The following is a 72,089-nucleotide window of genomic DNA, read 5'->3' on the forward strand; positions in this document are numbered from 1 at the left end:
CAGAGAAGGATCCATTAATGTCCCATTTACTGAGTTCACCACCCCCATATGCACTAGATGCTACTGCACCCCCGAAGCACTTTGTTTTACCACGCCCCGGCGAACGAAATGCAGTTCTTACACAAGCATCAGCTCCTCTTCAGCTGGTTCCTACTTCTCCGGCGCAGCCTTCTCAAGGGCCGCCGCCTTTGCTACATACTACATCTACTGTTTCTGCGACTTTACCTACTGCTCCGACTGTTCATCATGATGCTACTTCTGCCACTGCCTTGACTTCCTCTGCCATTGCCTCGACTTCCTCTTTACATCAGCCTGTCTTTTCCGGCACATCTGCCTCTCCGCAAGCTTCTCCTTCTGTTCGACAGAGAGTGGCAAGTACTGTCACTGGTCTGCTCTCACCTTTCTTTGGGTCGCCTAAGACGACCCCTAAAACAGGACGTAGGCAGTTGCGTAGTCAACTGCCTGATTACGAGGAAAGAAAGGTGCTGAATGAGTTAGCACGTAAATGGGTTACCGACACTGTAAAATATGATGTTCAGTCTGTTATGGAAGTCTTCCGTCAGTGGGATGCACCCACTCAGAGATATGTATTCAAAGAGATGTGTGTATATCTTTGCGAAGATTTGGAGACAAATGATCCAAAACGCAAAATTAAGGAATTATTCCGTATGCGTTTCAAGTTCTATGAAGGCATGATTGTAGGTGCCGATGTTGAACGAGCAATAGATTTATTGTTATCTTATAGGAGTAAGGGAAACGTCTTTAGATCACTTTATGAGGATGACATGTCAGGTAGGAAAAAGCAGCAACAGTATCCCATGAGAGAGGTTCCTCCAGTTTGGAGGGAAGGTGATGCGAACGCAAATCCACCAATTCCACCACATTTCCAGCGTGTTTGGGTACATGTCCCCTGGAAAAGATCTGAAGTCTTAGCGCTCAAACAGACATTGCCTGATCCCCGTAAAAATCCAGCAGGATATTATAAGGAGTTATCACAGACTGCCAGCTCATGTATAATGAATTTAGCCGATGTAGACATGTTGTTTGGGAACGTTGTTCCACAGCCTTTATGGAGTAAGATTCGTCATGCAGATCATGATCAAGAATTAGGTGACACATGGGCTAATATTGCCGCTGCTGATGCTAGACAAGTTGGTGGTTATAAACCCGAGCCTTTGGTAGCTGAACTTCCTGGTAGAATTATCGCATATATGAAAACTTTAATGCCTGAATTGCGTGTAAATTGGGACAAGCTGTCTGCGTGCAAACAGAAGAAAGATGAGAATGTGTCTGACTTCTTCACGAGATTTGAAGAGACTTTTGTCGATCATAGTGGTCAAGATATGGCTACCGAGGGTGGCCAAAGATTGTTTGTAGATAAGTTCGTACATAATATGCTTCCTGAACTGTGTAATAAATTGAAAGATTCCGAGAGTGCTTGGGCTGTTTCCACGTCAGCGCAGATTTTGGCCACAGCCCAGTACTATGAAAATAGGCGCAAAGACGAGCTAGATAAGGCAGACAAAAAGACTAAAGATTTGAAAACTAAAGCCCTTCTCCAGCAAGCCTATCCGCCTCGCACTCCTAGTCAGCCCGATTATCAGCAACCTCAGCAGTATTCGAGAAACTCACAAAAGTATGATGCTCCTCAACAGCGTTTGCCTTATGGTCCGAATCAGTGTGCGTATTGCAAGGAAGAGGGTCATTTCAAGAGTAGTTGTCCAGCCCTATTGCGACGTTTAAATGGTGTCTCTGGTTCAAGAGGTAGAGGTGTTCAACAGGCTCCTAGGTGTAGGGGCTGTGGAAATGTCCCCCAGAATGCTCGTCCTTTTCCGCCTCAGAATTCTATGAATAGCTTTGATCAACAGAATAATGTGTCTTCTAGGTCAGCTCAGTACTATGCTGATGACTATTACTCAGAGAACGAGAATGAGGGTAATAATTGCTAGGACAACCATGGACAAAGAGAGGGAGTTGTTTCAGTTCCAGTAGATCAGAATGGACCTTATGTTGAGGTGATTACATCAGGAGTGTCGGAACCTTTTCTGCTGGATACTGGTGCTACAAAAAGTTCTATTATGCACTCAAAACTTCCTGGCGCACCTTTGTCTGGCGAAATGAACGTTTCAGTAGGTTTTTATGGCGCCCCTGTTAGAAACCCGATTTCTAGTCCTATGCCCCTTTCTGTTGGGCCATGTGAATTAGAAGCACCCCTCATTCTTACAACAGGTTGTGGCGAAAATTTGTTAGGTTTGGATTTGTTAAAGAGATTATATGCGACTTTGTACTGTTCTCCTTCGGGAGTACAACTTACTCTAGGTAAGAAAGTGATTTCCCCAATGTATTTGTCAAAGGAAAATATTCCAACTGAATTGTCATCTCTTCCAGATATACTTTGGGCTACTGGTTCTAATGATGTGGGTCTTTTGGAGATAGCACCATATGTCATAACATTGAGAGCTAACGTTAGGTTGCCACGTATTCCCCAATACAAGATCTCTAGCGAATATGAAAAGGCTTTGTTAACGATCGTTTACGATCTGATTGAGAAAGATGTCATTGAAGAGACGACAGGAAACATTTGTAACAGTCCTATTTTGCCAGTTTTAAAGCGTACTGATCCGTCTCAGCCACCTGTGTACAGATTTGTGATTGATCTCAGAGAAGTGAACAAAATTGTTGTGCCACAGTTTCCAGTCGTTCCCGACATTACTGCCCTATTGACAATGGTTCCAGCTTCAGCCACTTGGTTTTCGGTGATTGATTTGAAGAACGCTTTCTTCAGCATCCCGATTGCTGAGGAAAGCAGAGATATTTTTGGCTTCAATTTAGGAGGACGAAGTTTCCGCTTCAAACGCGCTCCTCAGGGCTACTGTGAAAGTCCATCTATATTCAGTCAAGCTCTGAAATCACAACTTGACACGATTGTTCTACATGATGGTGCGACTCTGATTCAGTATGTAGACGATTTGCTGATCGCTGCAGATAAAGAAGAGATTTGCAATGAAGCCACATTGTCATTGCTGCGTCATTTATGTGACATGAAGCACAAAGTCTCTCTTTCGAAACTGAAATTTTGTCGACAAGAAGTGACCTACTTAGGTCACATCTTATCGAAGGAGGGAAGGAGACTGACCCCTGAGAGAATACAGGCAATTACGAAATTAGGTGTCCCAAGGACACAGAGAGAAGTGCGTGCTTTCTTGGGCATTACATCATATTGCAGACAATGGATACCAAATTTCTCATTGTTGGCTAAACCTTTGCTGGCACTAATCTGTAGAGATACACCCAATCCTATGCCCTGGTCTGAAGATTGTCAGAAGAGTTTTCACAAGCTGCGTGATGCGTTGTGTTCGGCTCCTGTGTTGGGTAACCCCGACTACAGTAAACCTTTCACATTATACGTCCATGAGAGGGAAGGTTGCGCATTATCAGTCCTGACACAATCCTTTGGGGACAAACAGAGTCCATGCGCGTATTTCTCAGCGACTCTAGATCCTGTAGCTAAGGCATTACCAAGTTGCTTGAGGGCCACTGCTGCAGCAGCTGTCTGTATTCGACAGTCTGCTGGGTTAGTAATGATAACACTCTGATCATTATGGTCCCACATGCAGTAGACATTTTACTAAACAGAACGAAGACACAGCACTTAACTAGTGCTCGACTGTCAAGCTATGAGCTGACACTGTTAGCGAGTCACATTCACATAAAGAGGTGCGATACACTCAACCCCGCCACGTTATTGCCCATTCCAACAGAGACAGATGAGGTCGAAATGCATGATTGCTGTTTTAGGACAGAAGAGGAGACAAAAGGGAGAGTAGACTTATTGGACACTCCCCTTCCTGAATGTAATGATGCTTTATGGGTTGATGGTTCATGTTTCAAGTTGCCAAATGGTGATACGACTGCACCATATGCTGTGACAACATTGCACACGATTGTAGAGACTGCACGTATCCCCTACCATTCTGCGCAAGCAGCAGAGCTGATTGCACTTACAAGAGCGTGTGTGTTGGCAAAAGGAAAGCGAGTGAATGTGTATACTGATAGCCAATACGCCTTTGGCGTGGCTCACAGTTTCGGACGGTTGTGGCGTGAACGTGGGTTCCTGACGTCGCATGGTGCAAAGATACAGCATGGTCAGCTAGTTAACGAGCTTCTCGAGTCACTGACCTTGCCACTACAAGTCGCGATTGTGAAATGCAGTGCACACAGAAAGATTCAAGACGATGTTGGTCGTGGGAATGCATTTGCAGATGAAGTTGCGAAAGAGACTGGAAGGAACACAATGAGTTGAATGTATGTTGTAGGTCCTGCGAGATGGATTGCTGATGTAGGTATGTGTGAGGACACTATTGAAAGTGTGAAGTCCATACAGTCCGAGGCGACTGAGAAAGAGGTGAATGAATGGAGAGAAAGCAAGGGTAGATTGGATGCAAATGGTTGTTGGGTCGAATTGTCAGAGCATCAAAGATGGCTGTTACCCAATGCATATGTACTTGCAGTGGTGACGATGGCTCATGGGATGGCTCACATTAGTATGAAAGGAATCTGTAAGTTGTTGGCCCCAGTATGGCAGAATAGTGGCATCCCAAAATGTGCAGAGAATGTGGTCAAGAACTGTATGGTGTGTTTGAAATACAATCCCGGTAGGGGAACTCCAACTCCAGCTGGTCATTTTGCGCCTCCAACGTACCCGTTCGAGGTTTTGCAGCTCGATTTCATCCACATGGAGAGGTGCAACAATCTGAAATACGTGCTTGTTGTTGTTTGCGCCTTCTCCAGGTGGGTGGAAGCGTATCCCCTTAAGGACAACACTGCCTTGTCAACTGCCAAAGCCCTGGTCAAAGAATTCTTCCCTAGGTATGGTATGCCTAGAATTGTCTGGAGTGATAATGGAAGTGAATTCGTGGGACGAGTGATGAAGAGAGTGTGTGAATGTCTAGGCATACACCAGAAGTTCCACGCTGCAAATCACCCCCAATCTGCCGGATTAGTAGAATGCTACAACAGCACATTGAAGTTGAAATTAGCCAAGATCCAAGCCAGCACAGGTCTTAACTGGCCTGACGCCCTGCCTTTAGCACTCCTATCTACAAGAATGATTGCCCATTCTAGACTGGGACTTAGCCCCCACGAAATCGTGTTCGGGCGCCCAGCAAACGTATGGAGAGTGCCAAGGCCCAGGAACTAAGTGAGATAGAGCACCCTGTACTGCTTGACTATTTGCACAAATTGACAGCTAAATTGCGTGTTTTACACCAACAGGTCCACAGCTCCTCTCCACCGGCGTCTAACGATCCAGGCCACGCCATCGAACCTGGTTCCTGGGTCCTAGTCCGGAACTTCAGGCGAACCAAGAACGAGGAGCCTCGCTGGACCGGACCCTTCCAAGTCCTGCTAACTACCCGCTCTGCAGTATGTGTCCACGGAAAAAAACATTGGGTGCACGGCGCCCACTGTAAACGGGTCCTGCTGCCCCTTCCATACGACCGATGGGTCCAGGAGGGAATTGCTGACTCAGAGACTGAGTCTGTGCCCCGCTTCGTGCCTTTCAGTGATGCACGTTTGAAAGGAACTGGTACGGAGAAGGAGAGCGACCGAGTTCTGCAAGGATTTGCCCCACCGTCAATGCAGTTGGACACTACAGAACCTGAAACTTTGTTTGAAGACCACACCATACCTGGGAAACAACGACATAATCTGAGGTCAAGAAAAACGGACTAATAAAAGCGAACTAATAAGATTTTTCTTTCCCCCCTCGAACTATTTTTTTTGATTTTACAGCTCTCTCGCTCAGGGAACTTGCTCATTTTTGATTTTCGAACCGCCATCCGGTTCTGCTGCTAGGGTCGCAGTTGACAGTCTGGGGAGTGCAGCTGGAGACGTTTAGGTCAACGGTTCTGGTTGGTCTAAGGGAATTACCCTGGGCTGAACAAAAAGCACTCCTTGGCAGAATCGATCTCCCACCGCGGGCAGCAACTAGAGGATGGAGTTTCCGAGGGTAGGGAGACCTGTTAGATCTACGAACTTTGAAAAGAGACTATGCGCTATAATGGCAAGAAAACAATTTTTAGTCATATGCATTTTAATGTTGTGTAGCATAATAATGTTTTTTATTGGCTATGCTCTGTTCATCTTTCGAGTTACCTTTGTACACAACACTCAGCCCACACCTCCTCCTACTGTTTCCCCGCATTCTTTTCACCCCCTACCTGAACACGAGTCTGCCAGAAGATTAGAATTTATAAATAATTCATTCGTCCAACTCCTACACCAGCACCAATCTGTAATAAACACTACGAACTGTTGGATATGTGGACTTATGCCACACACCACAGATAAGGGTATCCCGTATTTTGTCCTGCCATTTAGTTATTTTGGTTCTCTGTGGGCTTTCCAGACCATGTTCCTGTTTTCCCTTGAACCATATGTTCCAGGGAAAAATTCAAACAACAAAGCACTAGTGACAGGAATCAGAAATATGAGTAGAGATATCGACACAGTTAGAACGACTCCCAAAGATGAATTGACGCCTTACAGCAGATGGAATATAACTCAATATGGAGTTTCCTTGGCTGAGAGTCTGAAAGCAAAGAAATCCTCCCCAGTCTGGATAGTACCCCACCAAGGTCACCTATGTCTGCAGGGAAATGGCAACAACCCTAGAGCCCAGTTAGGGAAAAGTGTCTGTACTGAGACTTATGTTTTCTCCTCTCAGACATTCCCTTCATTCTTAGCGGCTAGGGGTACCTACTTCGTCTGCCATGACAAAGCATATACATGGTTGCCCCCTGACTTCTCGGGCACATGTTTCATCTCGTTTCTGTTGCCACCCACCTACACGGCCGAGGCAGATTACCATCGGACAAGGACAGTTAGGGGTGTCGTGAGTCAAGACGACACTGCGGGTCAAGAGTTTGGAGACTTCGCAAAGGGTTTTCTGCTGTTTTGGGGGCCTATGGTGAACAGCAGGAACATTCGCCAGTTGATGAGGGTAGTTGAATCCGCCGTGACCGAAACGGCTGGTGCCCTTAGCAACTTGACCGCGGAGCTCCAGTCGGACCGACTTATGACTCTTCAGAACAGGGTTGCCCTAGATGTCATCCGTGGTGGGGTATGTAGAGTGATCCAATCCAGTTGCTACATTTTCATCCCTGATAATGCTCCGACAGTGTACCAGGCCATCTCCAAACTGCACAAGATCTCTGATTCCATTCATATGGAAAGAGGGGACTGGTCCTTGCTAGGGTGGTTCTGGGAACTGATATCTGCCTGGGGATGGAAAACACTGATATTCATTGGGATGATCTTAGCTATTCTGTTCCTGTTTTGCCTGTTCGTGCAGTGCGCTCCTGCAATATGTGGCCTCTGTGCTACATCATGTGTAAGGAAGCCTGTGTCAAGGGACAAATTGAGTAACAGGATGATGATACAGCAGCATCTCCATGACTTCATGAATACAGATTTGGACTCAGACTGACATGAGTTATTGCCTAATATGAGGTCAAAAGGAGGGTCTGTGGTTCTGAAATTCTGGACCCTGCAATAATATGGTACCGAGGGCCAACACCTGTGCCACAAATATCATCGGGCCATGACGAATTTGGTATCGGCAGACCGGTAATGATTAGGACAGTATCCCCATGCATTTGCGTCTTGATTAAGTGATGCTATCACCCTTAAATCATGGTTTCTGTCCCGAACTCTCAGACTCCATTTTGTGAACGGCATCCATCTTGTGGCTTGCCCTCATATAGTCAATTGATTAAGGCCGAGTTTGATCTGAAAGGACACGTCCACCTTAGCTGACTTCCCCATGACCTGGCCGAGCTGACTCCACTGCCTCCAGCTGAACTTGTTCGGGCAGTCCCTCGCCCAGTGGCTGAGTAAGATAGCATCAAGGCACGACATGCCATAAACCATTCACTACATACCGGCAATGTTATCCACACACATACACCTGTCCATGTCCCTTGTTTATGGCTAGTTTTACGATGAGGAGGTGCCCGAGTTTATTGGGGTTTCATCGATATCTGATGGTAGTTCTGGGCCGAGCTGGGTAATCTATCACTAACTGTACACACGAAATTATAGGCTGACCGTTATGACTGTGCTTTTCCCTTTGTTAAACAAATATGTATATGGTTGCATCATAAAACAAAAAATTCTTGCCTGAGGTGTAATATTTTGTGTAAAAGGAGATGGCTGGTTCTGTAAAAATGAACAGTCTCCTGAGAACTTACATCCCGTGCTGTTGTACTTCTAAGACACTTGTTACTTGGTTGCAGCCAATAAAACTCGATCTCTGACTTCACCTAGAAGACTCTGTGTTTCTGTGGTCCGGAACAGGGAGAACTCAGAGGTCTTCGGGTGTTATCCCCTGGCACCACCGGGTTCTTAAAAACCCGGCACCTCAACTTCCTTGAGTATTTCTTGTAACACCTGAGCAATCGCAAGCCAATACGTTCCAAACATCTGTTCCTCATGTATCCCTACACTTCATATTTCAAGTGGCATACATAACAGAACAACTGGAAGTTATGGTAGAATCCGGTGCCAATGGCAATTTCATTGATGCTACCTTTTGCGCACAATTGAAAATATCCATTCTTTAGTTTTATTCATGTTTATTTGGACCGAAGATCCTAAAATCTCCATCATTGTAAAACCATAAAAAATTCATATTATACACTCAGCTTCCCTTTCCGCTTAACCCATAACTGTATGCATCAGATTGTATTACATTTCATTTCTAAAACCATTTAAAAATACTTTAACCCTTTGCACAAATTTCCCGATAGCAACAGCTATGTCTAAATGGCTCAATTCAGTGACAAGGATTACTGCCTGGGCCCTATTTTTAATATCATACTTTTAAAAAATCGGCCGTAAAAACTGTATTCGAATATCTAAAAGCTTCTGACAGCCCATTAATATATGTAAAATGTCACATGAAGTGCCCAAAGTGCAGGTGCATTTTCCCTTATTGTCTATGATAGATCCTTTCACCCCATTGTTTGCGTAGCAGGGGTTCACCCCAATTATTAACCTTAATAATTCTCTTTGTAATTGCCAGTCTGGTAACCTAGTGACATAAGGGAAGCATTGTACATTTTTCCACGCAGTAGAACATAAAAAATACTGAGATTTTATTCAAGAGGTAGTCTTGATCATGTGCCCGCGAAATTCTTTCCCCTGCACCGTAAGTTCCCTCTTGTCCATTTTAATCAGGTAAGTGTTGGGGCATCATTTTACCTTAATTGGACAATACGCCTTTGTGATAGTAGCTCTAATCGCTTTTGCCCAAATTAATTCTCTCTTCTCAATATAATTTTTGCACCATTGTGATATTTTAAAATCCTCTCCTGTTCCTAAACGCTGCCAGAAACGAAGTAGGACCGTACAAGATACAGTGTCCCATGAGGTAATTCCAAATTCAAGTCTCACTGCCTGGACCATTGCCGGCTTAGGCAATGAAAATGCATTTTTTAAAGTTTGCCCTCTTCAGCATCCCAACCATATATGCCACTCATGTAAAGTAATTCTGCATCAAACAAAAACTGAGGGGGTACCATAGCTGAGTAAGCTTTTAAAACCGGTCTATCGGACTTCCCGCCATAAGCTGTATTACATTTTTTCAATTTGCTGACCAATGCTGATTATCTCAGCTTTAATGCATCTAGGTGGGTATGCCATTGCAATCTTCTTTCAAACCACATTTCCAGATACATATATTCTACAACCTTTTCCAGCTTCTCAGCACCAAAAAACCAAGTAAACCCAATTTCCTTTCGGCCATATCCTAGGATCTTAGTCTTGTCTTTGTTGACAACAAGTTTTTTTGAAGCGACAGTAATCATTGAACCTACTTAACTTCCTTTGCAGGCCAATTTCAGTTTGATCCATAATTACTAAGTCGTCCGCATATAATAGGCATGCAATATGCTTTCCATCTTGTTTCGGGCTTGCCCAATTTACATTTCCTAAAATTGACAGCAAATCTGCTAAGAACAGGGAGAACAGCAGAGGAGCCAATACGCCCCCCTGCTGTAGCCCATTTCCAATTTCAATTTTTTCAGATAGGCTTCCCTCTGTATCTAAAATTATCTGGGACCAGTTGTTTGTATGGAGAGTTTCTATCACTCCTAAGAAATCCTTTGGGATACCACAACCGGGTTAAAGTCTCCCGCAGCAGCTCCCGGTCCACCAAATCAAAAGTGGTGCGGAAGTCCACGAAGCAGCAGAACAAACTTCCCCTCTGCTCAATCGACTTCCGCGCAATGGACCAGAGAGCGAAGCAGTGGTCGACCGTAGAATGTCCTGCTTTAAACCCCCCCTGTTCAGGGGGTACAATCTGATTCCCTTCAGCCCAGTCCCTGAGGAATCCCAAAATTTCTTTCGCAATTGCTTTTTCCAGTATATCCAGGAGATTTATTAACCTGTAGTTCTTTGGAGCTTTTAAATCACCCTTCTTATGGATTGGTTTTTATAATTGCCCCTATCCAGTTCTCTGGTACAATTCCTGACTTTAGGATCCCCTGAAACATCTTTGCGAAAAACTCTGCCCACCACTCAGGTCTTGTTTTTATTATCACTGCCGGCAGATTATCTGGGCCTGCGGCATAAGTAAGGTTCAGACTTGTTATTATTTTCATAATGTAGCTGGAGCTAAAGTAATCTTTTATATCAACCCTCACTCGTATCCATGCTATTGTGCTTGCCTTCTCTTGTGTTGGCCATTTCCCATATATTTCTCCCAGGTACCCACCCAATCGTCTTCAGGGACCATACAATCTAGGGATCCTATTTTCCTATCGGCACTATCTTGGACCAACTTCCAAAACCCTTTCACATCTCTGGATTCAATTACAGCCAACATATTTGCCCAGAAATTATCTTTATAGGTTCTTTTTTTATTTCTATTTAACGATTTATATTTTATCCTTAGTTTCTGGAGGGTCAGTGATCCTTCCACATTATACCTTGCCCTCAATCTTCTCTCGCTTTGCCTGACAAGTGCCTTGGCTATACCACATTCTTCGTCGAACCATGGACACTCATTTTTGTAGGATCGTTTACTTCCTGACCCCGGTTTACTTCCTTTAAATTTTACCCGTAGGCTTTCCACCAACTTAATTATTGTGTTTTCAAACCAGGCACTGCCATTTTTAGTTTAGATTTAGATGAGGGAATAGTCTGCTGGATAACCCTTAACTTTTCTATATGTTCTTCCGATATACAGGTTGTAAGCCGTTTTGGATAGTCCACATGTACCTGTAGTGCCATCTCTCTAAGTTTGCCCCTTGTTATATGTAGCTCTGACCTCAGTGGGTAATGATCACTGCCTCCAATTTTTACTACCTTGAAGTGTTTAATTAGGTCAAAATTCCAAGCGTGAGTGAACACATAATCTATCGGGCAGAGTTGCTGGCCATTCACAAAAGTACACCTGGCTGGCCAATCCGTCGACATTCTCGCATTTACACATACCATACCTAATGAGCCCATCAACTGTGTAAAAGCCACATCTTGAGGCGATATCTCTCCTCTAGGGAAGTTGGCCACTTCAATATTATAAGATATTAACATTTCCTTACACCAACTATCTATCCTACGGGGGTGCAATCTATGGTTAAAATCACCCAACACCAATAATACATCTTTCTGATAGTTTTCACTCACAAACACTATATCCTCTTTTAGTTTTCCCAGATTCTCGTTATATTCACTTTCATTTCCCTTCTATATATACACATTTATGATACATATTCCTTCGTAACATGGTTCAGACTTCTGTAACAACACCCTACAACTTAATGCCCATTTGCACTGTAGTTTTACGGTTTCAACCTTCCTGGAAGTTTTTATAGAGATCAATGTTAATTGTTCTCCCGAAGGTCTGCCCAAGGGATTTTTCCATTCTGCTTTAGAGTGTTGGGCAAATCCTTCAGTAACTAGGGTAGCTAGGGTATCGTCGTACAGCCAAGTCTCCTGTAGAAACACAATATTGTTACTCCTAACAAGCTTGCTAAAACTGTCCTGATTCAATATTTTCTTATATCCATTTACATTCCACGATAGTATAGACAGGCTGTGTGGCAACCCATACTCCTAGTCAATCTCACTCAGATGCACATCCTCCTCATACTCTGGGGGTACTAGGACTCTGAACCTATTCCCAGCAAACATATCTCTTTCGTATCTTGCTGTTTCTTTATCAGTTATGGTTATTTCAAGATCATCCTTCTTATCCCAGCTTGAGTTAATTAATCTTATCTGCCGTACTCCTAATCCAGCATAGTTCATAAGGAAATGCAGCCCCTGCTTTTCTTCCAGCATTTCCTCCATTCTTACCAATCTAATGCCCTCCTTTTGCAACTCATTTCTAGCTTTTTCTACTGCAGTCTTTACTAAGGCTGAATAAAAAATGGACCTTAGTTACTTCACCCCTTTGCTGTTTATGAGGAATCCTACTTCTCTAAGATCCTCTGTGCCAATATTCCGGAGGCTTGTACATTTTGATAAAGAAAAGAGGAGTTGTGATCGGTTTAGGGGTATTAATTTCATAGCTTTTTCCCCACCTTTGCCCTGAACCGATGGCTCTAGAAGAACCCATAAGTCTGGGGTACGTTCTGACCTTAGACCGTGAGATCCCTCCAGCGGTGCAACCTCCCTTCTACCCTTTGGTTCCCCACTTTATCACTCTTCAGAAGGATATTACAGCTCCTAGGGCTTTTAAGTCCCGATTGTAGCCTCCTTTCCCTATCTTCCCCCTCTTTCTCCCCTGGGGTTTTTCTGAGATTAGTTTTACCATTCTTTGAATTACCTAGCTGTTTCCCATGCCTCCCCTGTCCCACTAGGGTACTGGCATCTATTTCTTTTTCCAGGGACTTTTCCTTATTCTTCTTAGGACTTATGGTCTCTTTCCTTCCTAGACACCCGTGTTCATTCCCAACTCCCTTCACTTTTCTCGCCCTCCATGCAGCTAGTCTTTTACTAGGGGCAATCTCCTCCCGCCTTGACAATGGGAAGCACTTCTTGTAATTCTTCCTTTCCCCCCGTCTTCTTACAATCATAGGGTATCGAGATATATATACACTTGGTTCCTCTTTCTGTAATAGGGAAACCCTTAATGCTACTTCCTCACATCTGCTTGCCGTTTCCTGGTCTCCTCCAACTGGCCTGACTATAGCAGGCATTAACCCTTTAATTTGTGCCAGCTCTCTAAGCATTACTTTAAACTGTCCCCCATGTGTTTTTAACATTTTGTTATTCAGAACTGATAACAAGCCTTGCAAGGTTTTTGGAGGATCCACATAACATCCAGCATGGAGGCACTCGAGGGTTCCAGTAACCTCTAGACTGTGCATTGAGGAGCGCAATAAGTCATTCCCTGTACCAAAAAAACTCTCTACACCATCTTTCTCGTTAAATTGATCATTAGTTCCAATATTGACCCCTGTACTCTGATCGTTGCTACTTGGGAGTTCGTCATCGCCTCCTTCCTTGTTTTCTTGTTTCAATGACGGCTGGAAGAATTTTGGCGAAGAAGACAGCCGTGGGTCCAGGGATATCCCTGAGATGTTGAAAATGATTTGAATTGGGGGGGTCTAAGTCCAAGTCTACCAGATCCCCTGATGTTGGGTGAGCCACAGCGCTCATCTTCTTATCAGTCATGTCCTTCCCTTTAAAATGTCTCCCCAAAATATCGTTAATAGAGTTTGACACTGATGAGCCTTCTTTTGTTACCCTTGATTTCGATGACTGCGGTGTTAGGGTCAAGTATTGGGTATTTCTCAATGCTAGTTTTTTCCTTCCGGCAGGATCACTTAGGGCTCCTTTTATAATACGATTTTCACCCGCTTCATCTGCCACTAATGCATTAGACTCATTCTTTTTCACATTTTATGGGCCTTTACGGACCTTTGCTTTGCCTGATGCCATCCTTTGTTCTTTTCTTTCTTCCTTCTTCTCTCTCTCAGGCCCCAATCCTGCAGCTTTAGTAAATTTAGGAAGCTACCTCTTGTCTTGTTTGCTATCAGGACCCATGAACAGAAGTAATCAGGCTTCTCCCCCTTTGAGCTCCTGTTTGAGAGGCAGCCCAGAACGCTTCTGGACATGGCGGTGAATAAATGGACAGAGGAGGAAGAGGAGGGCCAACCTCTATTGCAATATTCAGCCAACCTTAAGGAGACCATATCTTCTTTATGGGAAGAGGTGCGTGTAAATATGGAAGGAGCTCAAAGCAGGCAAAAACGCCTCTATGACTGTCAATCTAGCCTTAGAGAGTTTAAGGCAGGAGACAGAGTACTTATACTGTTACCTAGCTCTGATAAAAAAAACTCTTAGCCACATGGCAAGGTCCATACAAAATTTGGGACAAAGTAACCCCTGTCCCGTACAGATTAGATGTACTCCACAAAAAGAACGAAGGGCAGATATATCACGTAAACCTATTGAAAGCATGGGAAGAGCCCCTTCCAAGTACCTCAAATGTAGGCACTTCCATCCAGCACATTACTGCGGACAAACTCGTAGAAGTATCCTATATCCCAAAGAAGAGTAAGGAGCGGAGCCAAGTTCAACTAGGACCCCGAGTGACAACCGAACAAAAACAACAAATGCTCTCTTTATGTGACAAATATGCTGATGTAGTGTCTGGGAATCCTGGAAGACCCACATTAGTCGAACACGACATTGTTACAAAAACAGACCAACTAGTTAAACTTAAACCGTACCATATTCCAGAAGCAAGGAGGGAGGCAGTTAACCAAGAGATAAAAGCCGACATAGTTGAACCTTCTAATAGTGCCTGGTTCTCTCCAGCGGTTCTCGTCCCGAAACCTGATGGAAGTATCATATTTTGCATTGACTTTCGTCAGGTAAATGCGGTATCAAAGTTTAATGCCTACCCAATGCCTAGTGTGGACGAATTAGTTTAGCGTCTAGGGGAAGCCCTGGTAATGACAACCATAGACTTAACTAAAGGTTATTGGCAGATCCCCTTAACCACTTCTGCTAAAGAAAAGACAGCCTTTTCTACACCAACAGGCCTGCACCAATTCAAAGTCTTGCCCTTTGGACTCCATGGGGCCCCGGCTACTTTTCAGCAGTTAATGGAAACAATACTAACACCACATCACAAATTAGCAGTTGCCTATTTGGACGACATTGTGGTATACAGCCCAGATTGGGCAGACCCTGCAGATTTTCGCGATTTATGAAAAAAATTGCGAAATCGTCCGACTAGCACGATGGCTGCGATAATTACAATTATCACCGCAATATTTGCTTAAAAGTGTCTTCAAAACAAACAAAGCCCGTTAATTGGCTGTGCGCGCACACGTCACTATGTGCCCCTGTCCAGCCGTCCAATACCTGCTTCCTCCTGACCAATGTCTCCTGTTTGTTGAGGCTAATAAACTTTTTCACAACCCCCGCTTTGGCAAAGCCCACCGCTTCTATGTTGTCATGTCCTCTTTGCTCTAGAGTTCCAGCGCTTGTATCCCTGATCCTCTGCAGGCGGGCCTGTATGTCCATATTAGCGTGCTCAGGCCAGGCTTTATTACTAAAATACTGGAAACATCCGGAAACACCGCTGCATGGCTGGCTTTGACACCCATGCAGAAGGCACGAGCGCCCGGACCAGCTGGGTCCATGTGTCTCTTCTGCCATTGAACAGGCCTTCTTCAGCCTCCCAGGTGCTCTGTGGAAGCGCAGGGTCCTTAATCACCGGATATAGGCCCGGCGCTTGGCGGAGCTTCCATTCCTCATTCGTAGGCCGGGGTCTGTAGAATGACGTATGGGGGGAGACTGTAAAAGTTCAGCGTCCGCAGCGAGGTCAAATCCTTCATCTCACCTGCTTTTGGGAGGAGCTCTTTCTTACCGGTGGTCCCAGAGGAATGCAAGACACCTCATTCTATGAATGAATGAAGTTTTTGTAGGATTAAGTTTCCAGCCGTGGCTCCGGGCACTAAATCAGAAATCACATGGGAGCACTAAAACGTGTACTTGGCCGTTTTATCCGTTGTAGTAAGAGTTGGTGTGCGTCAGTGTCTCTCCTCTGCTGTTAAAATAAGTTATGTTATTTACACGTAAAACAAACTTCCTAGCTCATCATGTCACTGAGTTTACTTTCATGGATTGTGAAACCACAGTCGGCTCAGAGGTAGGCGAGAGAAGCAAAAAGTCGTCATTCTCTTTGTCCTGGATCAAAATACAATATATTTAAATCATTTCAAGAATATACTTGTTTCCCCTTCAACCTAGGACGAGACACCTGCCACTGACTATAGTTGCCAGTTATACTACATAAATATAATACCTTCAGTTATGTTTTTCCAGATTTACCAGTACTGTGCCAGTTATTCATATTTCTTTCCAGAGGACCTGGATAGGTAAACATAATGCTTTGCCAAATCCTCGGTCTGTGTTCCACTGGCACCACACTCATTGAGCCAATCACAGCATCCCACATCAGGAGGCAATTCTTTTTTTGGGTGCTGTTGGGGTTACCAACCGTACAGACCCATTGCATGTAAAGTGTCTGAATCTTTTTAACTAAGGACATTTTTATTTTTTGATACTAGCAACCACACGTAATATATGCTAACAACGCAGCCATGCTTCGTTGTAACTAACTTCGCCAGACTGTTCAACAGACTTCAAGCTCAGTGATATTTAGTAAAATAGGGCAGAGGATTATTATATCTGCTACAAAGTACGTGAATCAGGTTACAAAGGCACTAGACTAGTGTCCTTCCATTTCTGGTACTTTGCTGCAGTTTCAAGATATTCTTAGAGTTTTGAATTGCTCAAATTGGGGTAATTTCTGATATTTATCTTTGTCCCTAACTTCATTGCTTGATTTTGTACAGGAGAAAGTGTCACTCATAGTCATTGAAAGTCACTCATATTTACAGTGAATTTATGAAAATGGCACACATAAGCAATCTGAAACCCTGGCAGTTATGTACCCTGCAGCAGCGCTTCTGAACTGCTGTGGATATTTTAAGGCCCCTTTTAGATGATTGGGCTTCAGAAAAGAGGATAGTTTTTTAAATGCAGTGCCTTGTCTTTGTCCACTCACAAAGTGGCACTTAAAATGCCACACTTAATTTGCTGCATTACTTTTTAGTAAGGCGCTCTAGCAGCAAAGCAAGACATCCTCTATGGGTCATATTTGTATTCACAATATATTTTCAATGTTAAAAAGGGTGATAGAAATTATTGTTTTTTAAAATGAGCGGGTCTAGGAGGCAGTGGTGCCCCGGCAGGGGTGCATACATGGGTGCTAGAACATCCCAGGGAGAAATTGGGCCCCCTCTCAAGAGGTGCAGATTGGAGCTGTGCTTCCGTTGAGCCACAGACACTTAAACCATACCAGTTTCCCAGTGGAATACCCTGTTAAATCAGTTTACATTGATTTAAGGCTGAAAAGGAAGTATTACGAAAACAATAAGGTGCCGCAATAATGCCGATAAATTTCCACTTTTGTGCCGCTAAATTTCACTTTTTGTGACGCTAAATTTGCAAATCTATGCTGCTATATCCTGGGGGGTCTGATTGGGAGACACACCTAGAACAGCTCGAAGCAGTACTACAGTTGTTAAGACAACCAGGACTCACCTTAAATCCTAAGAAAACCACCTTTGGAACAGACGGCATAGAGTATTTAGGATACACTATCAGTGGAGGGTGTATACAACCACAGGTGACAAAAATAGAAGCCATTTACAGAATCCCCCGTCCCTCCTGTAAGTAAGGTGTACGTTCCTTCCTGGGGTTAGTGGGGTATTATAGAAGGTTTATACCACACTTTTCTGAACTAGCTAGTCCCCTCACTGATTTGCCCACAAATACCCGTAAAGGGAAACACCTCCCATGGCTAGTATCACAAGAAGAGAGCTTCCAAAAGTTGAAAACGATTCTCTGTACATCCACGGTACTTACCTGCCCTGATTTTAGGAGAACATTTGTCCTTCAAACTGATGCATCCCGGAGAGGTCTTGGGGCTGAACACTCCCAGACAAATGACTCAGGTGGCTTGCGTCCCATTCTGTATCTCAGTAGAAAATTGCTTCCCAGGGAAACCAGATACGCATCCATTGAAAAAGAGTGCTTAGCACTAAAATGGGTGATGGGAGCACTTCAGTATTATCTTTTGAGACATTCCTTTTTAGTATTAACTGACTATGCTCCCCTGACTTAGCTGTCTCTACATAAAGACTCTAACCCAAAATTTTTACGGTGGTTCCTTGCATTACAGCCTTTCACCTTTGAAGCCATACATGTTCCAGGAAAGCTGCAGACAAATATGGACTATCTATCCAGATTTCCAGTTCTTGAATGGCCTGACCATTCATTCCCAAGGGGGAGGCAATGTGAGGGTTTCAGACCCTCCGAGCCCTCACCCGACCAACCCAATATGGCCGCCGCGGAGGTAGCAACCGGAAGTGGGGTTGGCGGTTGAGTAGCTGAGCAACACCTAGGTGCGGAGACGGGTGAAAAGGGCGGAAAGCCGGGAACTCGGCGTTCGGCTGGAGAGACGCGAGAGGTGGACAAGGACCGTCGAGAGTTGGTGGAGCCCGAGGAGTGGAGCGCGGGTCCCGAGCGGAGGAAGAGGAACTTCACCCTAGGGAGGAACTAGCGCGGGAGAAACGCGACACCGGACCTGACCCAACGAGGGAAAACCGCTCTAGGAGCACTGTGCCTGGGACCACGATTCTCCCCGACGGCGAGGAGGCGGGGTCTCCCTTCACCACGGCCCAGGAGGGTCGTGGGAGCAGGCATGTGCAACCTGCATGTCCGGGGCCACTACGGGGGCTGTGGGCGTGAGTCACAGGTCACTAATTGCACCAAATGTTTCCCCCACGTAGGCACATCACGTTAGAAATTTGGTGACGGTGCACAACACCTCCCTATTTTAATATGTGTAACCAAAATGACAAATAGCCTGAGCCTTGTTTCCTTTTCTGGTTTTTTTAGGGGTCCATCCATACACTGGCTGGGAGAAGGACGGCGAAAAGAGAGGCCCCTGGAAGCTCGCACTGGAAGAGCTCTAGATTATACAGTGTGTTTTGTTTGTTTTGGACTTAAGAGATTGCCTAAAGACATAACGCTCAAACAGAATAAAGAGTGTAAAAGATAAACATTTGGGGGTCATTAGGATGGCAGGCGGACTTAGTCCGCCCGCCATCCTATCGGTGATTGGGACGCCCGCCATAAGTGCGGGGGTCCTGTGTGGGGTATTAGGATGTGCCCGCCACTGTGGCAGGCGCATCCTGCCTTTCTAGCATTGTGGCGGGCGGTGCTCTTAGCAATTAGCCAATAGCTCAATCTCTTGCAAATGCGAGACCTATTGCATTTGCACCCCCACAAACACACACACACAGAGCCAAACACTCACACAAAGCCCCACACACACACAGCCACATGCGCACAGAGCCACACACACAGAGCCACACACACACACACACAGAGCCCCCCACACACACACAGCCCCCCCCACACACACAGAGCCACACACACACACAGAGCCACACACACACACACAGAGCAACACACACGCAGAGCCACGCACACAGAGCCACACACACAAACCACAACACGCTGCTTTTTGGACCTAATTCAGGGCGCAAAATAGATTGTGATATAGATAAGACTAAGAAATTAGCCTATAGATGTTTACAATAGTTTTGAATCTAGTTACGACGTTTGCTCACTGCCCAGTGATTCTGTGCAAATTAGTTAATATCCCCGCGCCATAGGCAATATGGCAGTAGGCAATCTCCTTAACGCAGCAGGATGTGGCGGAATGAGCAGAGCTGCAGAGAAAGAAGCTGTTAGAGTCACGGCGTTCGCTCTCCGCCGGGTGATACTGCACTGGAGATTCTGCGGAGAAGATGCATTTTGCCTGCAGAGGAACACAGGCCTTGTCTGCATTTCCATTGCTCCTTCTCCTGCCTCAAGTTATGAGCTTCTCAGATCAGTCAGTCTTTAACAGTAGAATATTACAATCAACTTGTTTCATTTTTGTGAGGTGTTTTACTGTTTAATTAGTTGCATTGGAGCATTTTCTTTGTGTTTAACTTGTAATTCCAGTTTTTAATATTTTAAAATGTACAATTGTCAATAGGAAATTCTCAAATCTAAAAATCACAGACCTGTGATCTGTGCGTCTCTCTTGTACCACATTAGAAAGCTGCGTGGGAGTGAGGTGAGTGATGGGTTGTGGTGAGTATTAGCTGTGTGGCAGCGATGTGAGTTTTGATTGCATGGCAGTGAGGCGAGGGTGGCTGTGTGTAAGTGAGGTGCGTGGTGACTGCAATATAAAGTGGGGTGAGCGGTGTCGGCGAGCCAGTGAGATGAGCGATGTGTGTGTGCAGATGTGGTGAGTTAGCCTATGTGGTGGTAAGATGAGTAAGGACTCTGGGGCGGTGAGGTGAGTGAGAGCTGCATGGCAGGGATGCAAGTGGTGGCTCCGAATGAGTGAGCTTAGATAGCTGTGGGACAGTTTTTTTGATGTTGCAGTTTTATATTGCGCGAACTCGATATCAGAGCGCTTTACAGGGGCACCAGTTGCATTACAGACGTACACGTTAATTTTTTTACGCAAGGGGAGATTATGTGTTAAGTGATTTGCCCAGGATGCTTTAGACTCTGCCAGACTCGAACCATATTTCCCAGCTTCAAAGTTGGCCGCTCCAGCCGTTAAGCCACATCTTTAACCGGTGGCTACATGGAAGTGAGGAGAATAGTGACTGTGTCAGTGTGATGATTGGGGATTGAGTGGCTGTGATTTGAATGCAGCGGGGGTAGTGAGGTGAATGGTGGCTGTGTGTCAGTGAGATGATTGATGGTTGCGTGGCTGTGAGGTGAATCTTGCGTCGGGGTAGTGAGGTGAATGGTGGCTGTATGTCAGATAGGTGAATGGTGGCTGTGTGTCAGTGAGGTGAGTGGTGATTGAGTGGCTTTAAGGTGAGTGCTGCGGGGGCGGTGAAGTGATTGGTGATCGCGTAGCAGAGAGGCGGCTCTGTGACAGTTAGTGCGGCCGGGCAGTACTCACCTGTGCATGGAGCTCCGCGTCTGCTTCGCACTGGCTGCTGGGCCTTAGTATTCCGCATCCAGGGGTACAGCATGCCGTGGGAACACTGCGTGCCGGGGTCAGAGGCCATGAAGTGGGAGGCCTCGAGCCCTGCTCCAGCTGTCAGCAATATACTGCATCAAGACGCTGTTCTGACAATATAATTGCCATCAATGGGCCAAAGAGAGCGGTATTAGAGGGGCCTCTGCCAATACAATCATGAAAAATGCAAGGCATGGAGCTGCGGGCTGACGCACAAAGCACTGGGAACAAATCACTGGTTAGCCAGCGTCAGGACAGACTTTATATGCAGCAATATGATTACAAAAAGGGGGGGGAGAGGCGCCGACCGCAGGCTAAGTTTCACGGCGCTCGCAGATCTTGACCAATAGAACAGCATCAGCTACGTCGGCATTAATTGCAATGGGCTTGCGTGGCGGGGGCAGCGGACTGCAGTTCAAAATACCCGCAACGGTTCTGGCATCAAACTAATACACGTGAGCGCCTCGACATGCGGTAACGGGAAGCAAAGTCCTGTAGCAGCAGCGCTTCACCCACCAATCTCGGGGTAACCATACTCACTGTATCTAGGAGCTCCAACCACTGTGCAGGGTCTTAAAAAAATAGGCGAAGGCACGGAAGGGTGGCCGCGTCCAGTGATATCACACTGGCGGCGGTGCGGATATCCGTCTTTAAAGCATGTCGGGAGCTATGCCTCGCGGAGTTCGCAGACATCAGAGTGCGTAGAAGTTGAACAAGAAAAGCGAACACTCACCAATGCTCCCCATCGAACTCGCCCACCCCAACTCCATGAAAAAATGGCGGCCGCAAACATAGTGACAAAAAAAAATAAGACAACACCCACAATGGCCCACCGTCGCATGACATAAACAAAGGGGCGGGGCTTAAAAACACTGGAACGCCCACGAATCTGCTGCGAGAATGAGTGACACATCTCTCTTCCAATGGCTAGCCTCCATTTATGGAGCTAGCCAATGGAAGAGAGAGGCGTGTCAAACCCCATACTCTTGAAAACAAAATTTCTCGAGCTGCGCGACACTGCAGCGCAGTGTACGCCAGTCGAGACCTAAAAAATAGCAATTGTTATCTATACTGGCCCACCAGTCCGCCCAAGATGAATTGCCTAAAGAGAATGCTTTTGCAGCCAATGCTTAAAAATTTGCCTTTGCTGTTGATGTCCTCGTGCCCACTCTACAGCCTATTGCTGACTTAAAGGAGTAAGCATCAGAAAGTGAAAAGCTGACTTGGACAAGTTAGAGTATCAGAGACATTTAAATAGGTTGATTAGAAATGTAAAATAGTTGCTCCTGAAATGGTTAAATAGTCGTTCCCAAAATGCTGTTACTGGATGTGGCCTGTTTGTACCATGGTATTGCACGTCAATCAAGGTGGTATTATCCGTGCCACAGGCATGCACTAGTCTACACCTAATTTGTCCTCAATTGCTTAGCAGTACTGTCAAATATGTGCCATTTGTCAAACTTACAATTCTGGATAGGGCACCAAAACTACCATTGCTGCCCATCCTGCTTCTTGGGGACCATTTGTCCATATCCAGAAAGATGTCACCCAAATGTCCCAATACAGTTCTACTTCTTTCCTTGTGCTGGTTTGTATGTTTACTGGTTCGGCAGAAGCCTATTCATGTGCCTGAGATGATGCTATCACTGTTGCCATGGGACTGATTCTAAACGTTGTCCACAGGTTTCAAATCCTGCACAAAGATAGAAGTAACTCATTTTGTGCGGCTTGTAGTTCAGGAACTGTGCAAAGCTTTATGGATACAACAGCAAAAAAGGAAAAAGAGCCCAGCTCCTACTGCAATATCAGAAGAAAGGGGTTAGGAATGACAGACAGGGTCCAAGACAGGGATTTCGGTTTTGTTACCAGCTTGGCAGAGCTGACTGTTTTGTTCATTTATACATCCTCGTTTAAAACAATTGAGCGAAAATGGCAAAGTTGGCTTGAGGGTTAAAGAGTTGCTGAGTCACGAAAAACATTTTGATGTGACGAGTGCCCTGGAAAAGATGTTGAAGCAAGCTGGGGACTCGGTATGGTTTCCTGTGAGAGATCCGCTCTTGCCAGACCAGGATGCCCTATAATAACCTAAAGCATCGGAGTTCTTCATAAAAAGAGTGCCATTTCAGTTCAAGATCACTGTACAAAATATGACTTCATAAAGGAAAATTCAGAAATCCAGGAAAGCATATTGACGTTGGGTCTCCTCCATTGAAATAGCTTTCTGGCCAATCAAATATTTACTTACCGGATGATGCACTGTTTTATCTTATCATTTACTTAAACAAAAATATCAATGTGTTGCCAAAATAGGAGTCGAAGGCACTGGAGGAGGAGACCAGTTGAATCATTGAGCGTTGTTCATTTGCACTGGCTGTTGATGGCCTATTTTCTAAATGCACCATAGTCAAAGGAGTTCTTCAAAAAGCAACATTTGAGAATGCAATTAAATATTTAAACGGATAAACAAGTTAAAAAAAATAGTAAAATTCATACAAAGACAAATTAATATGTTTTAAAACAGAGTGTCAAATTATTTCATTTCATCAACTGGATATTTTTTACAGATTTTTCCTGTGCTTCATGACACATTTTAGGAAATTAAGGACAACATAACAAACAAATTCAGATTCTAGCATTTGCAGACGTAGCATTGCAGGACGACACTGTCTAAATCCCCAGCGCCTTAGTAGCGGTAATAGCCAGATTTTCCTGTGTGGATGATGGAATTTACAGAACAGTATTGTGTGTATGTTGGAGTTCTTATGGATTTGTAAAAATCCATTGCTTTATTGGACTGTATTGGTTTGGGCCAGTGACACAGAATGTATGCAACAGGAGAATGCCAATTTATGAGAAATAGTTAACTATGCGGCAAGAAAAGACAAATTGAGCGGAATTGAGCGGGATAAAGCAACACATTTTGTGACAGCATTACGTCATTATTTTGACATTTTTACGTGTGTTGGTACTGTTTTAGTAAAAACTATATCTCATTAGTACCACTTTAACACCCAAATAAAGCAATAAGCTGCTGAAAAGTGACCAGCCAATCTCTGCCAAGGACTTTCCACTGCGTTACAGCATGTGTTGCTGCTTTTTTTAGAACCTTTTGATCTGTTTTAGCTAGAAACACATTTGTTTTAAATCTGCACGAAATCAACAGTTGAAGGATTATGTGGCAAATGTACCAAATCTATAAATATGTGAAAAATGCTGCACCACAGGTTTGCTTAATTGTAGTGGCGCTGGTTTGGGCACAATTCAAGCTCATTTGTGTGACCACACAAATGTAACTGGAATACTTTTTGTTCTATAAAGTCAAACTAAGGAACAATATCATGTTCCATTTTCTATGCATTAATAACCCACTATCATTTTCACTAGCAATAACATTTTCATAAAAACAAACAAAGAAACTGTTCACACTACAACTATGTGTACACAGGGCTTTAAGTGGATTAAAAAAATAGGGGCTTCTAAAAGGGGCATGGCCTATGTAAATAAGGACATGGTTTTAACATGTAAATTCATGTTTTGTAATTCTCATAGTGTACCACCCGAATGGTATTCGGGTCCTCTCTAAGCTTTCTGTTACACAACTGATATACAAGTAAGACCCGCCAGGACTATTAGCTTTGACAGTGATTCTTAGTACTTTAAGATAAATGAGTAACAACTATTATTTTGTTGTAAATAATTAATGTTTATTTTTTTAGGTTAAAAAGCTTTATTAAAGTAAATAGAATCATAGGTACAATATATAACAATGCATATAAAACAAAAAAGCACTTGAAATAAAACTGAATAAATAATTTGATGGAATAAGTGATATAAGAAATCTAACATTAATCTAAAGATAAGCCAAAGAGGAAAAGCAATAATAAAAATGTGTAACTAAAGAGTAAATAGCATTTTTGGTTTTTTTCTCAGAAGAAAGGACAGTCTAAAGAAGAATGAAAGGAAAAAAAAAAGTAGAAGAAATAAAAAAGAAAGGAAAGGAAAAAAAAAGAAAAAGAAAGGCGAAAATAAACAGGAGATATAGTATTATCGTCATCTAATATTATATTGAAACATTGATCTTATAATAATTGCATTGGTTTCCAAAAACAATATAATACCTGTACATGTGACATATGAAAGAAAGTAAACTAGAAGAAGAAAATAGTAAAGCACTCATGGTGGCTGATAAACAAAAGAACCAACTTGAGTACGTAATGCAGATAAGTAATTAGTAAGTGGGGACCAGAAGGCTTCTTTTTGAATAAGTTGTTGAGAAGTTTTGGAAGAAGCCCTTTCCAGTCTATGGTGATAACAAAGAAGGTTTCACCAGGTGGAGAAGGAACCCTTAGAGGCATCTTACCAGTTAGAGGTAATTACATGAAAGGCAATAGCAATTAACAAGTCCAAAAATATGCCCACCTTGCGAGTGCCAAACCAGTTTGCAGAGTTACTTCCCAAAAATATGGAGTATATGTCAAAAGGAAACTTAATAGTACAAATGGAGGAAATTGACTCACATACCTTAGTCCAAAAACGTGCAATATTAGGGCAAAGAAAAAAGGAATGCAGATAGGAGCCGGGAGTGGAAGGACATACCCAACAATTTGGGGATATCTGTGAACTATACTTGGAGAGTGATGATGGAGTTAAAAATAGTCTATGGAAAAATAATAAAGGGCCTGAGTGGTGCTAGAGTTACAAGAGGTGTAATGTATGCATGGCCAAATGGAGTTCCATGTATGAACTAAAAGGGTACATTGTAACTCAGATTCCCAAAAAAGCTCAACCTTACTTTTAGGACGATTGAGAGAGGAAAAATGTAGGTACTTGTAAACTTGGGAAGCTCTTATGGAAAGGAAAGTCGATAAAGGTTCTAACAGAGGATCTTGAAAGGGAAGAGATCCAGACAGTCGAGAAAGGTGTTCCGTTAAGAGCAAACGTAGAGATTCATTTCTTAGTAACAAGGATGCTGGTAAGTCTAAAGCTGATTGAACCTCTTGTAAGGACAGACAACGAGAATCCTGTATTCATTGTTTAACTTAAAAAATCCCTTTGGCGGCCCATGATTTCCAAAAAATAGTGCGATTGGACAATTTGATATTTTTGTTATGCCAAAAAGGTGAATCCAAAAATATCCGTAAAGGACTTTGAGATTTACATTTAATAGGATGAACAGTTGAAATAAATGTTGAAATTGTTGGGTAGTTAGAAAGTGAGGGAGGCAAGATGGCGCCCGCGACCGCGGACGTGTAAGACGGCGTTCCTTGCAGCTCCCACTAGCGATTCTCATGGATACAATGTTGCAGCTCCACTGTGGCGCTTTACAGTGAAACAGTTCCTGAACAGTTGCCGATCAAGCTTACTACAACCTGAAGCTTGCAGTTGTTGCTCAAGACCTGAGGCGGAGAGGTCTGGCGTCCGGCGGCGTCCGGCTACCGGCAGTGTGCTCCTTTCCCTTTTTTTCTTCTTCGCAGTCGCCGAACCTTGGTAAAAATCTCTGTTCCGAGTCGGCTTGCTGGGACCTGGTAGCCGCGGTGGAGAGACGCTGGGAGGAAGTTCATTACAAGAGGCAGCTGCTACGCCGGTGGATGCGGTTACAAGAACGATTAGGTTCGGAAGTGAGCGTGGTCCTAACTGCAGAGCACAGCATTGACTGGCGGATTGTGAGCAGCGAGCAATATGCCACCTAAGGGCGGATGAGGGAGATCCCGCGCCCCGGAGAATTCGGCTCCTCCTCCGGACCCGGGAACTGCAGGTGGTGCAACAGCTGTTGAGGAGAACAGGGGAGCTGGAGCAGGCAGGGGGGCTGGCAGTTTAGAGGTGAGCAAGGCGGACTTTTTGAAAAAACCTTCTGTAAATGTTGAGCAGGGGAAAGCTGCTGGAAGTATTGAAGAATGGAAAATTGTGCAAGAAGTAAAGGGAAAAATTCCAGCTATTCCGGCTATCTTTTCTATTAGCAAAGAGAGACGACTGGGCAAACAGCAGCAGCAACATCCCCCCCAGTCCATACCTTCGCTACCCCTAGATGAGGGCATTGATACACAAACACAGGGAACTACGCTTCCGGCAATAATAACTACAATTGCAACTTTAAATGCGCAGGCAGCGGCTCAAAATTCAAACCAATTGATAAATGAGTTAGATACTCCTTTGGAGGAGATATTAGCTACTGCATCTGTGGGGCAAGAGACTGGCAAAGAAGATAATATGGTTCCTTCTGCGCTTAATATGGAGGCGGTAGGAGGTATGGTAGTAAATGGGACTGGGCCTCAATTATATGATGCAGACTCCAGGGACTACTACTCTTTATCTGAGCAATCAATGTTCTCATGCGAATATTTAGCACACCAGTATGCGGATCAAATGAGTATGAACGAAGGAAGTGATCACAATAGTCTGTTACTGGATGAATTAGTCAACCAAAACGATCAACCTGACACCGTCCGTAGGAAGTTGGATTTGACGCTGATGGAGGGAGGATTAAATATAGAAGGTGCGGGTCAGACAGTAATATCTACAGTCCCTGAAGAAGATATTTCTCTGTCCCTAAATTATCAGTCAATTCTATCCTTTCGCAAAGAAACAAGGGAGGAGAATCTAAAAACACAGAATATATGTAAGAAACTTCAGAACACTGTACGTAGAATGTCAAAATCTCAAGCGGATTTCGTAGCCCGGGTCAATGAGGTGGAGACGAGGATATCTACATTAGAGGATGAACTCCTTCAACAAAAAGCAGTGACTGCTTCGCTTCAGGCAGTAAGGGATGATTCAGCCTGGAAGTTAGCTGATATAGGAAATCGGGCAGGACTGAATAATTTGCGTATCCTGCAGATTCCGGAAGGAAAAGAAGGTCAAGATCTCCGCCGCTTCTTTGTGGAACTATTTAAAAAGGCTTTCCCGGAACTTTCAAAATGGGATTGGGGACGTGAAGTCGAAAGGGCACATCGGTTTCCATTCTTTAGACGTACCCTTCCTAATACAGATTCTTCGAAGGAAAACCCCAGGGCTTTCCTAATTTCACTCAATAGCTTTTTGGCAAGGGAAGAGGTTTTTCAGTGTGCCCGACCCTATAAGAAAAGGTCCGGAGGGGGATTTTGAATTTTTTGTTCAACCTGATTTTTGTAGATATACCGTAGAATTGAGATGGCAGCTATGTGAACTAATCCCTCAATTCCAAAGCAAAGGTGCACAGTCTTTTTTGCTGAACCCGGCAAAACTGAAAGTAGTCTATAAAGAACGTACACATTTTTTTTCTACTGAGGGCTCAGCTAAAACTTTTCTACAATCCCTTTAATAAGGAATAATTGGTGTATTGTGTAGCTGTAACAGAGTATTGTTTATGATTACATAGGTACAGGAGTGCACTAGTATACTGTTCTTTTTTTTCTGGTTATACTTTATATTACTGTCACGGATTATTATGCCATTGCACTCCGGTTTATAGTTAGAGCTGTGGGAGTTAGCAAGGGGGTATACGCTAGTCTCCATCTACAGGACTATCAGTCCTAAAGCCTTGTTTGAGTGGGGGGAGAGGAGGGTTTGGTCAGGTAGGGGGGGTGGGGCATGGGTCACTAGGGTGGGGGAAAAAGGGAAAAAATCCACAGCTATTCAAAAAATGCGAAAAGTGAATAAAATGGAAAATTGGCAAATGCAAATATTTAATTTAGGTTTTTGGTGCAATCATTATTATGAGATGGCTGTTATATTCAAATTGTCCATCCACTTAATATGGCAGTAACTGGGGTTAAAATTTGTACTTGGAATGTTTCTGGTCTAAATAGCTGGAGTAAAAGGAATTGTGTGACAGCTGAGCTTCGTAACATCCAGCCCCATGTGGTTTGTCTCCAGGAGACACTTGTACCCTGGACACAAAGGGCGTTATTAGAAAATCTTGGTTATTCATTAATAGTTGCTTCTCACCAATCATCTATGATTAGAGGAGTAACAATTTTAGTTAAAGAGAATAGGGTCACAACGACTCGATGCCTAGCCGACAAATGTGGAAGGTGGGCTATTGCGCAATGCCTTTTTGGGCATGTTAGATTCACAATTTGTGTAGTATATGGGTCCAACCTGGATGAATCTTCTGTTTTGGAGGAGTTAAGTCTGGAATTAGCGTCATGGGATGTACCATTTATACTCTGTGGCGATATGAATATTAACTTAACGAATTCAGAATTGCAAGAAGGTCTACGAAGGTATAAAGGACGGAAACCTCGTGTCTTTAAAGCTCTGCATAATTTTATTAACGATCATGCGTTAATTGATCTGTGAAGTCATTTGAATCCAGCAACTCCTGGTTTCACCTTTTTTTCATATCCCCACAAGAACTTTGCGCGTTTAGATTATTTTTTTCTGTCTTCTTCTTTGAAAGACGAGGCTTCAATTCAAGTTTTACAGAGGATCACGTCCGACCATTCACCGATTTTAATGACATTAAAAGTCAAAAGTCAAAGCCCACCTATAAGGTCGTTCTCATTCGACCGTAAACTCTGTGCAAATGAGAGATTTAAAGAACAGTTGGCCCATTGGATTAGCGAATTTTTTATTAATAATAGGAATTCAACCCATTGCTCTATCGTTTGGGATTCATTCAAGGCAAGCTTTAGGGGGGAAGTCTTAAGTTTTGTCTATGGGCAAAATTCAATGAAAAAGTTGGATTTGCCTGCGTTATATGAACAGTTAAAGGAGGCTGAGGAAAAATTAGTGGAAGGTGTTAGATATGGGGCAAATAATATTGAAGAGTGTGAAGAAGTTACTGAACAAGCTAGGGTGAGAATTCAAGGGATCTGGAACACAGAAAATGCACGTAAATATCTAGCTAATAAAAAACAAATGCATGAGTACGGAGAATCGGTGGGCCAATGTTTGGCATGGAAGCTACGTAGGAAAGAAGCTATGGGCAGGATTAAAGCCTTGAAAGACAGAGATGGGGTGACATGTTTAGAACCTGAAGGGATCTTATCAAGTTTTTTTATAGATTCTACTCTGACCTATATACTGCACAATCGCAAGACCATAGAGATTTTTTTAAGTTAACCGAAGGGACTCTGAAATATCCAGACCCTATTGATATATTAGCACTCGAAGAACCAATTTCCATGGAAGAGTTGGAGACAGCAGTTAAGGGCTTAGCCTTAGGAAAAGCTGCTGCGCCAGATCGATTACCTGGGGAGATATATAAGCTTTTTTTTGGTTCAATTAAATTTGATATGCTTGATACTTTTAGGGCTGCACAAGCAGGACGGGCACCGAAGTCATGGGCAGAAGCTACTATAGTAGTAGACTCTTGCTCTGAATTGAGGCACTGGGAAGTAGACGGCGCTGCTGACCTAAACGGACCCTGCAAATTCGGCTCATCACCTCGCCGCACCCGCTCCGCGGGTGCCGCTTCGCCCAGGTTTGCTTAGCGGGCGTTAAGGAGGCTACTAGGCGGGTTGGGCGTGAGGCTCGGCGGGGCTGCGAGCGTGCAGGGACTCCAGCAACCAGGAGTCCCTGCGAGACCAGGAACCAGCTGACGGTCCGCTCTCCCTGCTGGCCCGCCCCCCGCCCTGGCTGGAGGTTAAAGGCTCTCCCTGCATACATCCTGTGGGACTCTTGCTCTGAATTGAGGCACTGGGAAGTAGACGGCGCTGCTGACCTAAACGGACCCTGCAAATTCGGCTCATCACCTCGCCCAGGTTTGCTTAGCGGGCGCTAAGGAGGCTACTAGGCGGGTTGGGCGTGAGGCTCGGCGGGGCTGCGAGCGTGCAGGGACTCCAGCAACCAGGAGTCCCTGCGAGACCAGGAACCAGCTGACGGTCCGCTCTCCCTGCTGGCCCGCCCCCCGCCCTGGCTGGAGGTTAAAGGCTCTCCCTGCATACATCCTGTGGGACTCTTGCTCTGAATTGAGGCACTGGGAAGTAGACGGCGCTGCTGACCTAAACGGACCCTGCAAATTCGGCTCATCACCTCGCCGCACCCGCTCCGCGGGTGCCGCTTCGCCCAGGTTTGCTTAGCGGGCGTTAAGGAGGCTACTAGGTGGGTTGGGCGTGAGGCTCGGCGGGGCTGCGAGCGTGCAGGGACTCCAGCAACCAGGAGTCCCTGCGAGACCAGGAACCAGCTGACGGTCCGCTCTCCCTGCTGGCCCGCCTCCTGCCCTGACTCTTCTCCTATAACATCATCTCATACTCCCGCAGCGCGGGACGCAGCTCGGGCGAAGAGCGGGCAAAGAGCGGGCCGTTTGAGGCCGTTCGAGGACTGAGCGGACTGGACTGGCCCACTCTCTTTCGCCCTTCCCACTGCATCAAGCTCCCACTTAGGTCTGCGATTTATTACCACCTGCTTATTTTAATTCACACTGTTTTCCTCCCTTTTGTCACGATATGTGTTCTAGGCTAACTAGGAGTAAAACCTCTAAAGGTGGTCATCCAATCAGTGGTCCCATGGATGATTTTATTACTCGCACCAACTTCGCCATAGATCAGGAAATATCGAAACTTCAAGCTTGTGTATCCTTAGAGTTGGTTGCCGCTAGAAGACTGTCGGAGGTTATTGCTACCTCTAAAAAATCCTCCCTAGGCCCCATAGCTGCTGCGGTCACTCCAGAGCGAACAACCATACCCCGTTGTGTAATTACTCAGGCCGAGGTCCATTCAACCTCGCTCCCACACACTCTTATTCCGCCCCCTGCCCAAATATCCAAACCAAACGATATGAGTGTACCTGCCATTTCCGGTTCCGAGAATCCTATTTCCAACCTTCCACCCCCAGTGATATTTAATGCCCCCAGTGTATCCCAACCCAAATCGAAACATCGTTCACGTTCCGCTTACTCCCGGAAGAAGGCGAAGATCGTTGCCTCACATGATCTGGTATTGCCGGAAGGCAGGACCACTCTATTCCAAGGTGGTCAGGCTCCTGCGGTACAGCTTAAAATGGTGGAAGGGGGGGTTGGGTCTACCTCGGTGTCGGCCAATGTGACCTTAGAGGCTGAGGGCTTGCAGGCGGAAGGGTTGGGTAAGAATGACAGAGAATTCATAGAGCTGGTGTGGGAAACCTTAAAAAATCTCCTCTCTCCCCTAGACCTCAGACTCTCACGGATCGAAAATAATTTACTTGAGATGGAAAAGAGCATTATTGCTCTTGCCACTCTCGGTCTGAGAAGTCTTGAGAATAAGGGCGTCCCTGTCGCTGATTTAACACCCCCAGCTCCCACACCACAAGCCCCCCAACCTCCTCCTACAATTCCATGTACTGCACGCCCTGTCCCTAAACCAAGGACTCTGGCTGTGGATAAAATCCCAACCATTTCAAACCCTAAGGCCCCTAAACGTGCCCCCACACACCCTCCGGTTAACCCTAAACCTGGAGTCACCACCAAACCACATCTTAGCAAACCGGCCTACCAGCCCACCCAGGACTTTCCAGCTAAGAACAACTTTAGAGGGGGTTACATTGACCTTCCACCGGAGGCCAATGACTTTGTGGTTGTCCTGACGGGTGTTCCCCAGATCGGCATTGACCAACATGAGAACCACTGGTCCCTGAAAAATAAAATAATGCATTGGCTTAATGTCAAAAGACCCATCCCTAACGGCCATAGAAGTAGAGTCCTGATGGTGCGCAGAACGACATGGGTGGGCCCAACGAGGAAAACCATTCCTGGGGACTGTATAGTCGTAACATTCGATGACCCCCACACGGCGCAGCATATATGTTCGTGGCCCTGTAGCGAAGGTTCCTCTGTTATCCCCAGGCCACTGTCCTTTTTTTATCCTCCACGTCCCACTTATAACCAAACTAATAATTGGTCACTAGTCCACCACCAACCAAGGAAAGGCCATTCTAAGAATGTGGATCCCTATTCACACTGGAATGGCTTCCCTACCTCAAATAGATTCGGAGGCCTAGAGGAAGTAGATTGACTCGTTAAGCACTCTGATCACCACACAGGGGGGAACGTAATATCATTACAAGCCGGAAGGCCCCGTGAATCCCCCTATGTCTCTAAGGAACCCTTAGCCATCGATCGCACTTTTGACTTGACAGGAACACCTAACATTCCACTGCTAGAGGGTGGGTTGACAGATATGAGCAAGGTTGCATTAGCTGATCTGATCGTTTTAGGTGAGCCTTGTCATTATGGTAGGGAGACCCAGTTGGTTCCTTCCCATATTCCACCGTTTTCATTACCCCGGCTCACCCCAGCACCGCTTACCCACTGGAGGATACTATGGCACCTAACAACCCTAAAAATGAGCCTTCAGAAAGGCCACCGACAGTGGCTGTGTCCTCTCCATCTGTACTTACCCACTCCACCGTCTATTCCTCTCTAGAGGTATCACTGTTAAAGATTGTAAGCTGGAATGTGGCAGGGCTTGCTCGCAACCTCGATAACCCGGAATGGAATGCGTTTTTAGAGCCTTACAACATCTGCATCCTGCAAGAAACCTGGTCTCAGGAACCTAAACATAGGGTAGGGTTCACAACCTATTTTGTCCCAGCACATCAGCAAAGTGGATCTATGGGTCGCCCATCTGGCGGCCTCCTGATATGGGTCAGTATTGCTCTGGGCCTAAAAGTGACTCATAGGCCCACCCAATCTTCTGACCTACAGAGGATTTCAATTCATTGTGATGGGGGAAGGATGTTAGAGGTCTTTAATCTGTACTTGAGAGGTGCTAGAAATGGGTCATCCAGTTTGCCATCGACAGGCCTAAGCAAAGACCTAGTTGCTTACTATAGTAGTATTCAATAAAAAAAGGCAAAGATGCAGAGTCAGTAGGCTCATATAGGCCAATATCATTATTGAATTGTAATAGCAAGATCTATTCAAAAATATTGGCCACTCGTCTCTCCAGAGTTATTGCTTCACTGGTATCACAAATGCAACATGGCTTTATATTGGGTCGTAGTACTACTTCACATGTTAACAAGGTAGTGACATTATTTGATATCGCACAAGTGGAGAAACGTGATTTGGGTTTTATTTTATTAGACGCGGAGAAAGCGTTTGACCGTGTGGAATGGATATACTTATGGGAATTAATGCGACTTTCAGGTTTCTGTCAAGGCTTTCTTACGGCCATTCAGGTGTTATACACTTTGCCAATAGCTAAAATTTCTATGATAGGTCTAACGTCTAAAACAGTTAACATCACTAGGGGCACCAGACAAGGGTGCCCCAGTTCACCATTATTATTTGCACTTTATATTAATCCGTTTATTGAGTTATTGGCCAACAATGTACGGATCACACCATTTGTAGTGCAGAATATTCCATACACCGTATTCGCTTATGCGGATGATGTTGCAATAGCTTGTTCAGATCCCGCTCTAGCATTACAAGAGATAGAACGACTGGCGATAATTTTTGGCCAAGCTTCTGGGTACAAATTGAGCGCAACAAAAACACAAATATTAACTTTGGATTCCATTACAATGAATGATCCACAAGTGGAAAAAGAAGTGATATATTTGGGTATAAAAGTCCGATCATCTATGCAGGAAATATTGGATGTTAATTGGGGGGCACTGGTGGGCAATATTAGGAATTCATTAGACAAATGGTCACGACTACACCTTACACTTATTGGCAGGGTGAATGTTGTTAAGATGAATGTGCTAGCAAAGGTGTTGTATTTATTCAAAGCAGTTTCTTTAGAATATACTGTACTCCAACTCCAGCAATTACAAGCTATTTGCTCAAAATGTATTTGTTTCAGAAGAACTGCAGGTGAGCTTTGTGCTTTAGTCTGTTTAAATCAAATAGGCACTATAAAGACTATATTAGTCTGTTTAAAACGAACAGGCATTATAAAGATAACACTTGACACTTATTTTCAATTATTCACAGATAGGTCTTTCTTAACCTGGAATCAAGGTAATCTTTTTAAGTACTATCTGATGTATAGTGCTTTTTCACGTTTGAATTACGTCACTTACTCATCTGTTAATTTTCTTAGATTCATCTAAAACTCCATAGTATACACAACCACGCAACAACCAGTTATTTTGGTAAGAGAATTACGTACTATCTTAGATTACACAATACATATCTCCTCAAGCATCTAGATTAATTGGGTGTCCTTTTTCTTTTCTTCTCTCCTTTTCATAGACCCCTGACGAAGGGGTGTAAACCCCGAAATGCATTGGGTTGTACATATAATTGTGTTGTGTATTTATTGATTTATGAAATGTGTATGAGAAATTCATAATGATTGTTTATCGTTTATGTATAAATTGAATTGATGCAACTAATTTTGATTCACTAAACTCGTGATAAATCAAAAAGATGAAATACGCATTGAAAATTATTTCATTTTGAAAAACTTTTATTTAGTTGTGCGCACTAGAATCCTGGTGATCTAGCGATCCCAGGCCATATTCATTGTCAAAATTTATTTGGGCCATGAGGAAGCCAAGAAGGACCATGCGATTCCTTACTTTACCGGTTGAGCGGGGGGGGCTAGCTATGCCTGATTTTGTGTTATATTTTTATACATGCTTTCTGTTAAGGATGCGGATAATGTTGACCGGAGAAGATATACTTAATAAGGCAGACGCTCCCTCAATTTATCAAATGCTGCTAGGATCAGAAATCAGACAATCTTTATTTAAAGAATTAGATGGGAGCTACTTCAAACGCACCAGGTTTAAGGTCCTATCATCAGCTTTTAATGTGTGGAAAAAGGTTGGAAAATTATCCCAAGTGGGGAAAGTGTCTTGGTATACCCCAACCAATGCTACTAAATTACTACCTTCTATCTTTTGGGATGCTTTGGCGACAAGATGGCGGGCACAATGGATTGTTCAATTGGGGGATTTTATAGGAGCAGATGGGGTATGCTGAGTTATCCCCTTTGTTTAATTTACTGAAACAACAATTCTTTAAATATTTGCAAATGCGAGACTTTATGATGTGGCAAAGGATTGTATGTATTCCCAATTTAGTTATAAACGCCATACAACGCCAGGTAAAAATTGGGGTGGTATACCAGTTACTATTGGCATATAGGAAAGATGATCTACAGAAAAAAGCTAATAAATGGTCTGAAACTTTAGGGATTGTGGCCCCATCGTTAGATTATGTTATTACATTATCAAAAGAATCTTTCATTTCTGCCAATTTGCGTGTGCAATGTTACAAAACTCTTTTTAATTTATATTACACCCCGGCATATAAGGCTAAGTGGAAAACTGGACATGATGGGAAATGCTTCCGATGTAGTGTTGACGATACGGATATGTTACATATTTTTTTTAGCAGTGGGAAGTTGACAATCTTCATTGTTAATCTTGAAAAAAATTTAAGAGATTGGAATGGCAAACCTATTGTTATAACTTCTGCAACTATGCTGTTGGGGTCAGATGTGCAATTTAGTAGGGGTGGGGATTGCTTTATACATCGTCATCTAATATTTATTGCCATGACAGTAGCAAGATTGTGTATTGACGCTGCTTGGCTTCAAGTGGATCCTCCATCTTTTTTTCAATGGAGGAGTAGAATGTTTAGTTTATTTAACCTTGAATTCAGCCTATATGCTGTTAAAGGGGCGAATAAACGCAAAATTGGTTGGGATATATGGGGGCCTTTTGCGAATTATATGTGTGTACCTGCATGAAGTAAGAACTTAGTTGATCCTTGTATTGTATTCTTTGATTGTGCTGTGGAATAAAAATAATAATAAAAAAAAGAAATCGTTGGGTAGTTAAAAGAACGAGGAGGATGGGTAAAACTTGCTAAAAGAGAAAAAGGGACAGGAGAGATCAGAGATTTCTCTAACCTGTGCCATACAGAGGGGAAAGTTCCTTACAAGATAGATAAATATGGTAACATTTGGCGAATTAAAAAAGAGGAATGATACTGTCGAAAAATGGGAAAATGGACACCACCCCGAACTTTAGGGGCAGAGCGAAGGGCCAAAGAAATACGAGCTTTCCGACCATTCCAGAGAAATTTACTCAAAATTCCATTAAGGGTTTTAAACATTACCAGGTAACATGGATAAATAGAAGTTAATAACGGGAAGCAACATCATTTATATAGTGTCTAATCTACCCCACCAAGACAAAAAAACGGGAGACCATCTGTCAGCCATATTTTTTACTTTTGATAAAACCTCATCCAAATTGAACTGAATCATTTTTGCAAAGGTAGAAGAATATTTAATCCCTAAGCAAGTAATATTATTAGTATTACATTTAAAGTCGATACCCTCTAACATATTTCTTAAACAATATTTATTTAAAGGGAGCACTTCAGATTTGGAAATATTCAATTTATAGCCTGGCAAGGCCGCATAAGAAGAGAGAGGTTGGGTAAAAGTAGACATAGAAGTAGAAGGATCGGAAACATATAACATATGATCTGCATAAGCAGTAAATTTAATTTCAACAGATTTGTGCGTAAAGCCTCAAAAGGTGGGGGATAGTCGTAAAGAGTGAAGAAAGGGCTCAAGAGAAAGGATATAAAGTAACGGGGAGAGAGGACATCACTGACGAGTACCTCTTTGTAAAGGGAAATAAGAAGATTGAGAGCCGTTAACGAAAACTGAAGTAGTCAGAGAGGAATATAACAACTTAATAAGGAACAAACTAGAAGGACCAAAACCATGCCATTTAAGAGCGCGCATCATGAAGGGCCAATGAACGCGGTCAAAAGCTTTTTGAGCGTCCAAAGTTATGGCGGCTATAGGGGAAGAACTCTTAAATGCAAGATGAATAATATTGAGGAAAGTTCTGGAATTATCAGAAATAGTCCTTCCTTTAACAAACCCTGTTTGTTCAAAGCCAATTAAATCTGGAAGGACCTGATTGATACGAAGGGCTAATATCTTGGCAAATAGCTTACAATCAAGGTTAATCGAAGATATTGGATGGTAGTTGGCGCAACGGGGGGTCTTTATTAAGTATGGGAGAATTTTGCGAATTTGCGGTTCGCAAATTTGCGCGAATTCGCAAAATAAATCCGTGAATTCGCAGATTTCCCCGCAAAATCACGGATTTTGTTGCAATTGCACACTATACTCAACTGGAGTACTTTCTACTGGCTAATCAGTAAGTGCTACCTCGTTGGGTAAATGTATCGTGCTTTTCCTGCACTACAGCTGTGTAAAGGCCCAGAAGATTTGTCTCCAGTGACCCCGTGTGTCTGTGACTTTGCCACAGCGCCCATAGGCTCTGAGGTCCCTCGAGTGAGCTTTCCATCACAGTGGGGGAAAGGGCGGGAAGATTTTGCATAGCCTAATGTGTGTGGGGCTGGGCTTCTGTGCGAGTTCACATGCCTCTTGTTTATAAAGGTCAGAGACCGATCAGCTCAGCAGATGAGGAGAAAGCAGTAAGTGCTACCTCGTTGGGTAAATGTATTGTGCTTTTCCTGCACCACAGCTGTGTAAAGGCCCAGAAGAGTTGTCTCCAGTGAGCCTGTGTGTCTGTAACTTTGACACCGCGCCCATAGGCGCTGTCCATCACAGTGGGGGAAAGGGCCGGAAGAGGTTGCATAGCCTAGTGTATGTGGGGCCGGGCTTCTGTGCGAGTTCACATGCCTCTTGTATATAAAGGTCAGAGGCCGATCAGAGCAGGAGATGAGGACAAAGCAGCCTCCTGGTCACTGGAAGTACAGGGGGATTGCGCTCGAGAAACTTGTGGATGCCTAGACCTCCATCACGGATTACAGCTATTTGGGGAGAAAGCACACCTGCCTAGCATCGACCGTGCCACTAGATTCTTGGGCTGAATATAATGCGTTACTGAATTTGAGCTTGAACTTGGGCACCTGAATTATATTTGTAAGTGCTTCCTGCTGAGGTTTAATTTTTGTGACAGGAGCCTCGTTGCCTAATTGTAACTATTCTCTGACCCTGCTTCGAGGGTCTGAGCAGGGTCAGAGAATAGTTGCAAGTAGGCAACGAGGCGCCGGAAGCACTTACAGGGTTACAGCAGGTGCCCAAGTTGAAGTTAATTTCTTTGTAACCATTTTGTAAATGGGAACAAAGAAATTAGCTTCAACTTGGGCACCTGCTGTAACCCTGTAAGTGCTTCCTGAGCAAAATTCATCACGCTCGCGGATTTGCGGATTTTGCTGCGATTTTGCACGATTTGCGGATCGCGAAATAGCAGAAAATCCACAAATTCCACGATCAGAACGAATTTTCCCCCCATACTTAGGGGCTCATTAGGATGGCGGACGGAAGTGCGACCGCCGTCCTGGAGTAGGCGGAAAATGCCTTTTCCGTGTCCGCCTGCCGCGGTCACTCCGTCCGCCATATTAGGATTGTAAACACTGTCAAAAGTCCGTGCCCGACGGAAGAGCACTTACCGTCGCCAAACTACATCCGACCCCGCGGCGGACGTAACCAATCCAGAGACACCGCCTTACGGACTGACGTCACCGACCGTCCCCCAAATCAAGATGGCGGAAAACACACATAAAACCGCTGCGGAAAAACAACCTGCCTGAACACTGCAGATTCCCCACAGCGAAGAAACCACACATTGCAGAGATACCCACCATAAGCTGCTCGCCGTCATGGACCCAGCGCTACACGCATTTCCGATGCTCTTCTCGTTCCATCACCTGCAAGTCATGAACCATCATTGACGACGATGCAGGTACGCAACACACCATTTGCTGTCGGAAGGGGAGTACCTGCCAGGGCCGTGATGTTGGGAGGGGGAGTGTCATGTTTGAGAAACCACATTAGATCGCAAAAAGATATCCACAATTGAAGTACACAAGCAGGAATGACAACGACAAACCACTACACATGATTGACTTGCTTTATTAAACATAATCGGGGTACAATCTCTGAGCTTGCAAGAGCATGGGCACTGGGTACAACAGAGCAGGTACATCAGAGGCAGCACATGAGAGGGCAGAATTCAGTATCAGAACAGCAACAGGGCATTGTGGCCAACACAGCAGGTACATCAGAGGCAGCACATGAGAGGGGCTAAGTGCATCAACTGTCCATTGCACAGAACAGGTACATCAGAGGCAGCACATGAGAGGGGCTAAGTGCATCAACAGTCCATTGCACAGAACAGGTACTTCAGAGGCAGCACATGAGAGGGGTTAAGTACATCAACAGTCCATTGCACAGAACAGGTACTTCAGAGGCAGCACATTAGAGGGCAGAATGCAGTATCAGAACAGCAACAGGGCATTGTGACCAACATAGCAGGTACATCAGAGGCAGCGCATGAGAGGGGCTAAGTGCATCAACAGTCCATTGCACAGAACAGGTACATCAGAGGCAGCACATGAGAGGGGCTAAGTGCATCAACAGCCCAATGCACAGAACAGGTACATCAGAGGCAGCACATGAGAGGGGCTAAGTGCATCAACAGTCCATTGCACAGAACAGGTTCTTCAGAGGCAGCACATGAGAGGGCTGAATGCAGTATCAGAACAGAAACAGGGCATTGTGGCCAACATAGCAGGTACATCAGAGGCAGCACATGAGAGGGTAGAATGCAGTATCAGAACAGCAACAGGGCATTGTGGCCAACATAGCAGGTACATCAGAGGCAGCACATGAGAGGGTAGAATGCAGTATCAGATCAGCAACAGGGCATTGTGGCCAACATAGCAGGTACATCAGAGGCAGCACAAGTACGTGGTTCAAGGTACCCGTCCCAAGGACAACAACAATGCAAGGCTGGTTACAATGGACAATCTACACACCAAGTCAAATGACATGTGAGTGAAGGGAAATACACCTCACATCACGGAAGCTGGTGGACTGCCTAAACTACTTGCCTCTGACACTGCTAGCACCAGAAACTGGAGTATGAGACACAGCCACAGCTCTAGTGACTGACACATGAGCCATCGACCCAGACACACTGCCAGCACCAGAAATAGGAGTGTGACACACAGCCACAGATGTAGTGACTGACACATGAGCCCTCGATACAGACACACTGCCAGCACCCGAAACAGGAGTGTGACACACAGCCACAGCTCTAGTGACTGATACATGAGTCATCGTTCCAGACACACTGCCAGCACCAGAAATAGGAGTGTGAGACACAGCCACAGCTCTAGTGACTGACACATGAGCCATCGACCCAGACACACTGCCAGCACCAGAACCAGGAGTGTGAGACACAGCCACAGCTCTAGTGACTGACACATGAGCCATAGACCCAGACACACTGCCAGCACCAGAAACAGGAGTGGGACACACAGCCACAGATGTAGTGACTGACACATGAGCCCTCGATACAGACACACTGCCAGCACCCGAAACAGGAGTGTGACACACAGCCACAGCTCTAGTGACTGATACATGAGTCATCGTTCCAGACACACTGCCAGCACCAGAAATAGGAGTGTGAGACACAGCCACCGCTCTAGTGACTGACACATGAGCCATAGACCCAGACACACTGACAGCACCAGAAACAGGAGAGGGCGCAACTGAGACAGTGCCACTACATGATGCATGACAGCAAACAACAGACACAGTGCCACTATCTGACGACTGAGAGTGAACCTCAGATGCGCCACTGGGAACACCCAAATGATGAGCCACAGGGCTGTATGGGCCAGGAGGCAGGGTGGCTCTGGGAGCTGGGGAAAGCTGTACTGGAGCGACATCGGAGTGGTCAGGTGTCAATGGTGTGTGTCTACGTTTCTTAGGGATATGTGAGGGCACCCTGGACATGACAGGACTGGCAAGTGGTGCGGACTCAAATGAAATATCACCCACCAAAGGTGGAGCATCTGCTGCTGGGGGTCTGCTCTCTGGGGACGTGCTGGACCCTGCTTGTCGTTTGCTGTGTGCCTGCCTTCTGGCCTCTGCATCATGTGTAATGGGGCATACAACAACAGGGTACTCCTTCCTCTGCTTCTGACGGGCCTGGGTGGGAGTGGAGGTATGGGGGAACTCCACTGCGGAGACATCTGTTTTCCGTTCCTTCGACAACATCAGCATCAGTGCAGCCAGGGGTGATGTATGCCTGTCCTTGATGGAGCTAGTGTCTATGGGAGAAGCCTTGTCCCTTGGATGTGCCTTGGCCGTAGGAGGAGTCTTGTCTCTGGACTTTCCCTGTTCCCTGGACGGTGCCCTGTCCCTGGCTGCAGACTTGTCCTTTGTAGTGTACCTGTCTCTAGAAGCGACCTTTTTTTTTATTTTTATTTTTTAAATTTGTTTTTATTGCAGAATTAGAAACCACAGAATACAATTAGTCAACCAGTCCACTCGTGACATCCCCCCCGGTCAACAGTAAAGCGTATATCGTACACAGCCATTCAGCCCGCATCCCGGAGGCCGGGCGGCATAATACTCCACTCAGTAGGAAAACATCACAGTGCGCGTCCCATTGGGACCATGGTTGATATGTCGTTTTACGTATCTGCTTTTACCCCCCCACCCTCAACATTGCTTCCGTCAGCCATCCCAGTTGTATAATCAGTGGTACTGTCCATGTCGGGACCCACCCCAAGCGCTGTAGGTCTATCATGCCTGGCCGCTCCCCCAGCCATTCCTCGCTCCGCACAGCACCCTACCGGCCTACTGAACTCAAGGCGCCCCAGCAGACGACCAGCTATTTGGCTTCCGACCCACCCCAAACTCCCACTAACCTACCCCCCCGAAGCCCCCCCCCTGGCAACTGCTAAAGGTGTATGCCTCGTCCCGACGTGTTGGATGGATCCACTACAGTGTAACTTACAATTCTGTTTGCGTTCGCCCCGCAGTGTCCGCTGGCTTAATCTCCTCCGTCCTCATCCTCCACCAAAGAATCACGCAAAGCCTGCACCACCAACTCCCACGCACGCGCTACATCCAAAGCCTTCTCATTCCCAAGCTTAACAGCCTGCTTCATCCGGAGCACACTCTCGCATTCAGACCACCGCAGCAATTCATTCTTCCATCTACGCAGTGACGGCCCACCCCTGGACTTCCAATGCCACGTTATTTCTCTTTGCGCCAGTATCAGACCCAGATCAATAAATTTGCTCGTCACCTTGGTGTGTTTGGTGTGCGGGAACCAGAGCAACAAGCATGCCGCCATATCAAATTCCACCTCCCTGTCAGTCACATCGTTGAGGAGGTCCCCCACCTCCGCCCAGTAGGCCTCCAAGTGCGAGCACCCCCAGAACAAATGATCCATGTCCGCCCCCGGAGATGAACACCGCGGGCATCGGGCGTCCGGCACCTGGAAGTACCGCTGTATTTTCTCGGGAGTCAAGTAGGCCCTATGAAGCACGTAGAAATGCACTTGCTGGAAGCGCGCATTTCTCGTGCCTTTCCACGTGCGCCGCAAGATGTGGCCCCACGCCGCGTCCGGGATAGGCCGGCCCACACTCTCCTCCCATTTAGCCTTGAGCCCCTGGAGCGGTTCCAGTGCCTCATTCAGCATCCTGTTATGGAGGCATGTCACAGCCTTAAACGTACCCGCCGCCATTACCACATACCTGCACGCCATAGTCGTGGTCGGTTCCATGAGCCCCCCTTTCCAGTGCTTCTGTATAGCAGCTACCACCGCCGCGTGCAGGAGGAACCCCCCGTCGGGCAGCCCGAACTGGTCCCGAAGCGCTTCGAACGGTGCCAGAACCCCATCGATGTACAGGTCACCCACCACCTGTAGGCCTGCCTCCTCCCAATCCAGCAATGGTGACCAATCTCCCCCGTGCGGCAGTGCCGTCAGCATACCGATCGGGATCTCCGGTGCATAGGGCCGGGTCGCCTTCGCTCTTCTAAGGCTCCTCTGCCAGCACAGCCGGAGTGTCCGTTCCTCCACAGTGAGGCCCCGTAACTCAAGTCTCTGCTGCATGACAATATAGGACAGCACATGTCGTTGTATCCCCCGGTCTCGGTCCTCCTCCGGACCCCTGAACACCCTAGCCACGTTCTGCGTGAGGACCTGTAACTGCGCCGCCAAATAATATAGCTCGAAATCGGGCACAGCCATACCCCCTTCTATCTTGGGGCGAAGTAGCGTGCTCAGCGCCACTCTACAGCGGCCATGCCCCCATAGGAACCCAATAATCATTGTCCTCAGGACTCTGAAGATCCCTTGAGGAATCCCGATAGGCAACGTCCGGAAGTAGTACAGGAAGCGGGGGAGCGCCACCATTTTTAAAAGAGCGATCCTACCCAGAACCGTCAGCGGGAGGGTCGACCAGAAGGACATGCTGCCCCTCAGTGCTCGGACACATCGACCAATGTTGCCCTCCAATAGATCCGCAGTCGCGTGATAGATGCGGACTCCCAGATAGGTGAAGCAAGATGGCTCCCAGACTACCCCCAAATCGCGACCAGGGTTGGGCGACTCCGCTCTCAGTGGAAACACACAGGTCTTCGCCCAGTTGACCCTAAGGACCGATAGCCGGCCAAACTCCGATAGCAGGTCCATCGCTCCTTCCAGGGCCCGCGCCGTGTTGTCGAGGTACAGGAGCAGGTCATCCGCATACAACGATATATAATGCTGCTGCCCGCCACTGACTATCCCCGCGTACCTGTCACCCGACCTCGCATGGACCGCCAAAGGCTCCATCGCCAGAGCAAACAATAGGGGGGATAGGGAGCACCCCTGTCGCGTGCCCCTACCCACCGGGTATGCCGCAGATACCAGACCGCCCACGCGCACCCTCGCCGTCGCCGAGGCATACAAGACCCTCGTCCACCGGCGGAACCCCTCTCCCATGCCAAACCTCTCTAACACTCCATCCAGGAAAGACCATTCTAAGCTATCAAAGGCCTTCTCGATGTCCACGGACATAACCGCTGGAGCCCCTTCCCCATCCAAGATGGCGTCCATTATTCCCGCCAGGCGGCGAATATTCAGCGCCGTGCTCCTCGTGGGTATAAACCCAGCCTGATCCCTGTGCACCAGGCCCGTCATGTGTGGGGCCAGTCTGGTAGCCAGGATTCGGCTCAGGATCTTGTAATCGACCGTCAGCATGGACAGCGGGCGATAGGACCTTACATCCGTTGCGTCCCTGCCAGGCTTTAGGAGCGGTACAATCAAGGCCTCCCGCATGGACCCAGGCAGTCCCCCTGCCTCATAAGCTTCCGTGTACACCACCAGAAGCCTGGGAGCCAGGCTATCGACATACTGTTGATAAAATTCAATCGGCAATCCGTCCACCCCGGGCGTTTTATTACGAGCAATATGTTTAATGGCCACCCGTATTTCAGTGAGCGTGATCGGGCCGCCCAGCTCCTTCGCGTCCTCCTCGTCTAGGACCGGAAGCTGCCTCTCCCCTAGGTACTCTGCTATTTCCTGGACCTCCACTCCCAGCTGACTCTGGTATAATTCCTGATAGTACACCCGGAAACACTCCAACACCGCTGCCTGGGAGTACACCATCTCCCCCTGGGCATTGCTAATGCTAAGGACCGGGCAGCCCCTAAGTTCCGGGTTAGCAAGTCTGGCCAAGAGGGTGCCCACCTTGTCCCTTTCTGCATGCGCTCTGACGACGTACTGCCTGTAGTCGTAACACCTCAATCGTTCTGTCTCGGTGGCGACCACTTCCTTCGCTTCCAATAACTGGGTCTGTAAGTCCGGCCTGGCCGGCCTGCGGCGCTCCAAGTCCCTCAAAGTCTCTTCCGCTTTCATGAGTGCATTCAACACAGTCGTACGAGCATTCGAAAACCTACCCAAACACACCCCTCTCACCACCACTTTCATTGCATCCCATTCAGTGGATCTACTCGTGGTCGTGCCCTCATTCTTGCCAAAATAGCTGTCAATGCCTTGCTGGACCGCATTGCTGAATACCGAATCCTCCAGCGTCTCCGGCCGGAGCCGCCATGTTGGTATCGCTGAGCGCTCCCGCTGCCACTGAATGTGTACCAATAGGGGGTTATGATCCGAGATGGTCCTAGCCAGGTACTCCGTATGGGTAATCAATGGGGCTAGGGACCCACCGCAGAGCACCGAATCTATCCTGACATGCAGATCGTGGAGGGCCGAGTAAAAGGAATAATCCCTGGTGTCTCTGTGCTGCTCCCGCCAAACATCCAGCAACCCCCACCTGTCCTGCCAATCCTTCCTGTGCATGGCCAACCTGCGCACCGGGGAGTCTACCAGAGGGGGATGGGACCTATCCAGAGCCACATCCGTGATCGAATTGAAGTCCCCCCCTAACACTATCGGGCCCGCCAGGAAAGAGACCAAGGACCCAGAGAGGCCATCAAAGTATCGAGCCTGATCAGTGTTCGGCGCATACACACAGCAGAGAACCACGTCCCTTCCATACAGCCTCCCCTCCACCGCCACGAACCGACCATCAGCGTCCACCACTTGATTCAGCACCTGAAATGGTATCCCCGCCCTCACCCAGATCAACACCCCCCTGGCATACGCTGAGTAAGTGGTGCCGAACACCTGGCCCCGCCATCTTTTTTGCAATGCAGCGCACTCTTTTTTGGTTAGATGAGTTTCCTGTAGCATAGCGATCTGAACCCCCCTACACACCAGGTATGCGTGTACTTTGTGGCGTTTAACCATAGTGCGCAGCCCCCGGACATTCCACGTCAGGCATTTCAAATTAGGTAATGTCCCCATACCAACATCGAACAGTCCGATTCAAATAACAAAGGTTCACAACCCCCCCAAAGCAGTTGCCCCCTCCCGAACACACCCTGAACAGAAAAACTCCCCAAACCCCACTCCCCAGGACAGAGCACACGAACCCAATGTCAGCCCCCATCCAAACCTTGAACCAACTTCCCACTCTCCTATCCTGTGGTCTCCACCACAGTAGGCCTTAAGGTCCCAAGGGGGGTGAGTTACCGCCGACCCCAGCTAGCGGAGCCCGCGCCCCGCGCCTTCATCCCCTACTAAGCGCGTAGCCCCCTTCCCCGGCAACCCGCTCATCACCAACAGGATACCACCCTACCATTAAGTCTCGATCAAGTCCCAATACAGTCTCAGCCGCAAAATATTCCATCAGATGTCTGGGGGGTCACCACCGGCCCTTTCGAGCTTTCCGCTTCTGAGAGGTCTTCTCCCGTTCTGCTGCCTTCCCCGCCCGAGTCCGTTCCTGCCAGTTCACTGTTCTGTTGCGACCCCGTGATGGCCGCCGTCGCTGCGAGCGCATCCCTCTTCTCCGCCGCCATTTGAGCCTCCCGTTTCTCCCGCTGGCGCCTGTTGCGGGACCTGATGCGCTGCGATTGTCGGATCCGGGGTGGCTTTGGCTGATCTCGCCTGCTTTTATGCGACCTGTCCGTCCCCGCTCTATACGACTCCAGCCACTGCCAAACTTCGTCCGGAGTCTGAAAAAAGTGCGTAGTGCCATCCAGTATGATCCGCAGCTTGGCCGGGTAGAGCAAGGAATATTGGATGCCTTCCTCCCGGAGCTCTTTCTTCACCGCTAAGAACGATGCCCTGTTCTTCTGGACCATCTGGGTGTAGTCCGGGAAAATCGTGACCTTACTGTTTTTCACCTCATACGGGCCCGACATCCTAGCCCGCTGGATGAGGAAATCCCGGTCCTTATAGTGGAGGAGCCGCACCACCATGGGTCGGGGGGGCGGCCAAGCCCTGGCGGGCGAGCAGGCACCCGGTGGGCTCGCTCCAGAGTAAAGAAAGGAGTAAGCCCCTCCGGCGCCACCACTGTGCGGAACCAGGTCTCCATGTAGGCCACCGCATCCTCCCCCTCAATCCGTTCCGGCAGGCCTACGACCCGCACGTTGTTTCGCCTATTGCGGCCTTCGGCATCCTCCGCCCGTCGTTCCAGCGAGTCCAACCGGGCCAATATGTCCGTGATCTTGTGTTCCGCGGTCACCACCGACGGCTTCAGGTCCAATAACAGCTGATCATGGTCCTTGACCCTATCCGCCAGCTTCGCGTGGTCCGCTCGCAATAGCCCCAGTCCCGTGGCCACTTGGGCAATGTCTTGGTGCAGCGCCTCCTTGGTCGAGGTGATCGCATCGAGTATGGCGTCCAAACGTCGGTTCAGCCGCTGCTCCTGGTCCAACTCCGGCGAGGGAATCTCGCCCATCCGAGTCGATGTCGCCGGGTCCCCCTCAGCGCGCTCCTCGGCCACCAGCCCTCCGGCCGCCGCCATTTCAGGGTACTGCGTCACAGGCCCAAGAGCCCGTCCGGCTTCAGTGCTCGTAGTTCAGTGCCAACTCCCCGGCACCGAGCAGGGTCAAATGCCGCCGCCGATGCCCTAAGGATCAATAACCAGCTTGGCGAGCACTGTTCGGCCGACTCCCTCGGATGCCTGAGGGGGGAAGGATAGATATATAGATGGCGGCCAGCGAGGGTCCCCAAGGCCTGGGGGGGGCGAGTCACTGTCCCCTGATCCCTGGATCCGGCACCGCTGGTCCTAGTGCCGCGATCTATCGGCTGCAGGACCTCCTGCCAGTCGGCGACAACTCGGCCCAAAGCTGAAGTCCGGGACCGCCCGACCTCCCCGCCGCCATTTTCTTCTCACTCTCGGCAACACCTCGGCCGTCGCCTCAACTCGATCTCCTCGGGGCCAGCAGTCCCCCAACGACTCTCCGATCGTGCCCGGCTGTCCCCTTACACTTCAGAGGGCAGGAGCGTCGACTTCGGGTCGCCCAGGGTGCAGATAACAGGAGAATTAGCGGGATTCCGCGCGGAGCTGCGAGCTCACGCAGCCATCCCGATCGGCGTCCAAGCCACGCCCCCCTGTCTCTAGAAGCGACCTTGTCCCTGGGAGTGTCCCTGCTCTTGGGAGATGCCCCTTCCTCTGTAGTGTGCCTGTCCCTGGGAGTGTCCCTGCTCTTGGGAGTCGCCCCTTCCTTAGTAGTGTCCTTGTCCTTGGGAGTGTACCTGCTCTTTTGAGGTGGCTTTGCCTTTGTAGTGTCCTTGTCCCTGCTCTTGAAAGTCGCCCCTTCTTTAGTATTGTCCTTGTCCTTGGGAGTGTCCCTGCTCTTTTGAGGTGCTTTTGCCTTTGTAGTGTCCATGTCCCTGCTCTTGGGAGACGCCCCTTCCTTAGTAGTGTCCTTGTCCTTGGGAGTGTCCCTGCTCTTTTGAGGTGGCTTTGCCTTTGTAGTGTCCTTGTCCCTGCTCTTGGGAGTCGCCCCTTCCTTAGTAGTGTCCTTGTCCTTGGGAGTGTCCCTGCTCTTTTGAGGTGGCTTTGCCTTTGTAGTGTCCTTGTCCAAGGGAGTGTCCCTGGACTTTGGAGTTTCCCTTGCCTTGGGAGTACCTTTTGTGTGGGATGCCAGTGTAGCATGGGAAGCCATTTCCCCCAACACCCCTTGGGGATCCTGTGTGTGAACTCCAGTGTATCTCACGTCGTCTTTGGTAACAGATTTTCCTGTCCTAGGGGATGGTGTCTGTGCCTTCCGTGCCCTGCCGTGCTGCCTGTGGCTGCTTCTAGTGCAATAACCTGTAAAAGAGTCCTGGCTAGAAAATTCACTCCCCCCTGAGACATCAAGTGGTGTAGATGGGGGAACAGAAGTAGCACCCTGTCTATGCGACTGTACAATGGCAGAAGACACAGTGTTTGCCAATGACTGAACTGTTCTGTATAGACCAGCAACATCGCCATGCATCCCCTCCATGAATGCCACCACCTGCACCAACTTCCTATCGTGGTCTTGGAATGCATTGATCATGTTGGTCTGCCCTACACACAGCTGTCGCAGCAGATCAACAGCCTCAGCACAAAGTGCACTTTGGGTCACCGGGGCAGGGGCAGCGGTGCCTGCACCGAAGGCCACTCTGCTCCCCCTACTTCTGCGTGCACAAGCAGTACTTGCTGCAGTTGGCGGCAGTGTGGGACCTGTGTGCTGTGTCCCGACCGAAGGTGTTGATTGCCCCCTCCCTGTCTGTGACAACAGTGCTGACTCACCAACACTGTCAGAAGATGAGGACGATGGTGTTTCAACATGCGAGTCCTCAGGGACGGTCCTGTCCCCCTCTCTGGGGCTGCCCTCTTCTGTGTCAGTCTGCGTGTGTGTGATGTCTGATCTGGATGCATTGCCACCACTCATCTCCGTCGTCTGTGGGTCAGTGCCCTCTGCCAAAGCTGAAATAGAGAGAAAAGAGGTGTAAGTAAGTGCCACACTCACGTACTGAAGGACAACAATTCTCTAATTCCATTTCAGACAAAGAACATGTAGCACCCATCCTGCACACGTCCCACCCCTACCAGTCATCCTCACATCAAAGAACCGGTGGTGGCAGTGAAACATGTACATCATACGAACAGGGCAAGTGCCTGTAGATCTGCACACATGTCATGCCATGGGACCACAGACCTTTAAGGCATGTCCTTGAACACTCAACTACTAAGCAAGTGGCCTGTCAACCTGGCGGACATGGATGCCAACGCACACTCAGCTAATGGCACCAACATGGTATTTCTGCAAAACATATGCACCACGGAAGTCACTACTGTGTCTGAGCACCAATACATGCATTGCACTCCCAAGTAACATACACATACAGTCTGCTTACTGCTAGTTTGCTGTTGATCCCCACTCAGCCGGGCGGACAGGTCAGGATGCGTCACAGCAATGATACGGTGCATAAGAGGGGTCATGGTGCGCCGGGCCAGATGTGAAGATCTTGGCATCATCCCCTGGGTCATCTCCGCAAAATTCTTGCTAAGCCTGGATATGTCGTCCCAGCGCTTGTAGCAGTGTGTGTGTCATCTATTGCACACCCCCACTGCCCGTACATCACGTGCTATGGTCCTCCACACGGCTTTGCGAAGGTGCAGCTTTACCTACCATGATGGGAGACAAGAGGGTAACGTAAGGGGACAGTATGACATGCACAAACTTTGTAGAAACACGTATCTACATGCAGCCATGCTCTGCACAACACATGTGAAGGTCCCACAGCACACCGCCAGGCTTGCAGAAGACAGGAGCCACTGACCACCTCATGGCCAACAACATGTACACCACTGCACTTACCACCTGCCCGGGTGCACCGTAGAGCTGTTCGTAGTGGCTGAGCACACCGGCCACAAGAACATCTAGTTCCGCTGCGGTGAAGGGACAAGACCGGATCTCTCGCACTCTCTGCATGGCAAGGTCCTGGACTGTGGCACTACAGCAGCAGTTGTTGGTCAGCTCAGCAGCCGCAGGTCGAGGTGATGGTCACAGGCAGCAGTCGTGGGTCAGCTCTGCAGCAGCAGGTTGAGGTGATGTTCACAGGCAGCAGTCGTGGGTCAGCAGCAGCAGGTCGAGGTGATGGTCACAGGCAGCAGTGGCTCTAAGCAGTGAATGTGTGTTTGTGAAAATCACACATATACAGGGCCCTGAGCCCATGTCAGTGGCACACGTCGGCAGCAATTGGTTTCCCCTGGATGCCTCTTTCAAAAAGAGCCAATGACTGGCCCTGCTGTGACGGTGCACAGCTTCCGCTACTTTCGATTGCGCATACGCGCCCCGCGTTACCTCTTCCCATTGGCTACCATGGCGGTACACGCATTCCGCGGGGGAGGTGCAGGCCAACACATACTTGTGATTATGAAATTCGAAATGGCAGTTCATGACCCCCTTACAGTCACATTGCATCATCCACCGTAGAACAGCTGTACCAGCCCGGTCACCCACCGCCGTGGCAGGCCAGTCACCCACCGGCGTGCCAGCCCGGTCACCCACCGCCGTGGCAGGCCAGTCACCCACCGGCATGCCAGGCGGTCACCCACCACCGGTCCAGCCCGGTCACCCACCGGCGTGCCAGCCCGGTCACCCACCGCCGTGGCAAGCCAGTCACCACCGCCGTGGCAGGCCAGTCACCCACCGCCGTCGCAGGCCAGTCACCCACCCGCGTGCCAGGCCGGTCACCCACCGCCATGGCAGGCCAGTCACCCACCGGAGTGCCAGGCAGGTCACCCACCGCCGTGGCAGGCCAGTCAGCCACCGGCGTGGCAGGCCTGTCACCCACCGCCGTGGCAGGCCAGTCACCCACCGGTGAGCCAGGATGGTCAACACCCGGCAGTGGGTGACCGGCCTGGCACGCCGGTGGGTGACTGGCCTGCCACGGCGGTGGGTGACCAGGCGGGCACGCCGGTGGGTGACTGGCCTGCCACGGCGGTGGGTGACCGGGCTGGTACAGCTGTTCTACGGTGGATGATGCAATGTGACTGTAAGGGGGGTTATGAACTGCCATTTTGAATTTCATAATCACAAGTATGTGTTGGCCTGCACCTCCCCCGCGGAATGCGTGCACCGCCATGGTGGCGCCACTGATTGTTTATTTTCAAAAGATGCACCGTCGCGGAAGCACGAGCATGCGGTTGCCGATGTGTGACCTTGACGGTCTGTGCACATGTAGCCAATGGGAAGAGGTAACGCGGTGCGCGTATGCGCAATCGAAAATAGCGGAAGCCGTGCACCGCCATGGCGACGACACTGATTGTATATTTACAAATGCTGCACCGTCGCGGAAGTCCACACATGCGTAATGAGGGGTGTGACCGTGATGGTACTTGGCCAAACAGCATAAGTCAAGTACTATATCATGGACAACGTTCATCTACTGTGTAGGTGGAAGCCGTCCACACATGGCATATGTACACACACTACATGTCTCCGCACACATGTCATGCTGATAGTTGTACATGTGTGTTAGGACATGTACCCACTGCTGCAAGAATTAGGATGTGCAGTCAATGGCCCATGGCCACGTGTGTATTTCTCATCCACTTTTTTACATGTGTGTTCATACTGTTGGACTTGCCAGTGGTTTACTATGGCCATTGAAGTGTACCCAATTTGCTACACATGTGCATGTCGACGATTTTTTTTTACCTTACAGATGTTTCAACTTATACACATCTACACAGTACATCAAGGCTGTCTGCCCACATTCAGAATCTGTTGCCAGTGTGTTGTTTGTGGGTGCAAGTAACAATGGTGGGTGTACACATGCAATCTGTGTATGGGTATGTGTGTTGCCTCTTGTGTGACCATGCATGTCATGTGAGGATGCTCACCATTGTAGGTGTGGTCATTGGTGCATGAAGACATGGAGTGTGTGTTGCATTATCGTATTGTGTGTGCACGTGCATGTGTGTCTGTGATGACGCTTGTCCACATTTGGGTCCTTAGGCATGTCTTGTTGGCAGTTCTTTTGACATGTGTGTACGTAACACTGTACATGTTTGCATATATCATGTTGTTAGTGGCTGCACATTGTTTTTATGCTAATCTGTATTGAATGTAATTTCAGACATGTCACACATATGATAATTGTCGAAAACATTTCTCATTTTAATTGTGTTGGCTTGTTGGTACATTGACATATACTACATCTACTCCCTCACAGGAGGGCTCCAAATGTGCATCACCCATACACTGTGCTGGAGGGCATGGTTGACGAGGAGGTGATCAGAAAATTCCGGCTTGATCGACGTAGATTGCTGGAGCTTGTAGACCAATTGTCTCCTCATCTTGAGGAAACAGAAAATTCTTAGGTAGTCAGTGTGTCCCCCCCCGCACCCTATCCATGTACCTATGCCCCATGTATGTCCCTGTTATCATGTAATTCCTTTCCCATGCCTGTCATAATAATGCCCCTGCATTTCCGTCCAATGTTAGCATGTCAGTTATTAGGCCTTCCATGTATGTAATGTTAATTCCGCACTAAGGCCTACGTTTCCAATGCATCTACATAGTACACTTTTAAATATCGCGAAGCACACGTTTTTGTGGCTCAGCCGAGCCAGGCCCTGAATTCAGGCTCCGAGCCTCTTCTGTCTCTGAAAGCTGCAGTTTAGGTATGCATCCCTGACCTTTACCTTACTTCCTGCCCAGCCGAGCGGTGCCCTGCTCGGCCTGGCCTGCCTGCCAAGACGGTATTTTGCCTACAGTTATCTGTTCAGCCTCCGCAAAAACACATTCCAGTCTAATGAAATAGGTAAACATATTTCCGCCTGCAGAGCATAGGGCCCAGCCTTCCTGTCTCCTTGCAAGTAATTTACTGGACCCGTTGCCATAGTAGGCTTATGGCCCCACGCATTGCACGAAGGAATATATGCACCCACTAGCATTTAGTGATGAACGGCCTCTGCCCGAGAGACCTTTTACTTCAGATAATACATCCTCCAAACACAAGATATCAGTTATGCCAAAGGTGCAGGTCGTCCTGACATTCCAGACTCCAGACTCCTCTACTAGTGCTAAAGTCAAGCCCCCCAGCTCTCCCCAGTTACACGTCAATCTCACGTCATGTTCAGTTGCGCGCACATGTAGGGTGAAGGTTTCTGCTGACCCTGCAGACTTTCTCTATGCATCCACTCACCTATGACACCTCTATGACTCATCAAGTACACACCTCCGTGTACGCCTTCTTACACGCCTTCTTTTACGCCCATGTGTTCTTATCTCTCTCTCTGCACTTGTTACGCCTACTGTATTCATTGCAATTGTACGATTTTACTATATATAATGTGTGATGTTAATAAAACGTTAGATATCCCTTCCTGAACCTTAGTGGTGACGGAACCCGATTCGCGTTGACTCGAGTCATCTTCATTAAAGCCCGTATGACTCAGATACCACGGACTCTGCCTCTCATTTTATGAGCTATTCTTATTTGTTATTAATGTATAGAAAAATAGTTCCGGTAATTTTATTTACCACATAATCTGGTGCCCGAACAGGAACTAGTCCCCTTCCCCACGCGCCGGCGATGTAGCGCAGGCCCCTGACCCCTTCTGCAGCCGTGACGGACCCCTCTGTGCACATTCGCAGGTTTTCCTGCTAACTCCCTCAGGCCCACTGAGGAGACGGAGACTGCGACCAGGCATCCACATGAGGCGGTGAGGAATGCGGACTGTCCCGACCAGAGCCCAAGCCGAGAGAGCAAGGTCCGAGGTATCCGGAGGCCCACCTGTTTCCGAGGCGCCTGCGTAGCATCAAAAGCCGTAGCAGTCCAGTCCAGTGTCGAGTTTCCGAGGCCTTCAGTTCTGCTTCCCGATGAGTACCGTTGTTGGGAACGCATATAGACGGGTTCATTTATTTGAGCCCGGTCAAGACGGGTCTGGGTACACAGATCCGGTATAGACGTGTCCATCTAGGTGGATACGGTATGACGTGTCTCTTTATGGGACCGGTATGACTGTACTGTTCTAGCAGTGCATCCAGTATTCTAGTATTGTTTTTTCGAGATTCTCAGAATTGTGTTATTCTATGTACCAGGTAGTATCTGTTCACAATGTTTTAATGTCGTGGTTTGAATGACTGTTTGCAATTTGTTTTTTGTGTTTAATGTGTTTTCGTTCAAGTTAGTTCAAACATGCCGCTGTTTTCGAAATTACGTCAGATAGGAACCAGATACTCGAAGAGGCAGTTCCCGTCCCGCCTAGGGATACTCCTGGACATTTTATGTACTATAAACATGGCTTAGATGCCATACTGTACTTAGATTTATGGGTAGACTACACTAAAGATCTGGAAGAGAAATATAAATGGCCTGTCTCAGGGACATGGGATGCTGATTGCATCATGAGAGTAGAAGAAGCACTGTGGAAAAAGAAAGCCAGACAATCCCAGAAAGATGCCATAGAATTGTGGCGTAAAGAAGCGCATAGAAGAACAGAGAAAGAAATTAGGAAAGCAGAGAGAAGCCGAGAAAGAGGATGACGAAGTCTCAGAGGACGATAATGTAGAAATTGAGGACACGAGTAAAATACATTACGTAGGGAGGGCAAGACCTTTTGATAGACCTATACGTCTAGAATGCAAGAAACGTTCTCTTTCTCCCATACCAGACAGTATTCCCTTGAACATATATTCCAAGCCACTGACCAAGCATTAAAAAGACGAGTAGGGAGTAGCGAACTTAATACCATGCATGAACAGGAACTAGCCCGGTCAGCAGTACAATGGGCTGGCAGTACTAACGTATATAAGGATGACGTAGTAGCGCAAACATTTTTGAGTCTTCCTCCGGAAGAACAGCGATTAGCTGGTATGTACATGATTCAGCATCTCATCTCATTGTACGAGAGTCAGCATTCTGATGCAGGTCCCCTATATAAATTATTGGACGATTTACTCCTAGCGAGATGGAGAGGTCTAGGTACTGAATTAATTAATGTCATTCTAGAACAACGACATAAATACAGGACTTTCCTGACTCCACATTTTGTTCCTATTCCACACCAAGAAAGGAAGACCTTTTACATAGACAGACAGAATCCCTTACGAGAGGTTCATCCCATTAGAGATAATGCGGGTACGCTTCATCGAGTATACGTTTACACACCCTTGACGAAAATGGAATTATTGGAAATGAAGAAATTGCTACCCTGTCACGACAAAGATCCAGCAGGGTTCCACCGTGAATTAAAAGACATGCTCCGCATGGGAGAGTATACATATGCTGATACAATTAAAATGTTAAAAGTCCTGTTACCTGCAGGCATTTACGAAAAACTTAAAGAAAAAGAATGGGAGGTGGGAGAGAAAAAGATTAACTGGACAGAATTAGAAAATGAGGATAATACACGAATCCCTGGTACTGGTCTCGGGGATAAGGCTAAAGAATTACCAGAGTTATTGATAAAGGTTCTGCCGAGATTATTGACAACTAAAAAGGAAGATTGGGATGCCATTTCAGCCTGCAAACAGAAACAAGATGAAGACACTAGTGATTTTTATTCTAGATTTGAGAAATGTTTTATTATTAATAGTGGCCTAAAGACAAGTAGTGAACCGTATCCACATCTTTTTGTGACCAAATTAGTAGAGAATTCCTTACCCCAGGTTAAAAATAGAGTACTAAAGGTTGAGAGTACCTGGCAAGCTAATAGCCCTTCCCAAATGTTACAAATGTTACAGTACCACCAGAACCGAATCAGAGAAGAGCAGGAACACGAAAAGAGACGTATGAAAGACACTAAAATGAAAGTATTAGTTGCCCAATCAGTTCCGGCTGCTGATGGTCAGAGAAAGGGCGCGCCACCTGTAAAAGGGACCTGCAACTACTGTAAACAGCCAGGTCATTATATAAATGAATGTACTGTCCTGAAACACAATATAGCTACAGGCAAGACGAAAGAAAGACCGCGTCCTCCTAGACAGGAACACATCCCGCAGAACACGCAACCTCCACAGAACGCACAGCAGACAGTAGCAGTAACCCAGCCCATAGCTGCCACACAACATGTCACACAATAAATGTACCAGTATGCACAGTCTGATTACCCAGACTATCAACCGTACTCATGAAACAGCCTAGAGAGGGAGGTTGGCTTGCCCCTTATCGAGGTTCCTGTAGATCAAGAGGGTCCCTATGTGCATAGTCATGTATTAGGGAAAGACAGAAAATTTTTGATTGACACAGGGGCGAGCAGAACTACCATCAGTCATGATGAGGTTCCAGGGGCACCCCTCTCGGGCTCACAAAATATTTCCCTGGGATTTTCCGGAAAGCCTATTGTTAACGAAGTGTCAAAGCCAGTTTCCCTAGAAGTTGGTCCATTGTCCCGCACTACAGACTTGTTACTTACGAAATCATGTCCAGAAAACTTGCTTGGTATAAAAACGTTGAAAGAACTAGGAGCAGTGATTTGTTGTTCTCCGGAAGGAGTGAGATTGTTTTTACGTGATTTTAAAGGACATTATGTGTTGAGAGATTTTGATCCAAGACTGCAGAATGTACCCCAGCATTTATGGGCTCAAGGTCCGACTGATGTAGGTTACATGCACATTAGACCATACCGTGTCACACTCAAACAAGGAGTTGTACTGCCCCGAATCCGACAATACAAGTTACCATACGAGGCTGTAGTGGCCCTACTGAAAATTGTTGACGAACTAATTGCACAAGGAGTGGTTGTAGAAACTGACTCCAATGTATGTAATTCTCCTATCATTCCGATTCTTAAACGAACTGACCCAAATGCGCCACCGGTCTACAGACTGGTGATTGACCTTCGAGAATTAAACAAATGCATAATACCCCAGTACCCAGTGGTCCCAGACATTTCTTCCCTATTGACTGCCATTGATTCCGAAGCTGCGTTCTTTACTGTAATTGATCTCAAGAACGCCTTTTTCAGTGTCCCGATCCATCCGGAAAAGCCAGTATCTTTTCGGATTCTGTTTAAATGGCCGAAGCTTCAAATTTGCAAGGGCTCCTCAAGGGTTCACAGAAAGCCCTAGTATTTACAGCCAAGCACTGAAACGACAACTAGACAGTATTCACATGCCTATTGACACTGCACTGCTCCAATACGTTGATGATCTGTTGATCACAGCGCGGACAGAACGAGACTGCGAACGTGCATCATTGACAGTCTTATATTTCCTGGCCGAAAAGGGGCATAAAGTGTCCCCTTCGAAGCTGCAATTCTGTGCCCAGCAAGTGGTATACCTTGGACACTTGCTGTCCAAGTGGGGTAAGCAGTTGACACCTGACCGCATTCAGTTAATTGCACATCTTCCACAGCCCAAGACACAAAAGGAGGTACGGGCCTTCATTGGCCTCACTTCTTACTGCAGACAATGGATTCCCCAGTATGCATATCTAGCCAAACCACTCATACAGTTGACAACACAGGAGGCAGCGACTTCGACTGTCCTCCCTTGGACTCAGGAACATACACTTGCATTTGATGAATTGAAGAAAGCTCTATGTCAAGCACCTGTTTTAGCGACACCATGTTACAGTAAACCTTTTACACTTTTTGTCACTGAACGCGATGGCACAGCATTATCTGTTCTTACACAGGATCAAGCAGGGAAACACAAGCCTTGTGCTTACTTTTCTAGTACATTGGATCCAGTGGCCCAGGCTTTGCCTGCGTGCCTAAAATCAGTTGCAGCAACAGCTCTAGCAATAAGACAAAGCGACTCCATAGTGTTAGGACATCCCCTGACAGTACAGGTTCCACACTCTGTGGAAGTTCTCTTAAACAGGACACAGACACAACACCTGACCATAGCAAGACTGACAGGATATGAACTGACACTGTTCCAACCACACATAGAGATCAGACGTTGTAACATATTAAACCCTGCTACACTTTTACCCTCAATCACAGCAGACCCTACACCACATGACTGTGTGGAAGTCATTAACACAATGACGAAGCCAAGACAAGACTTGACAGACATCGCATTACCCGACCCAGACCTGACACTTTATGTGGATGGTTCATGTATGAGAACAAGCACAGGAGAGTTAGTGGCCGCGTATGCAGTGACCACCGATACCGAAGTCATAGAAACACATCGAATTGACACCTTGTCTGCCCAAGCAGCAGAGCTCATTGCTCTGACCCAAGCCTGCATACGAGCTAAGAACCTGAAAGTAAACATATACACAGATTCACAGTACGCATTCGGAGTCGTTCACGACTTCGGTGTCCTCTGGCAAGAGAGAGACTTTTTGACCTCTCATGGAGCTAAGATACAGCACGGTCCCCTCATTCAAGCTCTGTTAGATGCAATACACTTGCCTACAGCCATAGCCATTATGAAGTGCAAAGCACATACGAAAATCACTGACACTATTTCCCAGGGTAACGACCTGGCAGATCGAACAGCCAAACTTACAGCACAGACTCATACAGACATTCCAGCTGACACGACAAAGACTGAAGTACCATCACTGACGAATTGCATGACAGTCAGGGATCACACACAAGATGTACTCGACATACAGACACATGCCACTCCAGACGAAATCAAGAAATGGACTGAACAAGGAGGGGTCCAGACAGATCAGGGATGGATGACAAAGGGAAAAGCCACATGGTTTCTCCCCGATTCTATGGTTCAAACTATTATTAATACAGCACATAGTCCAGCACACTTAGGAGAAAAAGCCATGTTAGACAGCATACAGAACATCTGGTCCAACAAACATTTACGTGCAGCAGCAAAACAGAAAGTACGTACCTGTATGATCTGTTGTCAGTTCAACCCAGGCAAAGGCATTCCCGTGGAACAAGGTGGATTTCATCCTCCTGACCACCCTTTTGAAGTCCTCCAGATGGATTATATCCAGATGGACAGATGTCGAGGATTCAAGTATGTCCTCGTAGTTGTATGTGCCCTATCCAGATGGACAGAAGCGTACCCAGTCCCAGATTACACTGCTGTGACCACTGCCAAACAGTTGGTCCGTGAATTCTTCCCGCGATACGGTTTGCCCCATGTCGTGTACTCAGATAATGGACAGCCATTCTCCTCTGAATTAATGAAACAGGTATCTCTTCTGTTAGGGTACCAGTGGAAGTTCCATTGCGTACGACATCCAGAGGCAGCTGGCCTCGTAGAGAGGCACAATCAGACTCTGAAAACACGACTAGCGAAGGTTTGTGCAGAAAAAAGGCGTGGATTGGATGGTAGCCCTGCCGGTTGCCCTCTTTTACATGCGTATGGTAGCTCATTCCAGAACCGGACTATCTCCTTATGAGGTTGTTTTCGGTAGGCCACCAAATATTTGGGGTACGCCTTTGCCTAGAAAAATCACAGACGTTGACAGTAATATGCTGACAGATTACCTAGCTTCCTTGATGTCTGCACTACTCTCTTGTCGTTCACAGGTTGCTGCCGCCTTTCCAGATAACACCCAGGTTAAGGATCATGCCATTGTCCCTGGCGATATCGTCCTTGTGAGAAATTTCGACCGGTCAAGCCCCTTGGAGCCGCGTTGGAAGTCACCGAAACTTGTGCTACTGACGACGAGGACGGCTATTAAAGTGGAAGGACGCAAGGGCTGGATCCATGCCCACCACGTGAAGAGGTTTCATGGACTTGGCTCAGATTCCAAAGACTGTTTTGCGAAAGTTTCTGAGAACATTCCTGATACTGACACTAAACTCCCTTTTCTAGAAAAAACTCCGCAACAGGAGTATCGTTCTAAGCTACAGTCTAGTAAGTCAGGCAGCGTTTAATTATTTAAGTCCCCCTCGGGTGAAGCGGTTAGACAGGTTCCTGGCATGTATGAGACTGTAGACCCAAATAGTGAGAGAGATAGACAGAGTCAAAAGAAAGACAAATATTGCAAAAATCTACGTAGTCGATGCATAGTCACTTTGCTCATTATGTTTTTTCTAAGTATTACGATTATATGTATAAGCTTGATGCTACATGTTTTCTTTCCTCCTCTTGGTTCACATGTACATTCTTCCTTCAACGACACTGTAGAGCACACATTCAGTGACCTGCCACCTCACGAACTATCCTATCGACTAGCACTGCGCAACAACACTTTTATCCGTATGTTACACCATTCTCACCAGACCAGCAATGTTACGAATTGCTGGGTATGTGGACGACTCCCACCTTACCAGAAAATGAAGGGAGCTCTGCCCCTCTTTCCTTATACGTTTTCGCACAATGGTTCGTGCGGAGCATGGTTTGCTTTAATGTCCTCATTAGACAGTAAGTCCACAGTTTCCCAGGGCGATTGGATATGGGCAGACCTAAATACAGTCATGAATAAAGCATGTTTCCCAGACAAGGACGGTCTTCCCCAAAGGACCGGAACCGATTTAGAAAATGAAGTGTACGAATTAGGAAATTTTTCCCTTAACCTCATGATTCTGAACGTCCAGTCTGAGACTAATTCAGATTTGCCGTTTATAACAGTCTTACCCGTGAAGGGTGAATTATGCGTTAGAAAGAATGGTTCAGTATATTTAGAGCACAGTGATTGTAATGCTGTGGTCGAATTCAGTGATAAAGGAAAATCTACTTTCAAAGCTTCCTGCCATTCCTATTTTATTTGTGGTCAGACAGCTTATGTACGTCTGCCCTTAGATTGGGGTGGAACATGTTATATTGCATTCTTACTGCCACCAGTTTTTCTAGCCCCATCTGATTATCATCGGGATTCCCGACTCATACATGTTAGACATTAGAGAGACCTTCCTCCTGTTATCGATTACTCTGAGTCAGCGTGGGACCAGTATAAGGGTTACATTAAAGGATACTTCTGGTTTATAGGTCCCGTCCAAAATAGTAAAATAATACGCAGGTTAACAAGAACTCTTGAAGCAGTAGTGAACGAAACTACTTTTGCCTTAGGTAACTTGACCGAAGAGCAGTCTGCTATGAGACTTGTTGTTCTTCAGAACCGCCTTGTTCTTGACGTCATCTTGGCCGATAGGGGCGGAGCTTGTAGAGTGATCGGCTCCAGTTGTTGTGTGTTTATTCCTAATAACGCACCATCAGTGTATGCAGCAATACCAAGACTCCATAAGATAGCTCGTGAATTGCATCAGGACCCATGGTCTTGGTCCGGCTGGCTCTGGAGTGTAATAGCGGGATGGGGCTGGACCGTACTGTCATTTTTAGGAATAGTACTGCTCATAGTGTTCAGTTGCTGTCTCTGTCTGCAATGTGGCCCAGCGATTTGCGGCTTGTGTGCCACTGCTTGTATTCCCCATCCACGTTCACGTTCCCGTGCTCAAATGAAAAAAGACGAGCAAATGATGTTATATGAACAGATAGATGGTCTCATGAAAATAGATATATCCTAAAGGGCGCAGTGGGGGCCAAGGAGGGAATGAGGAAACAGAAAATTCTTAGGTAGTCAGTGTGTCCCCCCTCGCACCCTATCCATGTACCTATGCCCCATGTATGTCCCTGTTATCATGTAATTCCTTTCCCGTGCCTGTCATAATAATGCCCCTGCATTTCCGTCCAATGTTAGCATGTCAGTTATTAGGCCTTCCATGTATGTAATGTTAATTCCGCACTAAGGTCTACGTTTCCAATGCATCTACATGGTACACTTTTAAATATCGCGAAGCACACGTTTTTTTTTGTGGCTCAGCCAAGCCAGGCCCTGAATTCAGGCTCCGAGCCTCTTCTGTCTCTGAAAGCTGCAGTTTAGGTATGCATCCCTGACCTCTACCTTACTTCCTGCCCAGCCGAGCGGTGCCCTGCTCGGCCTGGCCTGCCTGCCAAGACGGTATTTTGCCTACAGTTATCTGTTCAGCCTCCGCAAAAACACATTCCAGTCTAGTGAAATAGGTAAACATATTTCCGCCTGCAGAGCATAGGGCCCAGCCTTCCTGTCTCCTTGCAAGTAATTTACTGGACCCGTTGCCATAGTAGGCTTATGGCCCCGCGCATTGCACAAAGGAATATATGCACCCAATAGCATTTAGTGATGAACGGCCTCTGCCCGAGAGACCTTTTACTTCAGATAATACATCCTCCAAACACAAGATATCAGATATGCCAAAGGTGCAGGTCGTTCTGACATCCCAGACTCCAGACTCCTCTACTAGTGCTAAAGTCAAGCCCCCCAGCTCTCCCCAGTTACACGTCAATCTCACGTCATGTTCAGTTGCGCGCACATGTAGGGTGAAGGTTTCTGCTGACCCTGCAGACTTTCTCTATGCATCCACCCACCTATGACACCTCTATGACTCATCAAGTACACACCTCCGTGTACGCCTTCTTACACGCCTTCTTTTATGCCCATGTGTTCTTATCTCTCTCTCTGCACTTGTTACGCCTACTGTATTCATTGCAATTGTACGATTTTACTATATATAATGTGTGATGTTAATAAAACGTTAGATATCCCTTCCTGAACCTTAGTGGTGACGGAACCCGATTCTCGTTGACTCGAGTCATCTTAATTAAAGCCTGTATGACTCAGATACCACGGACTCTGCCTCTCATTTTATGAGCTATTCTTATTTGTTATTAATGTATAGAAAAATAGTTCCGGTAATTTTATTTACCACAATCTGCAGCCACGAAGAACATATCCTGGTTCCATTACACCCACAGCAAAGGTGATGGCGGCACTTCACTTCTTTGCAACTGGCACCTTCCAGTACACAGTTGGACATGCCGGGGGGATGTCACAATCCATGTTCAGCATGGTACTGCGGGATGTTCTCAAAGCCATGATGATTTACAAGGATGATTACATCCATTTTCCACAGGCGGCAGAGTTGGCAGCAGTCAAAGCAGACTTCTATGCACTGGCCCAGATACCGCACGTAGTGGGTTCCATTGATGGCACCCATATCGGTCTCATTCCACCCCGGACACGTGAGCCTGTATATTGCAATCGGAAGCACTTTCATTCGATCAACGTGCAGGTGGTGTGCCTGGCCGACAACATCATATCCCATGTGTGTGCCAGATTTCCAGGCTCCGCACATGACTCCCACATCCTGCGGAGCAGCATTGTCCCCCAACTGATGGCTAATCTGCGTCCAGAACGTGCGTGGCTTGTTGGTGAGTATGCTGTGGGGACAGTTGTGTTTTCTGTGTGGCATGGGGTACCCACCAATCCTGGTTGTGATATTTGTATCTGTCATCCCCCCACATAGGCGACTCTGCGTACCCAAACCGGCCGTGGCTTCCGAGTCCCATACGTAATCCAACTACAGCTGGTGAAATGCGATACAATGATGCACATGGAAGGACACATAGAGTGGTGGAACGTACTTTTGGACTGCTAAAGTCTAGGTTTCGCTGCTTGGATAAACCCGGAGGGGCCCTGCCTTACTCACCAGGCAAAGTATGCAGGATCGTGATTGCCTGCTGCATGCTCCACAACCTGGCCTTGCGCAATGACATTGAACTGATCTTGGACCCTGAAGACCAACAAGTTCCTCGGCCTCCCATCCCACCCATGTCGACTGATGAGGATAGTGGTGAGGAAGAAGGGGTGGACCAGAGGCGTCAGCTCATTGATCGCTATTTTCCTTGAATGTGAGTAACTACCTCTTCTGCAGGTTGACAATGCATGATGTATGTTTGCTGGTGGAGTGTGGATGTGGTGTTTCTATGCTGGCTGTTCTGGTATGTTATGTTTGCATGTGTGTGTGATATTTTTTGTGTACATGCAAAGCTCCATGATGTGTGTCCTCTGATCCACAGAATTGGTGATGAGTGTGGTTTGTGGGATGTTGCAGTACAGTGTGTTGTGATGGGTGTGAATCAGTTTCCTGACGTGTGTTTGTTGTCTCTCATTTTCCCTAGGTCCCTCCCACAGAGGCATGATTCTCACCGACATAGATCCCTGCACCTGGTAACGTCTGATTCTAAGACAATCATGCGATTAAAACATGGAGACAACACATCATTAAGTGTTTACATGAAATGTATTTACAGGTTGTGAATTGATGTTGGTGGATATTTACAAGTAAGTGTTGGGTGGGGGAGTGTGAGTTGAAGGTCATGGTAGATGTAAAGACCGTGGGGATACCACATTGGGTGATGTCCAGCTAGTCCAACAGACGTGTGCCAATACTTGGCGTTGTGGGACAGGATAGTTGGCGGGTGAATGGCAGGCTCAGGCAAGGTTAAAGTCATTGGCGGCCCCTCTTGGAGCGGGTAGATGGTGTATCCCCACTGCTCTCAACTAGTTCCAGCCTCGGACGGCCCCTCCGTCTTGGAGCCGGAGCGGAGACAGCTGGGGGGGCAGGTTGGTCAGGGGCCACATCCGTGTCCATGGGCTCAGGTGGCGGTGGTGGTGGTGTTGGTGACCGTGGCGGCTGGGCACTTGGGTGAGGGGGGGTTTTGTGGTGCGGGATAACCAATCCCTCCACAGTGCTGTTTGCTGGCCCATGAGGTCCACTATTTTCCCTATGCGGCTATCAATGGACCGCAACAGATTACTGTTCTCTACTGAGTCCTGGTGGGCACGATCAGCCTGTGCCTGCCCCCGCTCATAGGAGGCCTGGACTCTGGCTAGGGCTTCCAGTGTTTCTGCGCCAGAATGAGGTGGGAGTCCTTCCCCACCTCGCCCATGAGAAGCACTCCTGGTTGTGAGATGTGCCCTCAGCTCTGTCCTTTCCCGTCCACTCTCCCTGCTTGGCTGGGATGTAGATGGCCCTGCGTCGTGCGATGATTCAGGCAGGGTGGCCCAGGCAGGAGTGGTGGTACTGGTGGTGGTGGAGGTGGTGGTGGTGGTGGCTGCACAGCTCACTATGGCAGCTGTTGCTGGAGTGACTCAGGCCAAGGTTGTGGAGGCAGAAATGTCCTGTGAGCCTGATGGCCCTGGGAGTCTGCTTGGGCTCGCTTCCTCCTCTGCACCGGAGCTGGCAATGGGATTGTCCCCAGAGAGTCTGTGCTGTGAGTGGGGCGACTGTTGCAGGCGGTTGCTGGTTTCGCCAGTCAAGTTGCGATCACCTGAGGGACAAGATTTTCATGATCAATGCTGTGGACATGACATGTTTTCTGTGCTGACATTACATATCACTGACCTCTCACTCACCCCACCACCCTCCCTGTAGACATGGGGGCCTGTTGGGAGTCGTAGTGCTGGCCTCTCACACACCCCACCACCCTCCCTGTGGACATGGGGGCCTGTTGGGAGTCGTAGTGCTGGTCTCTCACACACCCCACCCACCTCTCAACACACCCCACCACCCTCCCTGTGGACATGGGGGCCTGTTGGGAGTCGTAGTAGTAACCTCTCACTCACCCCACCCACCTCTCAACACACCCCACCACACTCCCTGTGGACATGGGGGCCTGTTGGGAGTCGTAGTGCTGGTCTCTCACACACCCCACCCACCTCTCACACACACCCCACCACCCTCCCTGTGGACATGGGGGCCTGTTGGGAGTCGTAGTGCTGGTCTCTCACACACCCCACCCACCTCTCAACACACCCCACCACCCTCCCTGTGGACATGGGGGCCTTTTGGGAGTCGTAGTAGTAACCTCTCACTCACCCCACCCACCTCTCAACACACCCCACCACCCTCCCTGTGGACATGGGGGTCTGTTGGGAGTCGTAGTGCTGGTCTCTCACACATCCCACCCACCACCACCCTCCCTGTGGACATGGGGGCCTGTTGGGAGTCGTAGTTCTAGTATCTCACACACCTCACCCACCACCAACCTCCCTGTGGACATGGGGGCCTGTTGGGAGTCGTAGTAGTAACCTCTCACTCACCCCACCCACCTCTCAACACACCCCACCACCCTCCCTGTGGACATGGGGGCCTGTTGGAAGTCGTAGTGCATGTCTCTCACACATCCCACCCACCACCACCCTCCCTGTGGACATGGGGGCCTGTTGGGAGTCGTAGTGCTGGTCTCTTACACACCCCACCCACCTCTCACACACACCCCACCACCCTCCCTGTGGACATGGGGGCCTGTTGGGAGTCATAGTAGTAACCTCTCACTCACCCCACCCACCTCTCAACACACCCCACCACCCTCCCTTTGGACATGGGGGCCTGTTGGAAGTCGTAGTGCATGTCTCTCACACATCCCACCCACCACCACCCTCCCTGTGGACATGGAGGCCTGTTGGGAGTCGTAGTGCTGGTCTCTCACACACCCCACCCACCTCTCAACACACCCCACCACCCTCCCTGTGGACATGGGGGCCTGTTGGGAATCGTAGTGCTGGTCTCTCACACGCCCCACCCACCACCACACTCCCTGTGGACATGGGGGCCTGTTGGGAGTCGTAGTGCTGGTCTCTTACACACCCCACCCACCACCACCCTCCCTGTGGACATGGGGGCCTGTTGGGAGTCGTAGTAGTAACCTCTCACTCACCCCACCCACCTCTCAACACATCCCACCACCCTCCCTGTGGACATGGGGGCCTGTTGGGAGTCGTAGTGCTGGTCTCTCACACACCCCACCCACCACCACCCTCCCTGTGGACATGGGGGCCTGTTGGGAGTCGTAGTAGTAACCTCTCACTCACCCCACCCACCTCTCAACACACCCCACCACCCTCCCTGTGGACATGGGGGCCTGTTGGGAGTCGTAGTGCTGGTCTCTCACGCACCCCACCCACCTCTCAACACACCCCACCACCCTCCCTGTGGACATGGGGGCCTGTTGGGAGTCATAGTAGTAACCTCTCACTCACCCCACCCACCTCTCAACACACCCCACCACACTCCATGTGGACATGGGGGCCTGTTGGGAGTCGTAGTGCTGGTCTCTCAAACACCCCACCCACCTCTCACACACACCCCACCACCCTCCCTGTGGACATGGGGGCCTGTTGGGAGTCATAGTGCTGGTCTCTCACACACCCCACCCACCTCTCAACACACCCCACCACCCTCCCTGTGGACATGGGGGCCTGTTGGGAGTCGTAGTAGTAACCTCTCACTCACCCCACCCACCTCTCAACACACCCCACCACCCTCCCTGTGGACATGGGGGTCTGTTGGGAGTCATAGTGCTGGTCTCTCACACACCCCACCCACCTCTCAACACACCCCACCACCCTCCCTGTGGACATGGGAGCCTGTTGGGAGTTGTAGTGCTGGTCTCTCACACACCCCAACCACCACCACCCTCCCTGTGGACATGGAGGCCTGTTGGGAGTTGTAGTGCTGGTCTCTCACATACCTCACCCACCACCAACCTCCCTGTGGACATGGGGGCCTGTTGGGAGTCGTAGTAGTAACCTCTCACTCACCCCACCCACCTCTCAACACACCCCACCACCCTCCCTGTGGACATGGGGGCCTGTTGGAAGTCGTAGTGCATGTCTCTCACACATCCCACCCACCACCACCCTCCCTGTGGACATGGGGGCCTGTTGGGAGTCGTAGTGCTGGTCTCTTACACACCCCACCACCCTCCCTGTGGACATGGGGGCTTGTTGGGAGTCATAGTAGTAACCTCTCACTCACCCCACCCACCTCTCAACACACACCACCACCCTCCCTTTGGACATGGGGGCCTGTTGGAAGTCGTAGTGCATGTCTCTCACACATCCCACCCACCACCACCCTCCCTGTGGACATGGGGGCCTGTTGGGAGTCGTAGTGCTGGTCTCTTACACACCCCACCACCCTCCCTGTGGACATGGGGGCCTGTTGGGAGTCATAGTAGTAACCTCTCACTCACCCCACCCACCTCTCAACACACCCCACCACCCTCCCTTTGGACATGGGGGCCTGTTGGGAGTCGTAGTGCTGGTCTCTCACACACCCCACCCACCACCACCCTCCCTGTGGACATGGGGGCCTGTTGGGAGTCGTAGTAGTAACCTCTCACTCACCCCACCCACCTCTCAACACATTCCACCACCCTCCCTGTGGACATGAGGGCCTGTTGGGAGTCGTAGTGCTGGTCTCTCACACACCCCACCCACCACCACCCTCCTTGTGGACATGGAGGCCTGTTGGGAGTTGTAGTGCTGGGTGGTTTGACAACATGCATGGCTGGGAAGGTATGAGGCGACATTTGTGTTTGGTCAGGGAGGGTGCATTTGGGCACAGGCCTTCACATTTTGGTGAGTATGTGGAGCACATGCATGGATTGGGGCCTGGGAGATGTGTCTTCTCAGTTGTGTAAGGCAGACCATGTCGGTGTGATAGTGGTGCTTGGTTTGTACTTACCAGCCTCTTCTCCCTCTTCGATTCCTTACAGGCTCTCTGGGTGCAGTATGCCCAGCACTTTTTCCTCCCATTCTGCATACGGTATGGGCTCCGGGGGTGTGTTGCAGCCAGTGTGGTGTGCCCGCAGGTGGTTTTTTGCCCGGATGCCTTTGACCCTTGTCTTGAAGTCGTGCCACCGCCTCTGGATGTCGTGCTTTGTTCGTGGCAAGGTTCCTGACGCATTCACTCGGTTGACTATCCTGACCCACATGTGGTTTTTGCTTGCCACGGTGGTTTGCTGGACTAGTTTCCCGAAAAGGTGGGGTTCGACACAGATGATTTCATCCACCATGACCTTCAACTCTGTGTCAGTGAATTTTGGATTTTTCTTTGGTGCCATGGTATGTGATGTTCAAGGTGTGGGTGGAGTGGGTTGGGATGTGCAGGTGTGTGGTGTGTAGGAATGGTGTGGTGGGTGTTTGTGTGGTGGGTGTTTTTGTGTGCAGGCTGTATGTGTAAATTTTGTGTCTGCTGTTCGTGGTATTCAGCCTCTTGCTTGCAGCTATGCTGTGATGCAAAGTATTGTGGTAGTGGGTGGGAATCATTTTATACTCTTTGTCGTGGTTGTGTCCCAATGGTTGTAGCCAGTCAGGTGCGAGGTGGGTATGTTGACTTGTGTGGATTTTTAGGTGCTTGGAGGGGTGTCATTGTGGCTTGTGATTGGTGTGGGTGTTTCAGGTGGGTGGGTGTCCTGTTTAGTGTGTTTTGTAATTACTTCCGTCAGCCATTTTGGAATTGGTTTGATGGTAGGGATGGTGTTCGTGTTGTCCTTCCGCTGGGATGCTCTGTTTATCGTTGCATTGTTTCCGCTGCGGTCGTGGATGGAGGTGAGTTCCGTAGGACTGGCGGCGTTATCCTAATCGCGGGCACGGAGCCTCCGCAGGTATTGCGGTGGCTGTGCCTGTTCCCGCGGTCATGTTCGTCAGCGGCGGACGGTCTTTCTGGTGTACTCCATCCGCCGCGGACGGAGTTTGATGTGGTCCGTCCGCCGCGGTCAGAGTTTCGTGACATTATTATCCTAATTGCACCGGCGGTTTATCCGCGGAGCGGTCGGGAGTATCTTGGCCGAGTCCTTGGCGGACGGAACCCGTTTCCGTCCGCGATCCTAATTGGCTCCTATGTCTTTATCTTTTTTGAGGAATGAGACAATTCATAGCTTCAAGAAAAGAGCCTTGAGCCTCTCCGTTAAGAACAAAATATTGAAAAAGAGATAAAAGATGGGGCAGAAGAACAGACGAAAAACAAAAATAGAACTCAGCAGTAAGACCATCAGGACTGGGAGCCTTATTCTTAGGTAGCATGGATAAAGCAGATTTAAATACTGAAAGAGAGATATCCCCTTCCAAAATAGAACAGTCAGGAAGAGGGGAAGAGTGGGGAGGTAATGAATCACAAAAGGAATCTAAATTGGCGTCAGAGGGGGAAGATTCAGGAGTGTAAACGGTCTTATAGAAATCTGTAAAACATGTAAATATTTCTTCATCTTTAAAGCGGGAGTATCATTATCATCAATAATCTTAACAACTCTAGATCTTTGAGATTTTACCTTCAAATAGTTCGCCAACAGCTTACCAGCTCGGTTGCGACCACCATAAAATGTAGACTTTATTTTCAGCAACGTCCCCGAGGCATCTTCTGTGGATTTCTTATTAAAGTCGAGTTTTGCTTGAACCAAAGTCTTAAGGGAGCCGATATTTTTAGATGAAAAATATGCATGTTCCAATTTTTTAATAGAAGAGAGCAGAAAAACTGATTCACTGTGATACTGTTTCTTATTGCTAGCTACATAATCTATAATGTAATGTAAAAAATTCTTGTAGAGCGCACTTACACCCAGCGGTTTCATGGCGCTATAGGCAGTGGAGAGGCAGAGAGAAACAGGTGAGAGCAGAAGATAGGGGAATTAATTGTGCGCCTTACGGAAAAGGTGTGTTTTCAAGAGGGACCTAAAATGAGGGTAAGAGGTGGTGAGCCTGAACTCCAAGGGGGGTGCATCCAAAAGGAAGGGGCAAGAAACGAGAATTTGAGCCCTCCATGTTTCTTGCGTTTGAAGGTGGGAGTTTTGAGTAGAGCAAGGTGGGAAGACCGGAGGTTCCGGGGGGATATGGTGTTGGAGAAGGAAAAAGATGAGGCTGGGCCGAGGCCAGCCAGTGCTTTAAAGATCGTGCAGCCCAATTTAAAATTGCACCGTTCAGCTACGGGGAGCCAATGAAGAGTTTTCAATAGTGGACGAACGTGCTGATGCCTAGGCTGATTGAAAATTAATCGTGCCGCCTGGTTCTGGACCAGCTGTAATCGGTTTAGTTGGTAGGCGGGAATGCCAACATAGAGAGAGTTGGCATAATCTAGCCTGGAAATTACCAGGGCCAGTAAGGCCAGGGTGAGGGCCTCTGTGGTTAGGAATCGAGATATCTTACGGATTTTACGTAAGTGAAAGAAGCTAGAGGAGACCACCGCGTTAATTTGGGGTTCCATCGATAGGTCCTTACAGATGACCATCCCTAGGCTTTTGGCAGAATCTGCAGGGCAAGGGGGATGGCCTAGGCAAGTAGGCCAGAAGTTAGAATTCCATGGGTTGGATATACCCCAGATAAGAACCAGTTTGGTCTTATCGAGGTTACGTTTCAGGTGGTTTGCTCCCATCCAGTCACTAATGTGACACAGAGTGGACTGGAAATTGTGGATGGATTGATCCGAGGGGTCGGTGTC

The sequence above is a fragment of the Lissotriton vulgaris genome, chromosome 8 (assembly GCF_964263255.1).
Source record: "Lissotriton vulgaris chromosome 8, aLisVul1.2, whole genome shotgun sequence".
NCBI classification, from domain to species: Eukaryota; Metazoa; Chordata; class Amphibia; order Caudata; family Salamandridae; genus Lissotriton; species Lissotriton vulgaris.